The 60948-nt window shown below is 45.2% G+C and overlaps 1 protein-coding gene, 1 long non-coding RNA gene and 1 other non-coding gene across 8 annotated transcripts; 1 reads left to right on the top strand and 2 right to left on the bottom strand.

The window, feature by feature from the left end:
• Positions 1-2335: 2335 nt before the first annotated feature.
• On the bottom strand, positions 2336-29427 carry LOC130361220 (cytochrome P450 2K6-like). Of its 6 annotated transcripts, none has more exons than XM_056563955.1 (10): positions 29250-29427; positions 20963-21150; positions 18485-18647; positions 17600-17749; positions 13368-13528; positions 8890-9063; positions 8473-8614; positions 7543-7724; positions 5088-5229; positions 2336-3380 (listed from the first exon to the last, which is right to left on the bottom strand). In XM_056563955.1, exons 2-10 carry the CDS (start codon positions 21134-21136, stop codon positions 3202-3204), a joined length of 1467 nt encoding a protein of 488 aa, XP_056419930.1. In that variant the 5' UTR covers positions 21137-21150; positions 29250-29427; the 3' UTR covers positions 2336-3201. The 6 variants fall into 6 exon arrangements, with proteins under 6 accessions (XP_056419930.1, XP_056419931.1, XP_056419934.1 ...); XM_056563956.1 differs by having other exon boundaries at positions 29261-29424; XM_056563959.1 differs by having other exon boundaries at positions 29384-29403.
• LOC130363275 (U2 spliceosomal RNA) lies at positions 17332-17524 on the top strand. The gene has a single exon (XR_008891776.1). It is a non-coding gene; the product is annotated as a U2 spliceosomal RNA (small nuclear RNA).
• Positions 29428-47520: 18093 nt separating the features above from the next.
• On the bottom strand, positions 47521-49817 carry LOC130361229 (uncharacterized). The gene is made up of 3 exons (XR_008890914.1): positions 49803-49817; positions 47923-48259; positions 47521-47823 (listed from the first exon to the last, which is right to left on the bottom strand). It is a non-coding gene; the product is annotated as an uncharacterized LOC130361229 (long non-coding RNA).
• Between the last annotated feature and the right edge of the window lie 11131 nt (positions 49818-60948).

The following is a 60948-nucleotide window of genomic DNA, read 5'->3' as shown; positions in this document are numbered from 1 at the left end:
CATGATGCATGCAAGTCTATTTTAGACGGAAATGCATTGGAAAATGCATTTGTGCTGAATTTATCAAGTGCAACTTTTGTGCGACAATTCGCATCTGCCCAAAATACGCTGAAATGTCAGACCATGTTGGAGCAGGTCTAAATGCAGTTTAAGCTGTAGACCCTGAAGTCTGAGCACAGAATTTATCAAGGGCTGTGAGACCGTTGATAAATTAGGAGCACAATAGAGAGGAGACTACCACATATGCTGGTCTATAAGCATACACAGAATAGACTAGAATAGTAAATGTCCCCCAATATGTCTACTTTATGTTTGACATGTTTTTACTTTTGCAAGACATCAGAGGGCTTAAGTTTTGAAGTGGGTTTGAAGGACCCTCATTTTAGAAACTCCCCATAAATGACCCCATTATAAAAACTGCACCCCTCAAAGTATTCAGAATGACATTCAGAAAGTGTGTTAACCCTTTCGGTGTTTCACAGGAATAAAAGCAAAGGGAAGGAGAGAATTCAAAATCCTCATTTTTTACACTCGCATGTTCTTGTAGACCAAGTTTTTTAATTTTTACAAGGGGTAAATGGAGAGAAATCTCCTTAAAATGTGTAACCCAATTTCTGTTGAGTAAGGAAATACCTCATATGTGTATATGAAGTGCTCTGTGGGTGCACTAGAGGGCTCAAAATGGAAGGAGCGACAATGGGATTTTGGAGAGTGAGTTTTTCTGAAATCGTTTTTGGGGGGCATGTCACATTTAGGAAGCCACTATGGTGCCAGAACAGGAAAAAATATAAAAAATAAAAAAACACATGGCATACTATTTTGGAAACTACACTCCTCAAGGAACGCAACAAGGGGTACAGTGAGCCTTAACACCCCACAGGTGTTTGACAACTTTTTGTTAAAGTTGGATGTGTAAATTATTATTTGTTCACTAAAATGCTGGTTTTAGGAGAAAATGCCCACCATAAATTCGTAACCCCATTTCTCCTGAGTATGGAAATACTCCCATGTAAGTGTTCTGTGGGTGAACTACAATTCTCAGAAGAGAAGGAGCGCCATTGGGGTTTTGGAGAGAAAATTTGTTTGGAATAGAAGTCGGGGGCCATGTGTGTTTACAAAGCCCCCGTGGTACCAGAACAGTGGACCCCCTCACATGTGACCCAATTTTGGAAACTAAACCCCTCACAAAATGTAATGGGTGCAGTGAGCATGTACATCCCACTCGCGTTTGACAGATCTTTGGAACAGTGGGCTGTGCAAATTAAATATTTTTTTTTTCCATGGACCACTGTTCAAAAAAAATCTGTCAGACACCTGTTGGGTGTAAATGCTCACTGCACCCCTTATTACATTATTCGAGGGGTATAGTTTCCAAAATTGGGTCACATGAACACTGTTCTGGCACCATGGGGGCTTTGTAAATGCACATGGCCTTTAATTCCAGACACATTCTCTCTCCAAAAGCCCAATGGCGCTCCTTCTCTTCTGAGCATTGTAGTGCACCCGCAGAGCACTTTACGTCCAAATATGGGGTATTTATATACTCAGAAGAAATGGTGTTACAAATTTTGGGGTGTAGTTTCCAAAATGAGGTCACATGTGGGTGTTTTTTTTTTTTTTTTGCATTTATGTCAGAACCACTGTAACAATCAGCCACACCTGTGCAAATCACTTCAAATGTACATGGTGCTCTCACTCCTGAGCCTTGTTGTGTCCCTGCAGAGCATTTTACGTCCACATATGGGGTATTTCTGTACTCAGTAGAAATTGCGTTACAAATTTTGAGGGTCTTTCCTTTTACCTCTTGTGAAAATGAAAAGTATGGGGCAACACCAGCATGTAAGTGTAATAAATAAAAATAAAAAATGTTACAACATGCTGCAGTAGACCCCAACTTTACCTTTTCAGAAGGGGCAAAAGGAGAAAAAGCCCCCCAAAATTTGTAAGGAAATTTCTCCGGAGTACGGAAATACCCCATATGTGGCCCTAAACTGTTGCCTTGAAAAACAACCATGTACATTTGAGGCCTAAATTAGGTATTTGCATAGGGACGGACCCGGATGCAAGAATTAGACTTGCCTCCAATACCAAAATTACCCTATGACAGTGTTTCCCAAACAGGGTGCCTTCAGCTCTTGCAAAACTCCCAGCATGCCTGGACAGTCAATGGGAGGCTCCATTTTGGAAACACTGCCTGTCACGATCACACCCTATCGGTCCAGCCATTATGCAAGAGAGTGTGATGGTGCAAGGGTTAAAGCCACCAGACCTCTGGGTAACCACTACTAGTCCCAGCAAGTCACCAAATATTTAGAGATCAAAGACCAGAGCTGATTAATTAAACATTTAATCTGAAAAAAAGGTATCACAGTGCTACGTAAAAAATAAACAAGTGACATACAGATATAAACATATATAAAAGAGTTCAGACAAGTTCAGAAAACAAAAAGAAAGTCCTTGCAGCATAATGGTATAGCAGTCCTTGTGAGTCAGAGTCCAGTTGTATCTTAGGATTGTATAACTTTCTGACACCAGTTGATCTAAAAACATTTTTGCATCAGAGTACCCCTTTTGGGTTTGCTAAAGCTTGCTTTGTGTTGGATGAAGGCTTTCTGAAATCAGTAGATTATGTTTACTGTCTCAGCATTCTCTCCAAGAGACTGGCCGCAATGCAGTTCATAGGGTTTTATCAGCCTCCTAAACACTCCCCTGTGCTTTCTCCTGATTGGCCTGTGTGCCACCTAATGCAAGCAATGACTGGATAACCTGGGGTCATGTGATCTTGCTGATAGCTGCAGGGTATGCTGGGCTACCCTAACTTCATCTCGGTGTTCCTATTACTTCTTCCATTCAGACACCAAAATGCTTTGTGTTCCTCATCTGTTCTGCTAATAAGGACCTGGCAAAGTTCGAAAGTTCTACAAGCTGAATTTACTCTAAAGTTCTAAGGGAGACCGGATTGTCTGGGATCAGCACGCTCATGACCCATAACAATTAGGAATAGTGTGTTGTAACACAAAATATGTCAATTAAAGCGTCAAAGTACTGAAGGAGGTAAAAAAAAAAAAGAGCAGATTGTACATGCACTCAACATTGCTGTCTTTATGAATGATACAGTATATTCATTTAAATATTTGTATTTTTTGTAACCCAGAAGTAAACTAAACAGCAGTTTCTATGAGAATTGAAGGTAGACATATCCTAGCTACGGGGTACCGCACAAATTTCAAATGGTTTTGGGGAGTTTGTAGCCCCCAGTGCAGGTGTAAGGTCTAGTTCAGCTCCTGGTGAAGCCTTGAATATGAAAAGTTGCAAAAATGTAGTGAAAAACAGAAATAGCTCCATTTTGGCCAAGGTCTCACCAGCACAACTTCTTTTACCTAAAAATAATAATAAAAAAACAAACAAACATAATGTCAATAAATACAAGTAATAATAAGAATATAAAGTGCTACTCTAATAATGCAGCTTCGTAACATAAATACTCAATAGATTTCAACAATGTTTGGTTATATATGGGGTATAAATTAAAGGGGTACTGTGGTACTAAACAATGTATCCCTTGTCCAAAGGATATGGGATTAGTGTCTGATCACAGGGGGTCTGACCACTGGGATCCCAGTCAATCTCCTGCCCAGTGCCCCACTCTCCTCATCCACACAGTGATCTCTGCTCCGTGCAAGAAAACTGTCAACCCCCGTATGAAGCGGTGGTCTACACGCCCCCTCCATGTATTTCTACGGGAAAGCCAGAGATATGTGAACGCTGTATCTACGGCTCTCCCATAGAGATACATAAAGGTGTTGTGTCAACCACTGCTTTGTCCAGGAGCAGACACCGCTCTGTTCATGCGGAGATCAGGGTTCCCATCGGCCAGACCCACTGCGCTCAGGCACTTATCTCCAATCCTTTGGATAGGGGATAAATTGTTTAGCACCACAGTACTCCTTTAACTCTTAACGTGGTATGGACCTTCATTTGCTCTGAGCATTCCTAAGGAATAATTCAATGTGCCAGTAACAGTGAAGTAACCCTGTTTCCAATGAGCAATAGATATTACCAGAAGCAGTGGGGTAACCAGAGGCTCCTAAATAGTACTGGTATCCTAATATGGAGCAGATGGACCTTTTGGATGTTCTCAAACTCCAGGGTATAACTGCAAATTGTGTATCCCCCTAAAGTTTAGCAACTTGGCATCACTTCAAGAACTAAAATGGCGTCCGTCACGCCCCCTCCCATAGACTTGCATTGAGGAGGTGTGGCCGTGACGTCAAGAGTGGGGCGTGCCCGTGACGTCACGAGCCCCCGCCCTGCATCGCCAGTCATCTGGCATGTTGCAAAGTTCGCTCTGTGCAATGGATGTCTGGGGTTCCGCAGCTGAGATTGTGGGGTCCCCAGTGGCGGGACCCCCGCAGTCTTCCTGCTGCACCCGGCGTTCATTTAAAGGCTTGTGATGTCACGACCACGCTAGTTACGTCATGGCTATGCCCCCTCAATGCAAGTCTATGTGAGGGGGCATGATGGACGTCACGCCCCCTCCCATAGATTTGCATTGAGGGGGTGTGGCCATGACATCAAGAGCAGGGCATGTCTGTGACGTCATAAACCTCCACCCCGCATCGCTAGTCATCCGGCATGTTGCGAAGTTTACTCTGTGCACCGGATGTCTGGGGTGCCGCAGCCGAGATCGCGGGGGCCCCAGCCACAGGACCCCGCGATCAGACATCGTATCCAATATCCTTTGGATAGGGGATAAGATGTCTAGGGGCGAAATGCTCCTTTAAGAATTGGTGTGAGTCTAGGCTATACTACAGTTTCTACCTCAATGTATAGGGGAATGTAATTAAATTGGATGGTGTAGATTTTAAAGTGTTTAAAGGACTAAAGGACAACCTGGTTGTGTTCAATATCCTGCTGTGCTTCCATAGGGCATATTTGGTATTACACAATAACATGAAATTAATAAGATTTCTGAGCAAGGCATAGACATGTTCTACGTGGAGGACTATGCTCTGTAAGCTCAGAAATGTATTGCCTAATCATAACCTTATCACTCCTACATTATAGTCATGTTTTATATAGGTTACCTGTTGAGAAGGGGATGAAGGCCTCAATCCTTTTGAAATTTCCTTGTGAATCAAGAAAGTGTTCTGGATAAAACTCATCTGGTTTCTCAAATAATTTTTTGTCTTTGGATATAGAATGCAGCACAGGGATGACAGGGGTTCCCTGGGGGTGGGAATAAGTAGACATTAACATTTCTCAGCTATACAACTATACAATATTTTTAAAGATTTTAGGTTTGTAGTCAGTTTGATGTATAAGTTGATGAACATTTTTTGTTCCCTTGGTTTTAGACTCCGGTGATCACTAGAAATGGCAAAGGGGTTGTCCCCATATAGGTTTTGGCCTTGAGGCCAATATTCATTTTTGCACTTTTGTTTTTTCCTCCTCACCTTTTAGGATCCATAGCTTTTTTATTTTCCCATCTACAGACCCATACTTTGTAATGACACCTTATTTTGGCAAAACAAAAAATATATACTGTATATATTTTTTTGTTTCGTTTTATTTAAATTTTTTTTTTTTTTGGGGGGGGGGGGTGTTTTGTATTTTTGTTTTTACGCAGTGCCCTTCACGGAAAAACTGACAAGCTGTAGTTAGTCTGTGAGTCAATACAATGCTTATATTTACATATCTGTAAAAAAGTTTTTTCAAAATAAGTGCTTCAGTGTACAGTGGTCCCTCAAGTTACAATATTAATTGGTTATGGGACGACCATTGTATGTTGAAACCATTGTATGTTGAGAACAGAACCTATGGAAACCTGGTAATTGGTTCTAAAGGCACCAAAATGTCCTCCAAAAATAGGAAAAAGTGAGGATTAAGTAAAAATAAGTAGATAACTGATATAGATAAAGCAAATCCTTCCATATAAAAGTAAGAAAGATCTGCTGGGAGCTGTAAATCACTGTCTATGTCAGCCAAAGGCTGTCCGGGCATGCTGGGAGTTGTAGTTTTGCAACCGCTGGGGGCACCCTGCTTGGGAAACACTGGTCTGTGTAGAGGACAGGAGCTTCTTCAAGGTCCTGTACAGTACACACAATGTCCTAAAAAAGTGACATGGAGTTGCCCTCAGCTAGTGTCCAAAGGAGCAGGTAACCCTGGTACAGGTAAAGTGTACAGAACATGTAATACCTCCCTGTACTGTAGGGGGCGCTACCAGACATCAGTCAGTGCATACGCTTCAGTAATACAGGTTTTTTACAAGTAAATTGCCCATTCTGATTGGTCAGTTCTTCCAGCCATTGACACGTTTCACAGATCTGGACTATCCGTAACATTGTATGTTGAGTCTGGTTTCAACTTACAATGATCCAGAAAAGACAATTGTATGTTAAAACTATTGTATGTTGAGGCCATTGTAAGTTGAGGGTTCACTGTATATGTTTAAAATTGGCCAATTCTGACTGCTTTAACTTTCTTATTTTTCTGTATACAGGGTTTTATGAGGATTAATTTTTTTGCCATGCTCTGTTTTTATTGGTACCATTTTTATGTACATGTGACCTGACCTCTTAAATACAACTGATATGTATTTCTTGTAGTGACCCCAACTGGTGAAAATATGTAATGACCAATATCAGGGGTCATTTACAGTCTAAGGCTAAACCATATATACTGTTCTAGAAAAGGAAAGTCTCTACTTAGCCGCCAATCACCTTCTGTCCTAGGGTGGTGTTTACCCTTATAAGTAGCCTGCATTAAGCAGAGCATAGTTTAGTTCAGTGTAAAGTCTATTGTGGAAGAGTGCACGGATAGTATCAGCCTGCACCAAGTCTTGGGTCACATGGGCCTACCATTCGGCACATAGAGCCATATATCCAGGTTGTCAGTCCTTAATGGCTGCCTACAACTAAGAAATGTTCAGAATTTATCTTCAGTATACTGGTCAGAAGAAACAATAATCTTTATCTAAATCCACAAGGATAAGAGAAAAAAGAACCTTGGTAAAACCAGGACCTGAAAAGCTTCTGCCAAGGTCTGGTCAACTAAGGCTACAAAAGATCTACACCCTGCAGTTGGGAACTGAAGTACAGAGGAACTACAACTACCGGAGAATCCCGTTGGAAGCCAATAAAGCAGCCTGTGCTCCTTTGGAGGAGAGGTATTCAAGGAACTATGAGTAGCTGTAACCTTTATCTGGCTAAACTAAGATGCTAGGGATTAAAGAGCACCCCAAAATCTCTACCAAACTAACTAAGCGTACCCTTTCTCTGGCCTTCCTGTGTATTCAAGATTGAAAGTACTACTACTACTACAATTTTTCTGCACAGAGCAGCAGACCTGCAACAGTCCATCATAGCTAACGAGTACATTTGCTGGGAACCCTCAAACCCCACCTGCCCATTGGTGCCTCATTGCACCACTAGTGGCGTCCCACCCAGCTATCAATTGGATCCTGCCCTGTGGGTGTTGCACCAGATATAGCCACAATCATATTTATGGCAATGTGCCTAAACAAAGGCATCCCAATCTTACCTTTGGAATAAAATAGCCTTTAAATGTAACATCTCGAGAAACTGCATGTAGTACAGTGGGTGCAATATCCCCAAATCTTTGAATTTCATGAATAACAGCATCTGTATACGGCATTTGTTGCCTGTGCTCCATTTTAGGTGTAGCCGATCCAATCACTTTATCAATTTCACTTTGCACTTTTTCTGTCAGGACAGAGATATAGATTACAGTTAATGACATTGGTTGCTCCCTGTTATCAGTCATTTCAGGCTAGTAAAAGGCTGACTATAGAAAGGGGGGTGGGGGATACCATTTGGAACACATCATGGCAGTCTGGGCCAAATAGTGAAGATGAGTAAACTCATATGCTGGTCAGTGATGGAAGGTTTTTGCTTCAGATAGCAGGAGGCACCCAGTAGAGATGAGGTGGGCAAGGCTCCTGAGCCCACTCCATACCTTCTCACCCAGCGTATATCATACACAAGAAGAGATATCCAGCATCAAGGTGTAGTAAAAACAGGAGTTTCTTTATTGTATCATCTACAGGAACACAAACATGGAGCACTGTCGCGTTTCGGACCATACATGGTCCTTAGTCATGGCATCACATATCATGCATGTACATTATACATTGGGAAGGGGTTAAATTGGGTATATTCAACACCAGTTCTTAGAGCAACACTGGCTGTGAACACATCTAAAGTATGGGAGAAACCTTATCTAGACATTTTTACCATGTATACTAACTGTAGCATTTTTACCATGTTTACTAACTGTAGCATTATATTCTGACCAGTAAAATGAATGGCCGACCATATAATGCCTGAAGGGATTGGGTCCACCAGAGTAAGAGCTGGAGTCCCATTCTATACTTTAATAGGGCATATGGACAAGGGTGGCCATTCTAGGACAGCCCCCTATACCTAATCCATTATCAAGTGTATGCTTCACCTTGAATGTCAGGATATTTTATCATCAGTAGAAGACTCCATCTTAATGTGGATGATGTGGTATCTATCGCAGCACCAAACAGCTCTCCTACGAGCACAGTCAGATTCTCATTGTGGTAGTACTGAGTGGATTCTTGATTCCCCTGTGTAAAATAAGAGTAATATATAAATACATAGAGATAAATATGTATATACAGTAAAGGTGACATGAATATAGTCACTTAGGTTGGTCTACGCCCCAGTTAGACCTATAGAAATGTCCATCCTTATTTTTCCCCAAATATCACATTTTGTTCAGACTGAAATAGTAACCCTTGGAAGTGCCTGCTGGGAGGATCAGTAGAGCGGTGGGAGCATACTATACATTAGACGTTATATAATATTTAGCTCATTTAATGCAGTAAATCATTCATTGTACCTCTTGCTTTGCTAAGAAGGCATCGATAAGGTCCCTCTGATCATTTACATCCAGGTCCTTCTTATGTTTTGTAAACGTTGTTTGCATAAAACTATAAAACTGTTGAATATTTTTTAAAACAGTTTTGTGACCTCCTGGCAACCAGTCCATCAGAGCTGGAAAGATGTTATACAGCTATAATAAAAAAATAAAAAATAAATAGTATCAGTGATTCTTATGAATGTGATAAATATTAGAAAATAATTAACCCATTAAAGAGGTTATCCAGGAATAGAAAAACAGAGCTATTTTTTTTTTCAAAAACTGCTCCCCGTCTGTCTCCAGGTTGAGTGTGGTTCTGCAGCTCAGGTTCACTTGAAGTGAATGGAGTCAAGTTGTAATACCACACACAAAATGGGGACAGATGTGGAGCTGTTTTTGAAAGAAATTAGCTCTGTGTTTCTATTCCTGGATTACCCCTTTAAATCTGCAAATTTTCATTCTGGAAACTAAACATAATAATAAGCTGAAGAGATCACTTTTCAGCAGTCTCTTCCTTACCATCATAGGCAAGATTACAGTGAAGGGTGATACCAGTATGTAGATAAGATGGGATAAGGCCATTCAGTTAATACTCAGACTTCACTTTTCTGTACAGGTCATAGAGCATGCCTGCAAAACTCCCCTCTAGAAGTGAATAGAATCCTTTCCAGTCTATTGTGCTTGCTGTAAAAAGCGGCTGAGGCGGGACATTGCTGTGGCCTCTGATTGGCTGAGTGGGTTGTGCACATGCTTACTCCAAACACAGCAAGCATTGTGCAACAGGACCAGTAGTGGCAGCAAGAGTGAGAAAAGTAAGTAATATACCCTTTTATCAGGGGCGTAACTTGAGGGGGTGCAGAAGTAGCAGTCATACCTGGGCCCAGATGCCTGAGGAGTTCCAAAGATCGTCTCTGCCACATGAGAAAACTCTTATCTTTAATAAATGGAACATGGCTGTTGGGTGCCCTGGAAAAATATTGTACTGGGGCACAGTTATGTATCTGTCCTTCAACATCCCATTTTTACTGCACTAAATACTTTTCAAAATTTTAAAAACAGCTAAATTCTGTTCACCCCAAAAAATATATATTTTTTTTACTCCACAATTTATCATATGGTGAAAAAAAGGTTGGAAACAAGAGAAAAAAACAACTCATATGCTTAAAGGGGTGCTACCGTGGATTTTTTTTTTTTTTTTTTTTAAATGAACTGGTGCCAGAAAGTTAAACAGATTTGTAAATCACTTCTATTAAAAAATCTTAATCCTTCCAGTACTTTTTAGGGGCCCTATACTAAAGAGAAATCCAAAAAAGAAATGCATTTCCTGTGATGTCCTGACCACAGTGCTCTCTGCTGACCTCTGCTGTCCATTTTAGGAACTGGAGAAAATCCCCATAGCAAATATATGCTTCTCTGGACAGTTCCTAAAATGGACAGCAGAGGTCAGCAGAGAGCACTGTGGTCAGTAAATCACAGGAAATGCATTTCTTTTTGGATTTCTCTTTAGTATACAGCCCCTAAAAAGTACTGGATGGATTAAGATTTTTTTAACAGAAGTGATTTAAAAATCTGTTTAACTTTCTGGGACCAGTTGATTTAAAAAAAAAAAAAGCTTTCCACTGTAGTACCCCTTTAAGGGAAATATAAAACAGTTATGGCTCAAAGGCTAAGTTTTTGTAAATAAGTTTAAAAAAAAAGTAAAAATTTCCCTTAAAACTTTAAAATTGCTGCACAGCAGTATTGTTAGCAGGGAGTCGCCAGGGAATTATGAAATGCCAATCCCAGTTGCTGTTTTTTGCTTTGGCATTGCTTTCCTTGGCATTTTTGGGCGCCGTGGCAGTTTTCCAAAATTGCAGCATGCAGAGCATATATATATATATATATATTTTTTTTTTTCTTTTAACCCCTTAAGGACACATGACGTACTGGAACGTCATGTGTCCACTCCCGATCTATAACGCGGGGCCACGGCGTGGCCCCGCGTCATAGCGGTTCGGGCCCGGCCTCTAACAACGGCCGGGACCCGTGGCTAATAGCGCGCGGCATTGATCGCTGTGCCGCGCGCTATTAACCCTTTAGACGCGGCGTTCAAAGTTGAACGCCGCGTCTAAAGTGAAACCGAAAGCATGCCGGCTAGCTCAGTGGGCTGTTCGGAATAGCCGCGGTGAAATCGCGGCATCCCGAACAGCTGACAGGACAGCGGGAGGGCCCCTACCTGCCTCCTCGCTGTCCGATCGCCGAATGACTGCTCAGTGCCTGAGATCCAGGCATGAGCAGTCATGCGGCAGAATCATCGATCACTGGTTTCTTATGAGAAACCAGTGATCAATGTAAAAGATCAGTGTGTGCAGTGTTATAGGTCCCTATGGGACCTATAACACTGCAAAAAAAAAGTGCAAAAAAAAAGTGAATAAACATCATTTAACCCCTTCCCTATTAAAAGTTTGAATCACCCCCCTTTTCCCATAAAAGAAAAAACACAGTGTAAATAAAAATAAAAATAAACATAAATGGTATCGCTGCGTGCGGAAATGTCCGAATTATAAAAATATATTGTTAATTAAACCACACGGTCAATGGCGTGCGCGCAAAAAAATTCCAAAGTCCAAAATAGTGCATTTTTGGTCACTTTTTATATCATGAAAAAATGAATAAAAAGCGATCAATAAGTTCTATCAATGCAAAAATGATACCGTTAAAAACTTCAGATCACGGCGCAAAAAATGAGCCCTCATACCGCCCCATACACGGAAAAATAAAAAAGTTATAGGGGTCAGAAGATGACAATTTTAAACGTATAAATTTTTCTGCATGAAGTTATGATTTTTTCCAGAAGTGCGACAAATTCAAACCTGTATAAGTAGGGTATCATTTTAATCATATGGACCTACAGAATAAAGGTAAGGTGTCATTTTTACCGAAAAATGTACTACGTAGAAACGGAAGCCCCCAAAAGTTACAAAATGGGGTTTTTTTTTTCAATTTTGTCTCACAATGATTTTTTTTCCCGTTTCACCGTAGATTTTTGGGCACAATGACTGACGTCATTACAAAGTAGAATTGGTGGTGCAAAAAATAAGCCATCATATGGATTTTTAGGTGCAAAATTGAAAGAGTTATGATTTTTTAAAGGCAAGGAGCAAAAAACGAAAATGCAAAAACGGAAAAACCCCCGGTCCTTAAGGGGTTAAAGAAACCTTGGTTTTTCTCTGCTATAGAATTATGTGGAAGGGAAAAAAATTGCAAGAAAAATGTCATAATGCTAAGTGGCAACACCTGAGGAGGTAAGTAGTGATGCTGTCTGTTGGCCAGGTGCTCTGCATCCGGCCGACGTAGTGGTACCCTTGTACCCTGAGGGCAGTGAAAAACTGGTAAAAAAAAAATAAAAACATTTCCACAAAAAAAAATTCAGAAAAATGCTCAAAAGGGCTGGAAAAAGTAGGGGCAATTTGTGTGGCATTTTTTTGTGATATTTTCTAGAGTTAAAAAGTGGAGACAGCCTTAGGCTAGGTTTCCATCACGATTTATGTCTCCGAGGCACAAATATGTTATGAAATTGTCAAAATGCCAGCGTATCTGTCCTCAAACACAGGCTCCATTCAATAGTCTGTGGATAGTTAGCTAGTGACTTGTTGGGTAGTTTTGTCTTGGACTGAAAATTGCTGCAAGCCGCGCTTCTCAGTCTAAGCCAAAACTTCTATGTACTCGGGAAGTGACCCCAATGTAGTCAATTGTTGACTATGCACAGGCCATTGAAATGAATGGGGCCTATCTGAGCATGGATATGTCAACATGACTAGTGTTGCTCTCAAATATTTGCAATGCAAATTTTATTCACGAATATCGCATATTTGCGAATTCGCGAATATAGCACTATATATTCGTAATCACGAATATTCATTTTTTTTTTTTTTTTTCACAGTACACATCACAGTGATCACCCCTCTCTGCTTCCAGCTTGTGTGGTGTAAAGAAGTCTCTAATACTACTGTGTGAGACTGGCGTGCGAATTTTCGCATATGAGAAAATTTGCATATGCAAATGTCTGCATACGCGAATTTTCGCTTATGCAAATTTTTGTATATGTTAATTTTCGCATATGTTAATTTCCGCATACACAAATTTTCGCATATACAAAAATAAAACGAGAATATTACGAATATGCAAATTCAGCGAATATATGACGAATATTCGTCCCTATATTCGCGAATATTCGTGAATTCGAATATGGCCTATGCCGCTCAACACTAAGCATGACATTTTAACAGTCTTGGAGGCACAAATCACAATGTAAACCTAGCCTTAGATGGAGAGGAGGAAAAATACAAAAGCAAAAAAATTAAAATATAAAATAAAATCTCTGCAGCAGGGAAAGGAATGATCAGCAAATTTTTCTTACAAGAGTTATTAAAATAATGGAATCACTTGATACAGACAAAAAGAAAATTCAGATTTACCGTGACCCATGGGCTTCCTAGGAGTTTTGCACTCTCATCAACTAAGGCTATAAGCCTATGTATGGTCGGATCCTCGTAGTCATATCTTTTATTGAGCAGTATGGCCACAATGATATTGGCTACGGCTGCACTTATGCTGAATAAATCACCAAAGGGCTTTCCTGAAAATGGAAAAAATGTTAATAAAAAATTAAACAACATTTACAATGGAAAATATGTGGGCACAAATACATAATTTTTCTTCACACTTAAATTAAGGATTATCTTTAGGTATCCCCCCCCCCTCCCCTTTCCAACAGAGCTAAGTAAATATTGTGATTGACAGTAACCACTAGGATAAGGGTGGTCTCACAGAGTTTTTATGGGGAAAAATAATGCCACATTTTTTTTTATGTCTGGTGTGTTTGCTGACACTACCACTACCCTCCTGCTCTGAACCCACACTTACTCTTCACGTCCTGTCCAACTCTACATCGTCATCATCCTTAAATTCCTCCTCATTGTCCCTACCACTCCTCTTAGCATGGACTTCTGATGTCTAAACGTGGCCTCCTTGCTCCCCCTCAGCATATCCAGGATGATGCCTTACAGTATCCCCTCCACCAGTCCTACGAGTGCTATGCTTGGCCACAGCTTTTACCTTCACCTCCTCTGAAACACTCCAAAGGCTGACTGTCCTCACTTCCCACTTGGGGAAAGAAAGACAAAGATGATGGAACAGACATTCTAGGAAGGACATTTCCACCTCAACATGTAACTGTAGACAGTGAGAAATCCACTTACACCTGGCTCAGACTCTTCTTCTGAGATAACAAAGAACGAGCCAAAAAAGTCCATAATGGCTGTATTATGCTCCAAGAAAACACAACCCCTGGAAGACATGGACAACATTTGCTTGCTGCTGCTACTACCGCCAACAGGCATTGGGCTGCTACCTGTACGGGGCCTGAGCAAATGGATGGTGCCCACAGAGCTGTTACTGCCACCCACAGAGAACATGGTAGGGGTGCTTTTTTTCTCTACCCCTTCCTCTGCATTGACATTGTTATTAATATTTAAAAAGATTTGGAGATTATTGTTATGTTTTTGGGGTGATTTGACTTTTACTCTCAACACTTTTAATGTGAATTTATGTTGAACCCAGATAGAAATACTATATGCTTGATTAAATTTTGTGAAATACACATTTTAGGCCAAGTGTATTTTCTATCACTCTTAATGCTTTTACCCCTTAATAACTGGCGCCATATATATATATATATATATATATATATATATATATATATACGACGCAGCTGTGCGGCAGGTCTATGAGTTCAGTCCTGGCATTAGTCACGGGTCCAGCAGAAAGGACCAATGGCTAATGCAAGACATAGGTGATCAGGCCGATGTCCAACATTAACTTTTTAGATGTCGCGATCAGAGTTGATTGCGGCGTCTAAAATGCTGAACATCTACTGCCAGTAGCTTGTGATGTCCCGATCAGCCAAGAGAATGCCGGGTGGGCCCATACCTGCCTCCTCGCCATCTGATTGGTGCTCCTGTGCTCCAGTCAGTCGTGGCAGGCTGGAGCAATAGAGCACTGATGATCAGTGCTATGTTATGACATAGCATTGATCAGTGTATGTAATCTTAAGATTAAAATATTGTGAATTTTTTTTTAAGAAAGTGTTAATAATTGTGAATTAACCCCTTTCCTAATAAAAAAGAAACATCAACATATGTGGCATCGCCACGTGCATAAATTTCCAAACTATTAAAATATGTTAATTAAACCACATGGTCAATGGTGAACATATAAGAAAAAAAAAAAAAAAAGTCCAGAATTGCTAATTTTGGTCACTTCAGAAACCATTTAAAAAAAAATGTATAAAAAGAGATCAAGAGTCCCAGCAAAACAAAAATGGTACCTATAAAAACTACAGATCACACCACAAAAAATGAGCCATCATTCATCCCCGTATACAGAAAAATAAAAAAGTTATAGCCATAGGTGTCAGAAAATGAAAATTTTAAAGGGGTACTGCGGTGCTTTCACATTTTATTCCATATCCAAAGGATAGGGGATAAGATGCCTGATCGCGGGAGTCCAGCAGCTGGGGACGCCCGTGATCATGCACACGGCACCCCGTTTGTAATCAGTCCCCGGAGCGTGTTCCGGGTCTGATTATGGTCGACCGCAGGGCCGGACGCGTGTGACGTTACGCCCCCGCCCCCGCCCCCGTGTGATTTCACGCTCCGCCCCTCAATGCAAGCCTACGGGAGGGGGCGTGATAGCTATCACGCTCCGTGGACTGATTACAAACGGGGTGCCGCGTGCCTGATCACGGGCCTCCACAGCCGCGGGACTCCTGTGATCAGGCATCTTATCCCCTATCCTTTGGATAGGGGATAAGATGTGTAAGCACTGGAGTACCCCTTTAAGCATCCTACTTATTGTACAAAAAAGTTATTCTTTTAAAGTACTTAAAAAAAAACACACTTATAAATTGGGTATCAATGTAAAATATAAATTGGGTATCATTGTAATCGTTTGGACCTAAAGAATAAAGAGAATATGTCATTTATACAAAAAAATGCATGCAATAGAAACGGAAACCCCAGAAAGTTGTTAAATTGCTTTTTTTTCAATTTTTCAACACAATTTTTCTTTTTCGTTTCACCATATTTTTATGGTTGTTATAAAATATGGTGTCACACAAAACAAGCCCTCATAGGGGTCCTCTTTGGTTATTAGAAGGGAAAGAGGAAAAAAACTATACCCTCACAAAAAAATTTGCCTGATCCTTAAGGGGTTAAATTAAACCCTGGTTTACATACTATATATTTAATTTAACCTAGAAAATACAAGCAACTTGGCCTTAAATGTGTATGCCATGTTCACTTCCAATACGTTTAATGCTTTTGTTAAATCCAGATAGGAGTACTATAGGTTTGATTAAATCCAAAAAATGCAGGCAACTTGGCCTAAAATGCTTATTCCAAGTTCACCCTCAATGTTTTTAATATGTATTCATTTTAAACCCAGGTAGAAATACTATGTTTGGTTAAACCCAGAAAATACATGTAACTTGGCATTAGATGCCTATTCAACATTCAACACTTTTATGCATATTTATGTTAGATCTAGCTATAAATGCTATTATATGTTTAAATAAACCCAAGTAACTTGTTGTAAGGGGCCTATTCCACATTCATTCTCTATGCTATAAAAGTGTCTTTAAATTAAAATACAGGTCAGTCCACTGTTTTGCTCAACTTGCTTTCTATTCTATTGTGATAGTTTTCTATTTGCTTGTTCTGCAGTCACACTGCTGGGATTTGTAGTTCGGTAAGCTTCATTACTGTGTCCAGTTCCTGATCACTCTGGTCAGCCCACTGCTCAATACTTTGCTTTCTATTGTATATGTGAAGGCTTTCTGGGATCAGTAGTTCCACACTGAGTTCCTCTGTTCACCACTTTACTCAGTTTGTTCTCCAAGATGGCGGTTGCAATGCATTGCATAAGTTTTCTAATTTGGCCTATGAACTGTTTGTCACATAAGCAACAGAGTCTAAATTTTGGTAATTATAAGGCCTCATTCACACTGCTGTTCTGCAGTTCCGTCGAGTTTAGCGCAGGCACTATTTTTTTTCTCCGCTAAAATCCTGTTAGATTTGGGGGTCACGACGGACCCCATGCAAGGGAATGGGAGCCTTCATGGCCAGGCAGTAGCCATTTGCACCTGACCCGTTTTAGGGTCCAATTGGCTCAAAAAAAATAATAAATAAATAAAAAATAAAAAAATAAGCCAATCAGACCCTTAATGGGCTGAATGCAAATGGAAATGTGAATCTAGCCAATCGGATTGCTTCTTTCATTTTGCAGGGGGCCTTGTTAAAAATTAAAGAAGTGAGCTGAGTGGTTGCTATGGGCAACTTATCCTTTGGACGGGTTTTGATAAATCTATAAATACATGAAGACATTGCTTTGAGGCCTTTTTTGGCTAAGATCTAGTATAGTATCTGTTCTTAACAGTTTCATATCTAATAATCCCCTATCTGGGGACCGTGTATTTAATATATTTTTGGAATCTGCAGTTGGCAAAAAGGGCTTGCCCTATCCTCTCCATGTTTTGATCTAATATGGCAATATTTTCCGGTGAAGTACATCGCCTAGTTAAATATTACTTAAAGACAAAAAGACCAAAAATGTCATACCCAAAATGTACAATGTAGAAATCACCCCTCACCTTCATAGGATCTAAACTTCTCCACTAAACACTCGGCCTCCTCAGTGATCCTGTTTTCGATAGTTTTCTTCCCCATTCCATAATCCCGTAGTGTTGAGAGTGCAAACCTTTTCATCACTTTCCAGTTCTCTCCATTGGCAAATATAATCCCTAAGTGAAAAAAATGAAAAAAATAATGGTAAGATGTGTCATGGTTAAAAGGGTATTCCAGGAAAACACTTTTTTTTTATATATATATCAACTGGATCCAGGAAGTTAAGCAGATTTGTAAATTACTTCTATTAAAAATATTACTCCTTCCAATAATTATCAGCTGCTGAAGAAGAGTTGTTCTTTTCTGTCTGGGAACAGTGCTCTCTGCTGACACCTCTGCTTGTCTCGGGAACTGCACAGAGTAGAAGAGGTTTGCTATGGGGATTTGCTTCTACTCTGGACAATTCCCGAGACAGGTGTCATCAGAGAGCAATTAGACAGAAAAGAACAACTCAACTTCAGCAGCTCATAAGTACTGAAAGTATTAAGATTTTTTAACAGAAGTAATTTACAAATCTGTTTAACTCTCTGGAACCAGTTGATATATATAAAAAAAGTTTTCCTGGATAACCCTTTTAAGTAACAATAAACATCACTGTCAACCTCTGAAGCGGTCAACATGGCCCCCTCCATCTCTCTCTATGGGAGAGCTGGAGATATAGGGGAAGATTAATCATTGTATTTAGAACTTTTTTTTTTGCTTACTTTTGAAGCTGGGGGCCCTTACTGGGGTACCAGTTGTAGCCCCTGATTGTGGCCCTGCCAATGGTTTTAGATTTTTTTTTTTATGGATAATCTACAAAAATACTTTGCGCTAGAAGATCATTTACAAAAGAAACGTTATGTATTTACCATAGCCCTTTTTTGACTTAGCAATCAAAGGAATATGAGGTCGATCAGAGAAGACTTCAGCATTGTTGATCAGAGCATCTTTAATGGTGTCGTAACCACATAGGATCACCATTTTCGTCATGCCCATCTGGACAGTGAAGACTGAGCCATACTGCTTGGACAGCTATTGACACAAAAATAATAGAAGAATCAACTTGAATCATTTTATGTAAATTTTTCTGTGTGTTTATCCTAATTTAGTCTTTTTTTAATGCAAGGATCTTGGTACTTGAGGGCCTTATGATTTAAAGAGGACCTGTGACCAACTCTCAAAAAACTTTTTTTTAAAAGCGAGCCCAGATCATACACTTCTTTTTAAACAGTATCTTTATCCGCCCTCCCATTCCTGAGATATGGGGTTTATAATTTGTTTGACAATTCGGGCAAACGGTAATGGGAGTGACTATTAGGTAATGGGCAGGATCATAGTCAAGGGGTGTAATTAGGAAACACGTCCCTCAAAGTATGCATTCACACCCCCTGACAGTAAAATCCTGCCCATCACCTGGTAATCGCTCCCATTATTAAAGGGGTACTCCGCTCCTAGACATCTTATCCCCTATCCAAAGGATAGGGGATAAGATGTCAGATTGCTAGGGACCCCGGGGATCGCCACTGCAGCACCCCGCCATCATTACTGCGCAGAGCGAGATCGCTCTGCACGTAATGATGGGCAATACAGGGGCCGGAGCATCGTTACATCACGGCTCCGCCCCTCATGACATCACGGCCCGCCCCCGTCAATACAAGTCTATGGGAGGGGGCGTGGTGGTCGTCACGCCCCCTGCCATAGACTTGCATTAAGGGGACAGGCCGTGATGTCATGAGGGGCGGAGCCATGACGTCACGCTGCCCTGGCCCCTGTATCGCCCGTCATTACGCACAGAGCGAACTCGCTCTGTGAACTCGCTCTGTGCTGTAATGATAGCGGGGTGCTGCAGCGGTGATCCCCGGGGTCCACAGCAGCGGGACCGCGGCGATCTAACATCTTATCCCCTATCCTTTGGATAGGGGATAAAATGCCAGGGGCGGAGTACCCCTTTAATATCAAAATCATGCCCATCTAACTGATTCCATAAATTGTCAGACAAACTATAAAGCCCTATATCTCAGGAGCAGAAGGGTGCATCAATGGTTCCTCTAAGTGATTTCAAGGAGAATTAGAAAAACAAGGCAATTTTTTTTAAATAGGGTCACGATTGTCCATAGCTTGTGTTTTCTATAGTCAAAATTTTCTACAGTCAAATTCACTTTAATGGAAAGAAAAATCAATGCCTGGCACAATTCATGGATTTTTTCCCCTGATTAGAGCCAGATATTCTCATGTTTTTTCTCATCTGTTCCTATTTTATTATTGGAATTAAATTTTTTGTGAATTATTGTGGGTACTGCCATCTTGTCTGTTCTGTATTTAAAGGGGTACTCCAGCGCTTAGACATCTTATCCCCTATCCAATGGAAAGGGGATAAGATGCCTGATCGCGGGGGTCCCGCCCCTGGGGACCCCCGTGATCTTGCACGCCGCACCCCGTTTATAATCAGTCCCCGGAGCGTGTTCGCTCCGGGTCTGATTACCAGCGACCACAGGGCCGGCAGCGTGTGACGTCATGCCTCCGCCCCCGTGTTACGTCACGCTCCGCCCCTCAATGCAAAGGGCGTGGCAGCTGTCACGCCCCCTCCCATAGGCTTGCATTGAGGGGTGCGGAGCGTGACGTCACACAGGGCGGAGCCTTGACGTCACAACGCTCCGGCCCGTGATCAACAGTAATCAGACCCGGAGCGAACAAGCTCTGTGGACCGATTATAAACGGGGTGTGGCATGCAAGATCAAGGGGGTCCCCAGCAGCGGGAACCCCGCAATCAGGCATTTTATCCCCTATCCTTTGGATAGGGGATAAGATGTCTAAGCGCCGGAGTACCCCTTTAACAGCATTTAAAGATATGCTTTAGAGTAGGACCCACTGACATTGTCAACAATAGGCAAGAGCTCTCCTATTGACATGAAAGGGAAAGCTTTCTGCACATGGTCTGTGACTTTTGCAGAGGTCATTCCACAGGGAGGGGGAGGCTGAGCTGTAGACAATCTATTGTGAACATTCTGTCTTATCCATCACTGTACTTCTGTAATAAGAAGGGTATTGCTGAAAAGGGATCTGTACAGAACAGGAAGGCTCAACTTAATATTAGGCCTAGTGGCCAGACTGAAAACTGCAAAGCTTTTTAATTTTATAATGTAGATAGCAAAATGGTAAATTAACAGCAAAAAAAAAAAACTAATTACATTAGTGTTTTTTGTCCACTTAGGTACTGCTCATATTACCAAGGTAACAGGTTTGGGGGGGGGGGGGAAATGATTCAGTTCAATTCGGGACAAGGAGACAAAGTGCAGAGGTAAAGAAGTTATGTTAAGATTATAGATTTCTTTTATTACATTAATTACCTGATAAAACGTTTTATATGGCTTTGACACATCAATCATGAGGAGATTTCCAAGGATTGGTAAAGGCTTCGGCCCAGGAGGGAAATTTTTGAATTTCTCTTGTTTTTTATCACTGAGAACATTGGCCAAAAAGATGATGACAACGATGGACAGGAGAACAGTGACCAGATCCATGGAGGATAAATAATCTGTATAATATAAAGGAGGACGACAACATAAAAATGACATTGATATATTAAAATCAATGTATAAATGTAAAGGGCCTGTGAAGACGTACTTCCTTGTTATTTATTTGTGTAATCTGCTTCAGATTTCACGCTGCTAATTTTATGCTGCAGATGGAATGCTGTGAATTTTATCACAGCATCAAATCTGCAGCAGATTTAGGGTACGTTCCCACACGGCGTATTTTGCTGCGTATTTGCTGCGTATTTGGTGCTGCGTATTTTCCTACCCATTGACTTCAACAGAGAAAATAAAATACGCAGCAGCAAATACGCAGCAAATACGCCGTGTGGGAATGTACCCTTAAAGGGTATTCCTGAATCCTAGAATTTTTTTTTATATGTTGCCTCCCTGCATACATATTTAACCCCTTCATGACCCAGCCCATTTTCACCTTCATGACCTGGGCATTTTTTGAAAATCTGACCACTGTCACTTTAAACATTAATAACTCTGGAATACTTTTACTTATCATTCTGATTCCGAGAATGTTTTTTCGTGACATATTCTACTTTATGTTATTGGTAAAATTTCACTGATATTTGCATGCTTTCTTGGTAAAAAATCTAAAAATTTCATGAAAATTTTGAAAATTTAGCATTTTTTCTAACTTTGAAAGTCTCTGCTTGAAAGGAAAATGGATATTTCAAATAAATTATATATTGATTCACATATACAATATGTCTACTTTGTGTTTGCATAAAAAATTGACAAGTTTTTACTTTTGGAAGACACCAGAGGGCTTCAAAGTTCCGCAGCAATTTTCCAATTTTTCTCAAGATTTTCAAAATCGTACTTTTTCAGGGCCCAGTTCAGGTTGGAAGTGGATTTTAAGGGTCTTCATATTAGAAATACCCCATTATAAAAACTGCACCCCCCAAAGTATTCAAAATGACATTCAGTAAGTGTTTTAACCCTTTAGGTGTTTCACAGGAATAGCAGCAAAGTGAAGGAGAAAATGCTAAATCTTCATTTTTTACACTCGCATGTTCTTGTAGACCCAATTTTTGAATTTTTACAAGGGGTAAAAGGAGAGAAATCACCTTAAAATTGGTAACCCAATTTCTCTCGAGTAAGGAAATACCTCATATGCATATGTAAAGTGTTCGGCGGACGCAGTAGAGGGCTCAGAAGGGAAGGAGCGACAATGGGATTTTGGAGAGTGAGTTTTTCTGAAAGGGTTTTTGGGGGGCATGTCCCATTTAGGAAGCCCCTATGGTGCCAGAACAGTGGACCCCCCCACATGTGACACCATTTTGGAAACTACACCCCTCATGGAATTTAATAAGGGGTGCAGTGAGCATTTACACCCCACTGGCGTTTGACAGATATTTGAAACAGTGGACTGTGCAAATGAAAAAATGTATTTTTCATTTTCACAGACCACTGTTCCAAAAATCTGTCATACGCCAGTGGGGTGTAAATGCTCACGGCACCCCTTATTACATTCCGTGAGGGGTGTAGTTTCCAAAATGGGGTCACATATGGATATTTATTGTTTTGCGTTTGTCAGAACTGCTGTAACAATCAGCCACCCCTGTGCAAATCGCCTCAAATGTACATGGCGCACTCTCCCTTCTGGGCCTTGTTGTGCGCCCCCAGAGCACTTTGCGTCCACATATGGGGTATCTCCGTAGTCGGGAGAAATTGCGTTACAAATTTTGGGGGTCTTTTTTCCCTTTTACCTCTTGTGAAAATGAAAAGTATAGGGCAACACCAGCATGTGAGTGTAAAAAATTTATTTTTTTACACTAGCATGCTGGTGTAGACCCTAACTTCACCTTTTCATAAGGCAATTTCTCCCGAGTACGGAGATACCCCATATGTGTCCCTAAACTGTTGCCCTGAAATACGACAGGGCTCCAAAGTGAGAGAGCGCCATGCGCATTTGAGGCCTAAATTAGGGATTTGCATAGGGGTGGACACAGGGGTATTCTATGCCAATGATTCCCAAACAGGGTGCCTCCAGCTGTTGCAAAACTCCCAGCATGCCTGGACAGTCAATGGCTGTCCGGCAATACTGGGAGTTGTTATTTTGCAACAGCTGGAGGCTCCGTTTTGGAAACAGTAGCGCACCAGATATTTTTAATTTTTTTGGGGGAGGGGGGCTGTGTAGAGGTATGTGTATATGTAGTGTTTTTTACTTTTTATTTTAGGTTAGTGTAAGTGTAGTGTAGTGTTTTTAGGGTACAGTCACATGGGCAGAGGTTCACAGCAAGTTTGCCACTGGAAGTTTGAGCTGCAGCGCAAAAGTTGCGCCATCTCAAACGTGCAGCACTCACTGTAAACCTCCGCCCATGTGAGTGTACCCTGTACATTCACATTTGGGGGAGGGGGCAAACATCCAGCTGTTGCAAACTCCGAGCATGCCCTTTGCCTGTCTGTGCATGCTGGGAGTTGTAGTTTTGCAACAGCTGGAGGCACACTGGTTTGGAAACACTAAGTTAAGTAATAAACTTTCAAGTGTTTTGCAACCAAACTTAGTGTTTCCAAACCAGTGTGCCTCCAGCTGTTGCAAAACTACAACTCCAAGCATGCATGGTCTGTCAGTGCATGCTGGGAGTTATAGTTTTGCAACAATTGCAACAGCTGGAGGCACTGAGGTAGGAAACGGACAATGTTTCCCAACTAGTGTGCCTCCAGTTGTTGCAAAACTACAACTCCCAGCATGCCCAGACTGCCCAGGCATGCTGGAAGTTGTAGTTCGGCAATATCTGAAGGATCAGATGTTGCCGAACTACAACTTCCAGCATGCTTGGGCAGTCTGGGCATGCTGGGAGTTGTAGTTTTGCAACATCTGGAGGTCCACAGTTTGGAGACCACTGTATAATGGTCTCCAATCTGTGCTCTTCCAGATGTTAGAGAACTACAACTCCCAGCATGCCTGGACAGACTGAGCATGCTGAGATTTGTAGTTTTGCAACATCTGGAAGAGCACAGATTGGAGACCATTATACAGTGGTCTCCAAACTGTGGACCTCCAGATGTTGCAAAACTACAACTCCCAGCATGCCCAGAAAGCAAAAGGCTGTCTGGGCATGCTGGGAGTTGCAGTTTTGAAAGTCCCAGAGGCAGCAGTGAGATCGCTTTACGGCGATCTCACTGCTGCCAATGAAGATGCCGCACTGCTGCCGGAAACTCACCGCCGGGACGCAGCGCCGCCGGGACCGCCTGGAGGACGCCGCTCGCGCCGGGACCGCTCGGGACACCGCTCGGACGGGTAAGTGACGCCGGGGGACGGGTCAGGGACACTTAGCAGAGCGGTGTGTGTCCCGATCCCCGTGATCCGGACTCACACACCGCGCTGCTAAGTATTCTCATAGCGAAACGCTGTGATTTGACTAGCTGATAGCAGCGATCGCTGGGGGGGGGGGGGGGGGGGGGAATGAAACCCCCCGTGGTCGCACGGTAAGATGGCTGGCTATCAGTGATAGCCACCATCTTACCGGGCGCTGCGGGATGCCGTGAGTAGCGGCAAAAATGTTCATGACGTACCTGTATGTCATGGGTCGGGAACACCTTGCCACTCATGACGTACAGGTATGTCATAGGTCGGGAAGGGGTTAAAGGGGTACTCAGCCCCTAGATATGTTACCTCCCTATCCAAAGGATAGAGCATAACATGTCTGATCGTTGGGGATCCGGCTGCTGGGAGTCCCCCACGATCCCTGGGCAGCAGCATTCATGAACACCGAAGCCTTGGGCCTGGGGCCTGCGTGTTCATGACGTCACGTACGCCCCGTCCATTTATGTCTATGGGAGGAGTGTGACGGCTGTGTACCAGGCTTTGTTGTTTATGAACGCTGCAGCGCGGGCCCGGGGATCGTGGGGGTCCCAACGGCCAGACATGTTACCCCTATCCTATGGATAGGGAACAACATGTCTAGGGGCGGAGTAACCTTTTAACTCAATCCCTTGGGAATCCCGCAATGAAATCCTCCATTCTAATGCTGAGTTCTCTGGATTCTACTTTTGAGGTGGACTCATCTCGGCATTGACGGGCCGCTCAGCAGCTGGTGATTGGCTGTGCGGGGCTTCAATGCAGAGACAAGTCCATATTGAAAGTAACATCTGTGGTGTTCAGCTTGGGACCGAAAAACTTCACAAGTGAGTTATGTGTTTTTCATTTGTCATTGCGGCCCCAGCAATTTATAAAAAAAAATTATAGAATCTGGAATATCCCATTAAATACACATGAATGTACCTTTACAAATAGTCTTAAAGGGGCATTCCAGCCAAAGACATCTTATCCCCTATCTAAAGGATAAGGGATAAGATGTCTGATCGTGGGGGGCCCACTCCTGGGACCCCAGTGATTTCTGTGCAGCACCCACATTCTATGCAGGGCTGCTGCTTTAGTCTCGGAAACCTCTGGAGACGTGAAGTCATGCCACCTCCATTCATGTCTATGCGAGGGGGCGTGACGGACGTCACGCCCCCTCCCATAGACATGAATGGCGGGGGAATGGCGTGACATCACTAGGGGGCGTAGCGTCACGTCTCCAGTCCTGGAAACACACAGCAGCCCCGCATTGGATAGGGGATAAGATGTCTTTGGCTGGAATACCCCTTTAAATTAGTTTGTGTTTACAGCTCCTATGTATAAGTTGCAAAGTAAAAGGTAGGAGACAGATTGAGGGAGGATGACTGTACAGGGCTTGTGTATAGTCTGTTATCTGTGAGACACCGATTTATATATCTAAACTAGCTGAGTACCCGGCGTTGCCCGGTTTTTCCGTCCTAATCCTTGCTGGGGAGGAAGCTTTTGACTTCATATCCCATCTTCGTATATTGTTTTCATATCCCAACCCCATATCCCGACCTCCCATCCCGACCTCCCATCCCGACCTCCCATCCCGACCTCCCATCCCGTCCTCCCATCCTCCTATCCCGACCTGTAATATGTCTACCAGGTATTGAAATATCTCCAGCCGTACAGATCTTATGTGAGAACATACATTTCCCATTGATTTGCATGGGACTTTAAACAAAAACCCCGACCCTCACAAATGGGGGTAGTTAAGGGTTAAATTAACTATCCTATATTTTAAGTGGACATATAAGTAACATGTGACCATGTATTATGGAAATATCTCCAGCCGTTTGTAAATTATGCAGTAACATATATTTCCCATAGACTTGTATGGGACTTTAAACAAAAACCCTGCCCCTGGCAAATGGGGGTGAGTAAGGGTTAAATCACCTAATCCTATGTTTTTTGTTGACATATAAGTAACATGTGTGCCAAGTTTCATGTTAATATTTTTAGTCGTTTGGACGTGATGCTGGAACATAGATTAATTTATTTTATTTATGTATATAGTATCAATATAAGTCACAGGGCTATATAGAGATTATCACCACCTGCATTAGGCCCTGTACCTAATGGGGCTAACAATCTGGACTCCAGTTAAAGGGGTACTCCACTGGAAAAAAAATATTTAAATCGTCTTGTGCCAGAAAGTTATATATTTTTAAATTACTTCTATTTAAAAATCTTAATCCTTCCAGTACTTAGCTGATGTATGCTCCACAGGAAGTTCTTTTCTTTTTGAATTAACTTTCTGTCTGACCACAGTGCTCTCTGCTGACACCTCTGTCCATTTTAGGAACTGTCCAGAGCAGGATAGGTTTGCTATGGGGATTTTCTCCTACTCTGGACAGTTCCTAAAATGGACAGAGGTGTCAGCAGAGAGCACTATGGTCAGACAGAAAGGAAATTCAAAAAGAAAAGAACTTCCTGTGGAGCAAATAGCAGCTAATAAGTACTGGAAGGATTACGATTTTTTTTATAGAAGTAATTTACAAATATGTTTAATTAACTTTCTAGCACCAGTTGATTTAAAAATAATAGATAAATAAATGTTTTCCAGGGGAGTACCCCTTTAATCAGGATGTCTTTGAGTGTGGAAGGGGAAACTCATTTAAACATGGGGAGAACATACAAACGCCATAAAGATGTTAACCTAATCAAGTTTGAACCCAGAACCCCAGCGATACAAGGTATCAGTGCTAACCATTGGGTTTTGTTCAGAATTACATCTGTATGTTTTTTTTACTAGTCCTCCTAAAGGGGTTATCAAGCGTTTTACAAAATGTAATAGGGTGCTGAGGCGGTGGGGAAAAAAAGTTATACTTACCTAGCCCCGCTCCCTCGGGAGGCTAAGTGGGCAAGTCTTGGAAGGAGTGGTCATCTCCAAAGCAGAAAGAAGAGGGAAGACAGGGAGACCATACAGAGTCGAAAAAGGAATTCTGGGGGTAGCCGAGTTAGATGATAAAATGTTTTTTTTTTTATCAAGCCACCCCCAGCACCATATTAGATTTTGTACAACACTGTGTAACCCCTTAAATACACCTTTTAATATAAGATGGCTTCCTACAAAATTGGCAAACATTTAATATTGAGACAGGAAAAAAAAAAGATAGTGATCTTGTGATCCCCCTGGGAGCAAGGACTTAAAGGGGTACTCCACTGGAAAACTTTTTTTTATTTTTATTTATTAAGTCAACTGATGCCAGAATGTTAACCAGATTTGTAAATTATTTCTATCTAAAAATCTTAATCCTTCCAGTACATATCAGCTGCTGTATACTCCAGAGGAAGTTCTTTTCTTTTTTAATTTTCTTTCAGTCTGACCACAGTGCTCTCTGCTGACACCTCTGTCCATGTCAGGAACTGTCCAGAGCAGGATAGGTTTGCTATGAGGATTAACTTGAATTCTGGACAGTTCCTGACACGGACAAAGGCAACAGCAGAGAGCACTGTGGTCAGACAGAAAGGGAATTCAAAAAGAAAAGATCTTCCTGTGGAGCATACAGCAGCTCATAAGTACTGAAAGGATTATGATTTTTAAATAGGAGTAATTTACAAATCTGGTAAATTTTTTGGCAACAGTTAATTAACATTTTTTATTGATAAAATAAATTAATGTTTTCCAGCAGAGTACCCCTTTAAAATTACCATCTAATAGGCATCAACCAAGTGTTGAATCCCTGTTAAATTTAAACCCTACCGTGACATTCCCAGGAACACCCGCAAATCAACCAAAAATTATTATTGGTTAAAACAAAAATGCTTCAAAACTGTACTAAATGTGCTGTGGAATGGGCCGTTTATAATTCAATGTACCAAATGTTTACTTTTTCTGTTTCTTACTAGTGTTGAGCGGCATAGGCCATATTCAAATTCGCAATATTTTGCGAATATATGGACCAATATTCGTCATATATTCGCAAAATCAGCATATTTGCAGCTTTTTTTTTTACTATGCGCCATAAAATTTGCATGCGCATTCACCATAAAATTTGCATGCGCAATATTGCGTGATAAAAGAGCTAAAAGAAGGGAGGGATCAATATGCGCGAATATTTGCCTATGCAATATAGTAACAGTCTGACATAGTAACTAGAATTGGAGCCTTGTTTACACCACACAAGCTGGAAGCAGGGAGGGATGATCACTGCGAAAAAAAAATGTGAATATTCATAATTGCGAATATTAAGCACTATAGGGGGAGATTTATCAAAACCTGTGCAGAGGAAAACTTGCCCAGTTGCCCATAGCAACCAATCAGCTTGTTCTTCCATTTTTATGAAGGCCTGTGAAAAATGAAAGAAGCGATCTGATTGGTTGCTATGGGCAACTGAGCAAGTTTTCCTCTGCACAGGTTTTGATAAATCTCCGCCTATATTCGCAATATTCACGATAAATATTCGCAATGTGAATATTCGTGCTCAACATTATTTCTTATATTCTGTAGCAGTAAACCACGTGATAATATTAAGAGTGAGAAATAATATACAGCTAGAAAAAAAAAGGACTTTTAGGAGCAAAAAAGAAAGGAAGGAAAAGTTGCCTAGTTGCCCATAGCAACCAATCATATCACTTCTTTCATTTTACTGAGGCCATCTTAAAAATGAAAGAGAGATGATTGGTTGCTATGGGCAACTGGGCAACTTTTCCTCTGGACAGGTTTTGATAACTCTCCCCCCATATCTTACATAAGGTTAGCGTTACAGAGAGACATTAAATGCATACTGAACCAATATTGAATTTGGGTACCTTGGACCCACCAAAGGAAGGGTCCTCAAGCGGTGGAGAACAAGAATAAGACCAGAGCAAACTAATTTAGGCAATTCCCTAAAAAAAAGTTAAGGGCACCATGAGCTAAGAAACCAAGAGATCGATCGTTTCACCCCATGAGTTGGAGGTTGGGCATTGGATTAGCACTTGGGGGGGGGGAGATTTATCAAAACCTGTGCAAAGGAAAAGTTGTCCAGTTCCCCATGGCAACCAATCAGATCGCTTCTTTCATTTTTAACAAGGCCTCTGCAAAATGAAAGAAGTGATCTGATTGGTTGCCATGGGCAACTGGACAACTTTTCCTTTGCACAGGTTTTGATAAATCTCCCCCTTGGTGCTTTGGTGGGTTATTCCAGAGTTGCAAAGAGACAAAAGGGTTACTGGGCCACCTCCAGGGCCCTGATACCACTTAGCCCATATAGTTAGACTTCTTTGGTGCGGCAACATCAAGTTTCATGAAAAGATTAATAACTTTGGGGGAGATTTATCAAGCTGTTTTATAGATAAATTAAAGTCTTAAAGTTAAAGCTTGGCTTTCATTTTTTTTTATATTGCTCTGGTAAAATGAAAGCTGAGCTCCGTTGCTATGGGCAACAAAGAGAATCTGCTATAAGACAATTTGAAATATCATCCCCCCCCCCTTTTGTTCCTACCTGGGATACAGAGGATACACCAGCCAAGTCTTCTCTCTTCTCTTCTTGCACAATGAATCTTTTCCTTTATATAAGTCACAAATTGATAATTAACTTTGTCTAGGATTCTGCTCCACCTGCAATTAACTAAATATGGTTCGGGGTAGAAGAAATCCCTTTTAGTTAGATGTATCTTTACATACAGACAAAATAATAATAATGATGAAGAATTGTTATCATTTATACAAATGACTAGGGGTTAAACACAAATCGCACATGTATGGGGTATAATAGGGCATTTTTTATTTCAACCAAATGTATAAAGTACATAAGACCGTACAAAGTTATAAGAGATGAGCTAAGTTTTCAAAAAATTTGGCTGTGCTGGTTTATCGAACTTGTCAAAAAGTTCTGGTTCTGGCCAAACTAAATCTATCCAAACGTGTAGTTCACCAATAGCCTACAATGTGTTTATAACACTGTCTTAGGGTATGTTCAGTCTACGTAGGATGAACGGAATCTCCGCTCGCAGAATTCCGCGAGTGGAGATTCCATCTGGCAGCCGCCGCCGCCGAAATACTTCGGATCAATTTCAGCGGCGGTATTGTCTGCCGCTGAAATTCCGGAGTGTGAAGGGGTCCACGGAAGACACATTTACACTAATGTTAGGAGTTCACAATGCGGAATTACAATGCGCAATTCAGCACATGGAATTCCGCGCAAAATATGTAGTGTGAACATACCCTAAGAGCCCTAAAAGCCCTGTATAACACAGTTAGGTCACCTAGAAGTACCGTATTTTTCGCCGTATAGGACGCACCGGCGTATAAGACGCACCCAATTTATAGGTGCAAAATCTAAAAAAATAAAGATTTTGAACCCAATAGTGGTCTTCAACCTGCGGACCTCCAGATGTTGCAAAACTACAACTCCCAGCATGCCCGGACAGCCGTTGGCTGTCCGGGCATGCTGGGAGTTGTAGTTTTGCAACATCTGGAGGTCCGCAGATTGAAGACCACTGCATAGGAGGTAATACTCACGTGTCCCCGCCGCTCCGGACCCGTCACCGCTGCCCTGGATGTCGCTCCATCGCTGTCGCCATGTCCCCCGTCGCTCCGGAACGTCTCTGCTGCCGGCCGGGTATCCTCGCTCTCCGTCGTCTCCATCACGTTGTTACGCACGCCGACGCACGTACGCGATGACGTGATGACGAGGAAGGAGAGCGCCGGCCATACAGGGGATCCCTGAACGGAGAAGACACCGAGGAGGCAGGTAAGGTCCCTCCCGGTGTCCTGTAAGCACTAACCCGGCTATTCAGTCCGGCTGTTCGGGACCGCTCGGAAAAAGTGCGTCTTATACAGTGAAAAATACGGTATATCTATGGACTTTTGAGCTGTTTTTCAGTCAAAGTAAAAATGTATGGTACCAGGTGGTAACTAACAGCATGAATAAAAACACACTGCACTAGGGGATTTTTTATGCTTTTTAAAATTAATATCTAAAAATAAAGAAGCAATGGATTTTTTGAAAAGTTGTTCCCATTTTGGGGCATAGCAGCAGGATTGGCGTTCTGCTGCTATACACAAAAGTTACACAAAACTCTCTATGTGGCTTTTCAACAATTTTTGTAGAACCAAAAAACTTTTGCACTTAACCTCTTAAGGACCAAGTCCATTTTGGCCTTAAAGGGGTACTCCGCCCCTAGACATCTTATCCCCTATCCAAAGGATAGGAGATAAAGATGTCAGATCGTCAGGGTCCCGCTGTTGGGGACCCCCGGGATCTCCGCTGTGGCACCCTCTATCATTTCTGCACAGAGCGAGTTCACTCCATGCGTAACGACGGGCGATACAGGAGACGGAGCAGTGTTACGTCATGGCTCCGCCCCTCGTGACGTCACGGCCCGCCCCGTTAAAGCAAGTCTACGGCAGGGGGCATGACGACCGCCATGCCCCCTCCCATAGACATGTATTGAGGGGGCGGGCCATGGCATCACGAGGGGCGGAGCCGTGACATCACGATGCTAGGGGCGGAGTACCCCTTTACCCCATAGGGGACTATTTATAGCAATCATTATTTATAGCAATCATTAGATTGCATATACTGAACAGTGCTATGCATAGGCATAGAACTTATCAGTATTATCTGCAATCTTTTTCTCTGGTCTGCTCAATATCAGACAGAACAGCATATGTTTGCTATGGGGATTTCCTTTTACCCTGGACAGTTCCTAAAAATGGACAGAGAGGTCAGCAGAGAGCACTGTGATCGTGATTCAGCAGACAGCTCTGTGTTTCAAACGGAAAATAATTTCCACTTTAGTATTCAGCAGCTAATAAGTACAGGAAGGATTAAGATTTTTTTTATAGAAGTAATTTACAAATCTGTTTAACTTTCTGGCACCAGTTGATTTAAAAAAAAAAAAAAAAGGTTTTCACTTGGGTACCCCTTTAATGTAAAGGAAAAAAGGATGCACAAGTGGCCTTGTAGAATGTGTCACTGAGAAATTAAAGCTGACCAAGAAATGAAAATCCTTTTTGTCCGTCTTTCTTTTAGTAATGCAATGGGACACTATGCAATGGGACACTATCCGGCACCTATAATTGGTAGATGGTTTTATGTGTGGCTGTCGCCAAACATGGAGTTTCCCCTAATTTTGATAGGTGAGCCATGTCATAAGATGGTCAATAATGATATTAAGATTATCCTAATCTGAATATGGGAGGTTGTACATTATAGGTGTTTTAAAGTGACAGGACACTATAGTGCACACTTCCTTGATTTCTGGACAATTACAGAGGCAGTGGAAGATGCCTGCAGCAGGTGAAGACCATTTAGGACAATAGTTTAGTCTAGTTTAGTTTAGCCACCAACCCTGGAGTATTATAGGTCCTGTGAAAAATTAAAAGAGCCACTGATTTCTAACTATCAAAGGATAACAGCATAAAAAGTTTTATAGTGGCTGTCAATAGATTTTATACAGAAAAAGTAGGTGACTGGGAGGTCCATTTACCTGGCGGGTGGAGTAAGCCTATCTCAGAGAGGACCAGACAAGAAAAGATTGAAAAGCTGGAGGAAACCCAGAAGTCTGATCCCAATGACCATTACTTATGGTAACTTGCTATGTGTATGGGAAGGGTTTTAATTTAAAAAAAAAAAAGGCAAGAATAAGAAGGCACAATCTGGGATAAAAGATCAAGAGAGATATTAGAAATAATATTTTACTGAAAGATTAATAGATGCTTGGAACAGATGTGATTGGTAAATCAGCCATAACTGAATGTAAACCTGCCCAGGATAAACATTCAACTATCCTTAGATAAAAATCTAAAGAGGAAATAATATGAGGAAAGACAAGATGGGCCGGATGGTATTTTTTCTGCCAACAATCATTTATTTTTCTAAAATTAGGAAATGTTTTTATTTATTTTGGCACAGCAATCTCTGCAGATGAGTAACTATCAGTAACATGCCATCACGGTCACAGATACGTGACCTAATTCCTCTTGTGAAGAAATGGCTACAACCTGGGGAAGCCACCCTTGGCCAAATTGTGGAGAGATTACTCCAGAAGTTCATCTGATCCCTGCACTGGGCTGGGCAAGCTGGGCCTACAGATGCTGACCTGCCTGTGAACCATATAGAGAGATATAGTGCCCCAAGACAACCAAACTGATGAGTAAGACTGTTCTAGTTCCTAAAAGGATGAGACGTGTATTAAGGGAAGGAGGCTCAGAGGGGGAGCAAGCAGTTAGAAGCAGATCCAGTGGGATATATAATCAGGGCCGCATACAGTGTTGGTGGTGCTAGGAACTTGGGCATATAACAGCCAATTGTCCCCTCCATCTGTGCCAATGGAATTTACCACCTCCAGATTAGTGTTGAGCGGCATAGGCCATATTCGAATTCGCGAATATTCGCGAATATATGGACGAATATTCGTCATATATTCGCGGATATTCGCATATTCGTTATATTCTCGTTTTATTTTCGCATATGCGAAATTTCGCGTATGCGAAAATTAACATATGTGAAAATTAGCATATAGGAAATTCGCATACTCGAAAATTCGCATATGCGAAAATTAGCATGCACTAATTTTCGCATATGCGAATTTTCGCACGCCAGTCTCACACAGTAGTATTAGAGCCTTCTTTACACCACACAAACTGGAAGCAGAGAGGGGTGATCACTGTGATGTGTACTGTGAAGAAAAAAAATAAATAAATAAAAAAAAAAATGAAAATTCGTAATTACGAATATATAGCGCTATATTCGCGAATAATATTCGAATTGCGAATATTCGCGAGCAACACTACTCCAGATATGTCTCCCTATTTGCATGACCAGTTCTTGCTGCAGACAGTAGGACATAGACTGAATGTCAAATGTATATGTTACGAATAGGTTACACCTTTTTTTGGTCCCAGTCTGGCCCTGATGTTGAATGTGTATGCTAGCAATAGGAGGTTATAATGGGCTAGCTCTGCTGGACTCTGGGAGTACATGGCTCTCTGATAGACCCTGGATAAGACAGTGGACATACTGTTGGGGTGTTGGGAAAACACGGAGGAACCAAAAAAAGAGTACCCTACTGCTGTGGTCACAATAGAGACTCCTTGTGATATAGCTCCCCCTTAAATAAAAAAGGTGGATACTATTATCTCGTAGAAGACCTTCTGCACAGAAAATATGTAGAGGAATGTAGAATATCTTTTATGACTGGTGCCCGTGAAAATCTGTAAACCCTCCTTCTGTTCCAGACATTTTGTAGTTACTCCAAGAAAGTATAAGTCAATATTTTGAAGTTAAATCTATTACCTTTGTGTCCTGAATGTAAGGAGAGCTGTCTTGCTCTATCAAGACCAATAAAGAACAAGGCCTTACTTATTCAACATTTTTGGACAAACCAATGAAAAAAGATGAGCAAATCAGAGGCTTATGACATGGCCGGCCAATCATCTCCTCTCTTAGTTAGATCACGTAACTGTTCCATCAGAGGTGGAGCAAGCAGTTAGGACCAGAACCAGTGGGACATTTGGACAATGACCTGGGTCTCAAGACAGATACCAGGGCCACATACAGTACTGATGGGAACTGGGGCATATAACAGCCAATTGTCCCCTCCCAACTGAGCCAATGGAATGCAAAACCTCCATGTGTCCCTATTTACATGACCAATTCTTGCTGCAGAGAGTAGGACATAGACTTAGACCATGTTATTACGGCATAAAATGTGCGGAATATCTGCCTAGAAAAAACGGGCAGACAGTCAGAACATTTGAATAATCTGGCGGGCACTGGGACCGCTCAGAAATGTGCCGTCTCATTTACGACAATGCATTTTCAAGTGAAATCCGCAGAAAGAATAAACATGTCTATTACTTCTGCTGATGCTAAAATGGGGATTTCCCTGGCAGAAACATCTGCCACGTAAATTCTACAGTGTGCGCAGTGCAGCAGAATCTCATTGAAATTGATGGGACTCTGCTGAAGCAGAATGTCCATGTGGAATATTCCGGCAAAAGGTTATGATGGTCTAGATCTGCTGGACTCCGGGAGCTTAGTGACCTTAGTATATGGCTCTTAGTATATATATATATATATACACTGCATTGAGCAGCAGACGACACACACTCCATGCCTTCACAAATTGTCTGTAGGTGCAATATATACCATAGAGCCGCTCCATGGAGCTGGGAGAGCAAGGTCCCCATGCTTAAGATCACAGTGTTGGGATCCTCCGTGATCAGGCGCTTATCCCCTATTCTGGAACAAAAAATTAAAATGCTTTGTGGTGGGGGGCTGGGTTTATCTTTCCAAAATGTTTTTCTAAAATATGTGATTTTTTTTTTTTTCATACTTAGCACCTTACTGGCCATTTGGGTAAGACTAGTAGGGGAATGGGTATAGTTTGGTGTGAAGGGGCATGGTCTCCCTTGTGCGCTGAGTTTACTACAATTTTTACCTGATAGAAGGTGAAAGCAGACATGGTGGGTAAATCAGTAGTTAGTCAAGTAACCCTGCCTGGGATAAACACACTGTACATCTATTTTAGGAGAAAATAAATAATGTAAGGGCAGATGAGAGGGAGCGGATGATCTTTTTCTGCAAACAGTCTTATTTTTCTACAATTAGGAAACTCTCTTATTTAGTTTGGCACCACCATCTCTGTAGATGAGTAACTATAAATATAAGAATTAGGAAATCCGAGAAAACAAAAAAGATGATCCAGCACATCCGAAAATTTCTTCTTTATCTAGTCTAACACATTTATAAGAATGACGCTTATGTGGTACCTATAGGATTCAGAAGTATGGCGATATCTGTTCCCTCTCTGACATCGGTTGGGGCTGCTACATTGAATTTATTAAAATTGTTTAAATTATTTAGCGCCCTCCACTGAAGTCTAAATATGCATCTGATTAAATAGTAGAAATTAATACAGTAACATATACAGTGGGGCAAAAAAGTATTTAGTCAGCCACCAATTGTGCAAGTTCTCCCACTTAAAAAGATGAGAGAGACCTGTAATTTTCATCATAGGTATACCTCAACTATGAGAGACATAATGAGAAAAAAAATCCATAAAATCACATTGTTTGATTTTTAAAGAATTTATTTGGAAATTATGGTGGAAAATAAGTATTTGGTCTCCTACAAACAAGCAAGATTTCTGGCTCTCACAGACCTGTTACTTCTTCTATAAGAGTCTTCTCTGTCCTCCACTTGTTACTTGTATTAATGGCACCTGTTTGAACTTGTTATCAGTATAAAAGTTACCTGTCCACAACCTCAAACAGTCACACTCCAAACTCCACTACGTCCAAGACTAAAGAGCTGTCAAAGGACACCAGAAACAAAAAAACAGCAACAGTGAGTGAAAATCTTGTGAAGACTTACAGAAAACCTTTGACCTGTCATTGCCAACAAAGGGTATATGGATGCAGTGGAGAAGTAGAGCCAGCATGTACGAAAATAAGCGTCCAGAGGAGCACGGAAATGCACTGAGGGATGTACTGACAACACAAGCCTGTAGCGGTGGTGCTCAGCCCAGCATAAGATAACTAACCAGCAACTGAAGAGACAAAGAAGGTGACACTCACCATGTGGGGATTCTTTATTCACACTTCGGTGACAGAGAACAGGTTACAGGCAGGGAGGCCATGGTGGAGAGCGGGGCTGCCGGACCAGTTGTTTTGCGCACTTCCTCTTGCCGACTCTGTGTCCATTACAGAGGGGAGGAACCTTTTCTAACGCTGAAAATTTCAGATCAGTGTGGACTCCAAAATAATGTAAGAATAGATAAAGTCAGGTATCTGATCACCTGTCATAGCCAGTTCTCCCAGTCCAAATGTATAAATAATATGGGGAGTGATTTAAAACTTAACTTTTATTAGTATTTCGCATAAAACACACAAAAAGGTAGTGAGTGTTCTATAGGTAATGTATTACCATCCAAAAAGACGCATAGTGGAATTAGACAAGCTGTTAATCTTATTAATATATTCTCATTATTACAGATACATAGATAGAGTCACTATCCCAGTAAAACATGTCTCCAATGCTTCCTGACACGTTTCAGACATTAGTAGGGTATCCTCTTCAGGGGCATAGAAGGAGACAGTGACCTAGAAAGAAACAAATGTGCTATTGCATATATTTGTTTAGCATAGAACAGAGTCGCCGATACAGTAGCGGCTCTGAAAGGGGTACTCCAGTGGAAAACTTTTCTTTTTTTAAAGTCAACTGGTACCAGAAAGTTAAACAGATTTGTAAATTACTTCTATTAAAAAATCTTAATCCTTCCAGTACTTATTAGCTGCTGAATACTACAGAGGAAATTGTATTCCTTTTTGGAAAATAGAGCTCTCTGCTGAATCACGAGCACAGTGCTCTCTGCTGACATCTCTGTCCATTTTAGCAACTGTCCAGAGCAGCATATGCTTGCTATGGGGATTTTATCCTGCTCTGGACAGTTCCTTAACCCCTTAAGGACGCAGGACTTAAATGTACGTCCTGGTGCGGTGGTACTTAACGCACCAGGACGTACATTTACGTCCTAAGCATAAATGCGGGCATCGGAGCGATGCCCGTGTCATGCACGGCTGATCCCGGCTGCTGATCGCAGCCAGGGACCCGCCAGCAATGGCCGACGCCCGCGATCTCGCGGGCGTCCGCCATTAACCCCTCAGGTGCCGGGATCAATACAGATCCCGGCATCTGCGGCAGTGCGCGATTTGAATGAACGATCGGATCGCCCGCAGCGCTGCTGCGGGGATCCGATCATTCATAACGCCGCACGGAGGTCCCCTCTCCTTCCTCCGTGCGGCTCCCGGCGTCTCCTGCTCTGGTCTGTGATCGAGCAGACCAGAGCAGAAGATGACCGATAATACTGATCTGTTCTATGTCCTATACATAGAACAGATCAGTATTAGCAATCATGGTATTGCTATGAATAGTCCCCTATGGGGACTATTCAAGTGTAAAGAAAAATCCCCTCCCCCAATAAAAAAGTAAAACGTCCGTTTTTTCCTATTTTACCCCCAAAAAGCGTAATTTTTTTTTTTATAGACATATTTGGTATCGCCGCATGCGTAAATGTCCGAACTATTAAAATAAAATGTTAATGATCCCGTACGGTTAACGGCGTGAACGAAAAAAAAAAATCCCAAATTCCTACTTTTTTTATACATTTTATTAAAAAAAGATTATAAAAAATGTATTAAAAGTTTTTTATATGCAAATGTGGTATCAAAAAAAAGTACAGATCATGGCGCAAAAAATGAGCCCCCATACCGCCGCTTATACGGAAAAATAAAAAAGTTAGGGGTCATCAAAATAAAGGGATTATAAACTTGCTAATTTGGTTAAAAAGTTTGTGATTTTTTTTAAGCGCAACAATAATATAAAAGTATGTAATAATGGGTATCATTTTAATCGTATTGCCCCTTAGAATAAAGAACACATGTCATTTTTACCATAAATTGTACGGCGTGAAAAAGAAACCTTCCAAAATTAGCAAAATTGCGTTTTTCGTTTTAATTTCCCCACAAAAATAGTGTTTTTTGGTTGCGCCATACATTTTATGATATAATGAGTTATGTCATTACAAAGGAAAACTGGTCGCGCAAAAAACAAGCCCTCATACTAGTCTGTGGATGAAAATATAAAAGAGTTATGATTTTTAGAAGGCGAGGAGGAAAAAATGAAAACGTAAAAATTAAATTGTCTGAGTCCTTAAGGCCAAAATGGGCTGAGTCCTTAAGGGGTTAAATGGACAGAGATGTCAGCAGAGAGCACTGTGTTCCAAAAAGAAAATAATTTTCTCAGTATTAAGCAGCTAATAAGTACTGGAAGGGTTAAGATTTTTTTTATAGAAGTAATTTACAAATCTTTTTAACTTTCTGGCACCAGTTGATTTACATCTTTAATGAGAAATCATGTGGTCAGTGTTTGTCACAGCACATCAATATACGCATAGTGAGCAGAGATAGCCTTTGGGTCCAGTCGGTTGACCCTGCAAAGAAACACAATGGCCCTCATTTACTATTGTAAACCCGACTTGTTTTGTCGGGTTTTTTGGGCGCATTTTTGTCTGCGCCATGTCGCATACATCGTGCGCCAGTCTGCGACATGATGCAACATTTTTTCCCGACGGACCCGATGTGGATTCTCCCAAACCCGAAAAAGGGGCGTAACCCGACATTTCTGAGCTTTCCCACGTATTTATAAAGGTTTCCAACCCGAATTTGTTGAATTGTTGTGGATTTTTTCCCGACAACTCAGATGAGTTGGAAACCAAAACCAACAAAACCCACGTGTGACAAACAAGATGCAACATAATAATAAATACCGGGGGAAAAAAGCAGTCGGGTAAGAAAGCAAGATAGACTTACAACCCGATTTTCTAAGTAAATGTGGGCCATAATCTACAATAAGGCTCACTTCAATTCCCAAAGTTCCTGTGAAGAGAAGGGGAAGTTCCTGCTCACTGTTAAGGCTGCTGTGTCCGTGCTCCTGTGTGAGCGAACCCGCTATGGCAGGGAGCCGTGCAGTTGTGCCGGCTTCTGACCGCACATGTGAGCTAGATCGGCGTCTGAGTTCATATCCGCTTCCGGGGCGGTGGGCGGAACTCAGTAGTGATGTATCTCCCAGCTGACGCCCAAGTGGGAGACACGTCAATTGCTCACTGAATACACACAGCGAGCGTGCTAGGTTCAGATTAACTCCCACGCTACCAAAATATGTAATATGTGTCAATGCAGCCTCACAGGGCTGCCTGTATTTACACTGCACATCATGGCTTTGAGACAAGTCACTTCATCATCAGGTATAGAAACCATAAATAAAGATGCTTTGATGTACATGGCTATTCACGTACATTGATATATGCAAAAAAATTTTATAAAACCTGAATAACAATCTCAGCTTCAGGAGTTAAAGGGGTACTCCGGCGCTAAGACATCTTCTCCCTCATCCAAAGGATAGGGGATAATATGCCTGATCGCGGGGGTCCTGCCGCTGGGGACCCCCGTGATCTTGCATGCAGCACCCCATTACAATCAGTCCCTTCAGCATGTTCACTCTGGGTCTGATGACTGGCGAACATGGGGCTGGAGCATTGTGATGTCATGCTCTGCCCCTTCAGTGAAAGCCTATGGGAGGGGGCTTGACAGCTGTCACGCCACCTCCCATAGACTTGCATTGAGGGGGGCGGAGCAGTGATGTCACACGGGGCGGGGCCGTGATATCACAATGCTCCAACCCCGTGATCGCCAGCCATCAGACCTGGAGCGAACATCCTCCGGGGACTGATTGTAATGGGGTGCTGCGTGCAAGATCACGAGGGTCCCCAGCGGCGGGACCCCCGCGATCAGGCATCTTATCCCCTATCCTTTGGATAGGGGATAAGATGTCTTAGTGCCAGAGTACCCCTTTAAATATACCTGGCTATGAGGGAGTACGGCTGAGGTGGCACAGGCGGTAGACAAGGTAAAAGGTAAGAGGAAGGGAGGGAGATATGTTATCAAGTGGTGTTGATAGGTGAATGATCACCCATGTTTATATAGATAGAGTCATATTTGAGCAAAAATATAATATAGAAATAGAGAGGCCGAGAGGGGGATGTGGATATTCTATCAAAGGAAACGGAGGGTGCACCTATAATTGGTAGATAGTTTTATGTGTGGCTGTCGCCAAACATGGAGTTTCCCCTAATTTTGATAGGTGAGCCATGTCATAAGATGGTCAATAATGATATTAAGATTAGCCTAATCTGAATATGGGAGGTTGTACATTATAGGTGTTTTATAGGTGACAGGACACTATAGTGCACACTTCTTTGATTTCTGGACAATTACAGAGGCAGTGGAAGATGCCTGCAGCAGGTGAAGACCATTTAGGACAATAGTTTAGTCTAGTTTAGTTTTGCCACCAACCCTGGAGTATTATAGGTCCTGTGAAAAATTAAAAGAGCCACTGATTTCTAATTATCAAAGGATAACAGCATAAAAGTTTTATAGTGGCTGTCAAGAGATCAAGAGAGATATTAGAAATAATATTTTACTGAAAGATTAATAGATGCTTGGAACAGATGTGATTAGTAAATCAGCCATAACTGAATGTAAACCTGCCCAGGATAAACATTCAACTATCCTTAGATAAAAATCTAAAGAGGAAATAATATGAGGAAAGACAAGATGGGCCAGGTGGTATTTTTCTGCCAACAATCATTTATTTTTCTAAAATTAGGAAATGTTTTTATTTATTTTGGCACAGCAATCTCTGCAGATGAGTAACTATCAGTAACATGCCATCACGGTCACAGATACGTGACCTAATTCCTCTTGTGAAGAAATGGCTACAACCTGGAGAAGCCACCCTTGGCCAAATTGTGGAGAGATTACTCCAGAAGTTCATCTGATCCCTGCACTGGGCTGGGCAAGCTGGGCCTACAGATGCTGTCCCGCCTGTGAACCATATAGAGAGAAACAGTGCCACAAGACAACCAAACTGATGAGTAAGACTGATCGCGGGGGTCCCGCCGCTGGGGACCCTCGTGATCTTGCACGCAGCACCCTATTACAATCAGTCCCCGGAGGATGTTCGCTCCAGGTCTGATGACTAAACATAATATAGAAATAGAGAGGCCGACAGGGGGATGTGGAAATTCTATCAAAGGAAAAGGAGGGTACATAGCAGGGGCCTAGGGAACCTAATACAACCTAGGCTGGTACTGATCTAATCCTTATGAATAGGTGGGGTGGCCGCCCTAAAAAGGGCACTCCCGCACAGGAACCTAACCTGGTATGCCCTAGAAAACCCTATAGTAGAAGGGGTGCACTATCTCGAGAGCTGGCTACAAATCACCCCTAAGGGTCCCCACTGTCGACCGCGCCCACTGAAAATGAAAGATAGCGTCAGCAACATCATTAACAACCCCAGGAACATGCAGAGCAACAAATTGAGAACCATGCAACACCAATCTGCGTAACAGACTGAGCACCGACAGGGAACTCGCCGTTTGCCCATTCATAGCTTGTACCACACCCAGATTGTCGCAATGGAAGCACACCATCCTATTGCGCAACAACTCACCCCAAACCTCAACCACAACAATAACGGGGAATAGCTCCAGTAGTGCCAGATTCGTGAGCCCAGCCATCCTCCAAGCTTCAGGCCAAGAACCCAAACACCACTGTCCCCGCAGATATGCCCTAAACCCACAGCTAGCCGCTGCATCAGTAAACAAATTAAAATCCTTGCTAGACACCAGACAGTCCATGATCAGGGACCGACCGTTGTACCTGCTCCAAAAATCCCTCCAAATACCCAAATCCGCCCACAAGTCAGCGGATACCCGAACAAAATGGTGCGGCTGCACCACCCCCGCCATAGCCGCCACCAAACGTCGGCAAAACACCCGACCCATTGACATGATACGGCAGGCAAAATTCAGCCGACCCAACAAAGCCTGAACTTCCGCAAACGCAATTTGTGCTCCCGACACCTGTGCTCCACTGCCACCCGCAGTTCTGCGAGCTTATCCTCTGGCAACCGACAATCCAAGGCCACCGTGTCGATCAAGATCCCCAGAAACTTAACGACCGTTGCCAGGCCTTCCGTCTTGTCCGGGGCCAAAGGAACCCCAAAGGAACCTGGCCACACGCGCCATAACTTGCAGCAGGATAGCACTTACCCTGGACCCCGCCGGGCAGATGAACAAAAAATCATCCAGGTAGTGAAGCACAGAGTCAACTTGCGACTCCCGCTTCACCACCGATTCCAAAAAGGGAACTAAAATGCTCAAAATAAGAACAAGAAACCGAACACAACATAGGAAGGCAAAGATCCACAAAGTACCACCCCTCTAAACAACAACCCAGGAGCGGAAAACTGTCAGGATAGACAGGAAGCAGCCTGAAGGCAGCCTCAATATCCGTCTTAGCCAGCAGAGCACCCCGCCCATACCGCCGAACCCACACCAAGGCAGCATCAAAGAACGTATACGAAATGGCACAAACCGCCGGATCAATACCATCATTCACTGAGAGGTGGTGAATGAGCCGAAACTTATTGGGCTCCTTCTTTGGAACCAGGCCCAAAGGGGAAACCCACAATCCCAGTAACGGAGGGGGCTCAAAAGGCCCCGCCATTCTTCCTAATTCTACCTCCTTCAATAACTTTTCCGCAACCAACTCAGGGCGGAGCCGGTCAGAAACCAAATTCCACACTACCCCCACCGAACCCGTCGCCGAACTTGGAATTCGGAACCCTTCCGAAAAACCAGCACGCAACAATGCCGCCAACGCCATATTTGGATAAAGGTCTAGGAAGGGTACCATCCTTCCCACCGCCACCGGCGTCGCCCCTCTTGAAGTCAAAGTCTCCACTCTTCCCTCCCCCTTTCCTAAAACAGCGGGACAGGCCATGGGCACCCCAGCACCTGGAGCTCTGATGCCGGAAGCAGCACTCGGCTCCAAACTTGCAATTACCGTATTTATCGGGGTATACCACGCACCGGCCTATAACACGCACCCTCATTTTACCAAGGATATTTGGGTAAAAAAAGTTTTTTACCCAAATATCCATGATAAAATGAGGGTGCGTGTGTGCGCGTGTATACCCCGATATACCCCCAGGAAAGGCAGGGGGAGAGAGGCCGTCGCTGCCCGCTTCTCTCCCCCTGCCTTTCCTGGGGTCTATAGCGCTGCTGTCGGCCCTTTTCACCCCCTGGTTATCGGCGCCGCTGCCCGTTCTGTCCCCCTGACTATCGGTGCCGGCGCCGATAGCCAGGGGTTGAGAAGCGGCGCCGACAGCCAGGGGGAGAGAAGGGGCAGCGGCACCCATTGCCGGCGCCGCTGCCCCGTTGCCTCCCCCATCCCTGGTGGCATAATTACCTGAGTCGGGTCCGCGCTGCTCCAGGCCTCCGTCGTGCGTCCCCAGCGTCGTTGCTATGCACGGAGCAGCGCTCTGACGTCATGCGCTGCGCCGTTCAGCGCATAGCAACGACGAAGGCCTGGAGCAGCGGAGCAGCGCGGACCCGACTCAGGTAATTATGCCACCGGGGATGGGGGGAGGCAACGGGGCAGCGGCACCGGCAATGGGTGCCGCTGCCCCTTCTCTCCCCCTGGCTGTCGGCGCCGCTTCTCTCCCCCTGGCTACCGGCGCCGGCACCGATAGTCAGGGGGACAGAACGGGCAGCGGCGCCGATAACCAGGGGGTGAAAAGGGCCGACAGCAGCGCTCTAGACCCCAGGAAAGGCAGGGGGAGAGAAGCGGGCAGCGACGGCCTCTCTCCCCCTGCCTTTCCTGGGGGGGTATCGGCGTATAACACGCACACAGACTTTAGGCTAAAAATTTTAGCCTAAAAAGTGCGTGTTATACGCCGATAAATACGGTACCTTCATTGAACTGCCAACATACCCCTTTAGCCATGTCCCCTGTCCGGGCGGAATTGTAGCCGCCGTTGGAAAGGACTGCAGACCACTCCTATGAGCCTCATCCACCAGCCAATATCCTTGTGGTCCCACCGCAAGGAAGTCCACACTGCCATCCGCTGCCTAAACTGCTCATCGTATCGCAACCAAGCAGTTCCCCGATAAACGCGATACGCCTCGCTAATAGCATCCATATAGCAGAAATGGCCGGAACAGAGCTCCGGCGCCTTCTTGCCAACTACACTAGACAGGATGGCAAAGTCCTGAAGTCAGTTAGAAAACGACCACGTTATCAACCGATACTGCCGCCGCTCCTCCGCCTCCTTCAACTTCTTCTTACCCTCATCAGGTTTAACCCTATCCAGATTAAATATCTTCAAGGGCTGCAGAGAGAATATCTCCACGTATTCGCCCTTCCAAATATTTTCCCGCATTTCCACCTTCAGGTGAGCCCCCAAGAGGCCCTCATAACAGACATACACCTCCCCTTGCGCATTGTCCGCCAATCGCACATCTCCCACGGCCCCCGAGGCTGCCAACAACGCAGAGGAGCCCGCCAGCTGACCGTCAGCTAGCTCCCCAGTTCCAGCACTGCATTGCCCCCCGGCCCCCACTGCCGAATCAGCAGCCCCCCCGGCCGCGGCAACCGGCGTATACAGCGGCCCCAACGCCGGCCGGCTCCCTTTAGCTCCGCCAGCCCAGGACAAGCTCGCTGACCCGCTGCCAGCACCCCACACCGCTGCAGGGGACCTTCCCAATCCCCAGACCCCTGCCATATACTAAAGCCTGCAGGCCCGTAAGCAGCAATTGGAAACCAGCCAGCCCACCACCCGCAGACCCCCCCCCCCCCCCAAATCATAAGAGAAGGTAAAACACTCACCGGACCCCACTGGCGAAGGACCAGCAGGGGTGACTTCTGTTCCAGTGAGCATCCTGCCCGCATCGGTGGATCTCCTCAGGTCACTCGCAGAAGCATAGACCATCAAGCCCGCAGAAGTCGCCACAGAAGCCGCAGAATCCCCAGCCGGGGCCGTGCTCAGCGGTCTGGATACCAGAGAAGGAGGGCGCACCTGCCCACCCCTCCATCCTTCCGGCACCAATGGAACATATGCAGCAGCTGAAGCTGGAGAATCCGCCCCTTGATCCAGCAGAATCTCATCCTCACTGACGTCACTAGGAGCAGGGTCAGCATCATTCTCCCCGCCAAAGGACCGATCATCTTCTGGCAAAAAGGCAGCCTGCCCTTCTTCATCTCCACTAGACCCAGCAAGGTCCATGGCAGGGGGAGCCTGTGTAGACACCAAGCCAGCGGGTACAGCCCCAGCACAGCCTGCAGCTCTCCAATAGCCCCATCCCCCTACAGCAGCAGTGGACTGAGCATGGGCCACAGTATGTTCCTCCAGGCGCAGGGGACCCGTGGCATCATCATGTCGGCCATCCCGTTTCACCTCACCCAAACGGCCTCTGGCAACCCCCCAAACCTGCCCCCCCCAAGACCTGCCATAATGGGAGGTAAAGGGATCCGAATGGAGACTCACCCTGCGGCTCCGGGCACGTGGAGAAGCATCAGGTGAAAGCCGCACTGGGGGGGCGAGAGCGCCGACCGCTGGACCGGACCCCGGACCACCCAGCCCGCTGCACCACCACCCGGGACAGCACCTTGAACTGGTCCTCCAGTCACTGAGGACCCCGCCGCATCACCTCCTCTCCCAACCGCCGCAACACCTCATCCACGGTAGAAACCATCACCGGGTGGGAGCACTGAGATCCTCTTCTAATCTTCGACACCTCGCTGTCGACTGGCTCCGCCTCTTCCTCCCTGGCCTAAATACCCCCTTCCTACTCCTCCTACTTCCTCCTTCTCCTCACCTTGAATATTAACCCCCCATTAACCCTTTCTTACCTGGCCATCATCCCCCTGTCATGCGCCCCTCCACTACAATTTTCTCCCCTCCAGGGCTTACTCAGCCGCAAGAAGGTTTGCAGTGTCTCCCAGGTAGACGGCACGCGCTCCCTTCATTCCTATGGGAGCGCTGATGATGCCCAAGTGCTGTACTCAGGTCTTTTTGGCACGGACATAGAAAATAATGGAGAGATCACAGTGGGGCCACAGCGGTTGGACTCATTGCGATCCGCTACTTATCCCCTACCCACGTTAATTTTTACCATAGTTCTCCTTTAATCGGCCAGAACACACCCAAAATTGGTACCAGCCAAACTTTCCCCTGCATTCTGCCATTTCTCTCAGCTGCTCTTTTTCTACCTGCTTGTAAGGCATGCCTATAAACCCATTCCTAATTCCTTAAAGGGGTGCTTCGCCCACAGACATCTTATTCCCTATCCTTTAGATAGGGAATAAGATTTTTAGGGTTGGAGTATCCCTTTAAGAGCCAGTGCACGTACCCAAAAGTTTATTCATTGAAACTGTATTACCACTAGCAAGTTCCCTGCATGAGTCCCATTCATCAGAAAAAGGCTCATGCACAGAACTTGCTGGGTGTCCTACGGTTGCCTCGGCAACTGTACCACCCAGCATCAGTTGCCTCTCTAGCACCGCATTGTGCAGATCACACAGGAGAGCAGCTTTGGATACTTAAAAAAAGAGCTTATTTAATTCACATTTTGCTAACACTATTTTTCACACAAATAAATAAAATGAATCAAACAAGTCAAGGAACAGTTTTTAACGAGGGGAACTTTATTTATTATTTATTAAAATGTTTGTGTAGGGATTTTATGTAACCTCCCATCACTCACAAAGAGCGTACAGTAACTAACTCAGGACAGGAAAAACCTCCAGAGGGGAGGAAACCTGTAGGGAATCCATGGCTACTGTATTGCCCTTCCTCTGGGCATACTAAAGGAGGTTACCTCTAGAATTTGGGCAAATGTGTCTGTGTATGTGCGTGATTCCTGGGGCTGTGCCTTCATGCAACTTCTTGCTGTAAGTCCGGAAATGCGATTCCACATCCTGGAAATACTGCATCGAAAATAGGAAAAGAAAAGAAAGATTATTTATTATGTTTATTAAAGAAATGTACATGGAAAATGCACTTATCAGTCATGTGTATGCACTTACCAGTCATCTTACTGTAAGTCCGGAAATGCGACTCCACATCCTGGAAATACTGCATCTAAAATAGAAAAAGAAAAGAAAAGAAAGGAAAAGAAAGATTATTTAGTATGTGTTTATTATAGAAATGTATATAGAAAGTGTACTTACCAGTCATGTGTATGCACCTATATTCCAGGGTCCCTACAGTGTCCAACATCAGCCCCTCACTGATGAAGAATGAGCAGGAGCAGTGTTATTTCTGCTCAGTGCTGCTCTCTGGTGGACAATGGTTATGACATCACATGTGTGACACGCTGCTCCTCCTGGGAGTTCTATTTCAGTAGTGCTGCTCTCTGATTGGCTGAAAATAGGAAAAAAAAACTTTTTAACATATTCTGACTGTTATCTAAGGGATTTTTGGCAATTTTTATTGAAATGGTGCTACTTGTTATATTTGTTTCTCCTAACCAGCCACTCAGTATTTTGTAATATCATTTGGTCACCCCAACAGCCTGGGCCCATAGGTTTCTTCCCTGTAGGCTCAATGAGCATCTCTGGCTGCTGGGATTTCTGATTAGTGACGCCCCTGACGTTGCGGTGTGAAGCGGAAGGACGTCACTTGGCAGACGTCCCCGGCAGCCAGCGCTGCTCATTGTTTAAAGTGGTTGTGGCTCCTGCTACCAGTTCAAGATCAGGAAGCATGGGCCGAGATTGACATACAACATCAGTGATCCCCTGTGGCTGTCCAGCTGTAGCAAAACTACAACTCCCAGCATGCCCTGACACCCTTCAGCTGTCAGGACATGCTGGGAGTTGTAGTTTTGCAACAGCTGGTAGGACATCTGTCGGAAGAGGGGAAAAAACGCCAAGGATAAAGCAATGTGAGCTTTGAAAAACGCCAGCCCAAGCCTAGGAACAAACACAATTATTGTGTGGCCAAAAATTAAAAACACCACACAAAACTGCTCCCTCGTTTCTTTTCTCCCAAAGATGCCATCTTTGCCAAAAACACTGGGGGGAGATTTATCAAGACCTGTGAAGAGGAAAAGTTGATAAGTTGCCCATAGCAACCAATCAGATCACTTCTTTCATTTTTGAAAAGCCTCTGAAAAGTGAAAGAAGCGGTTGCTATGGGCAACTTTTCCTCTTCACAGGTTTTCATACATCTCTCCCAATGTGTAGTATTATTATTATTATTATTATAAAAGGCGTTTTTTTCATTGGCACTTTTCTATCCCACACGGCTTTTCTACAAGCTATGTGAGTCTTTCATCATGTGACTCAAGGATTTCTATTGAAAAATTGGGAAGAAAAACGCCAAAACTTCATAAAAAAAAAAATACTGTTGGCATCCCACAAATTTGATAAATTTGCCTAAAAACACCATAAAAGGATGAAGAAAACCCCATTAGTGTCTGGCGTTTCATATTACCCTATTGATTTCAACCTGACATGTGCCCGCAGCGAACATGATGTTTTTTTTTTTTTTTTTACAAACACGCCAAGTGTAATCCCGGCTTAAATAAATTTTTTCACAATAGCTTGGAACAGGCTGTGTTATATATTTGCATAGTTGTGGCGTACAGCGTGTGCCGCATTTATGTGATGGCTTTCCGCTGGCATATACCGTATATACTCGAGTATATATATACGATTTTTCATGCTGAAAACACCCCCCTTGGCTTATACTCGAGTGAACTCTCCACCCGCAGTGGTCTTCAACCTGCGGACCTCCAGAGGTTTCAAAACTACAACTCCCAGCAAGCCCGGGCAGCCATCAGCTGTCCGGGCTTGCTGGGAGTTGTAGTTTTGAAACCTCCGGAGGTCCGCAGGTTGAAGACCACTGCGGCCTCCGACATCATCCAGCCCCCTCTCACCCCCCTTTAGTTCTGTACAGTACTCACCTCCGCTCGGCGCTGGTCCGGTGCTGCAGGACTGTCTGGAGAGGAGGTGGTCCGGTGGGATAGTGGTTCCGGGCTGCTATCTTCCCCGGGGAGGCCTCTTCTAAGCACTTCGGGCCCGGCCCCTGAATAGTCACGTTGCCTTGACGACGAAGCAGAGGTACGTTCATTACCAACGTACTTCTGCGTCATCGTCCAGGCAACGCCTCTATTCCGGGCCCACAGCGCGGAGAAGAGGCGCCCCCGGTGAAGATAGCAGCCCGGAACCACTATCACACCGGACGACCTCCTCTCCGGACAGTCCTGCAGCACCGGACCAGCGCCGAGCAGAGGCGAGTACTGTACAGAACTAAAGGGGGTGAGAGGGGGCTGAGTGATGTCGAAGGCCGCAGTGGTCTTCAACCTGCGGACCTCCGGAGGTTTCAAAACTACAACTCCCAGCAAGCCCGGACAGCCGATGGCTGCCCGGGCTTGCTGGGAGTTGTAGTTTTGAAACCTCTGGAGGTCCGCAGGTTTAAAACCACTGAGGGCGGATGATGACAAGAGGATGATGAAGGGGGGGTGTGGGATGATGAAGGGGGGGGGTGTGTGGGATGATTACAAGGGGATGATGAGGGGGGGTGTGGGATGATTACAAGGGGATGATGAAGGGGGGTGGGGATGATGACAAGGGGATGATGAAGGGGGGGGTTGTGGGATGATGACAAGGGGATGATGACAGGTGATGATAATGAGGGTCTGGATGATGACAGGCGGTGATGATGATGAGGATGTTAATGACGGGGGTCTGGATGATGACAGGGGGGGATGATGTATTTCCCACCCTAGGCTTATACTTGAGTCTATAACTTTTCCTGGAATTTTGGGTTGAAATTAGGGGCCTCGGCTTATGCTCGGGTCGGCTTATACTCGAGTATATACGGTATATCTTTCTGCGCTGCCGAATGCAGCGGGCACTTACTGGGTGTGGTTTCCTAGGTGCACTCTTTACACACTGATTTTTTTTTTTTTTACAACAACCACTACAGCCGGGGGATTGACATGGCACAGGGATCCTGCCTGTTTAGCAGCTCAGGCCACGTCCACCAGGGCTGGTGCAAGGATTTTTGCCACCCTAGGCAAAACCTCATTTTGCCGCCCCTCTGTCTCTGGTCCCTGTGCCCCGCCCTTTGGTCTCACCCCTTCTTTGCACCATCCACCTTTTTAATGATTGTTAGGCAGGATATCCATGCAAAATTCCGCAGGAATATTCCACACAGAAATTTCACTGCAGCAGAGTCCTATTAATTTCCGAACAGGAAATATCTGGCACAGAAATTCAAATTCTGGCGAATTTCCCAGAGGTCCTACCGTTTGTTCTGCCACTGCTCCACCATCTGCAGACTATCCACACATAAATTTTCGTGTGGACATTCGGCCGTGTGAATATAGCCTTACAGTCAACGCTGAGTAGTTACACCCTACAGACAGGCTGACTCATCAAGCAGCAGCTCAGAGAAAAGATTGCTGCTGTTGGAGCCTGTGGGAGACTTTGAGAGAGAGGGACTGTCTGTGACTACTATTGCCAGCCAAGCCTTTTAACCCCCTAAGGACAATGGATGTAAATGTACGTCCTGATGGGACTGATATGTCCTGATGGGACTTAATGGGACTTAATGCACTGATGGGCCTTAACGCACCAGGACGTATATCTACATCCTGTGCATGACGTGAGTACCGGACCGGTATCAGCAGTAAGGGAACCGCCGATAATGGCAGACATCAACGACCATGCTGTAACCCCTCAAATGCCGTGATCAATACAGATGACAGAATATGCTGCAATGCGGATGTTATATTGGATGATCTGATCACCAGCAGCACTGCGGTGATCTGGTGATCATCCAAAATGGCGGACGGAGGTCCCCTCACCTGCCTCCGCCACTCTACCCGGGTCTTCTCCTCTGCTCTGACATCAAGCAGACTAGAGAAGAAGATCGCCGACAATACTGATCAGTGCTATGCCTCTCAATGATTGCTATAAATAGTCCTCTAAAACAGGGGTTCTCAACTGGTGGCACTCGTACCCCTAGGGGTATGCCACCGGTTGTTCGGGGGTACGCCAATGCGCTGACAAGTACCGGCCAGGCATTGGCCAGTATTTGTCAGCGCATAGTGGAGAATGGCCATGGCAGGTCTCTGTACAGTAGCGAGGCCAGAGCTGCGGCCGCAGCTACTGTAAGGTAGCTGCGTTGTTGCCGGGGAGACGTATGACCCTGACGTTGAGCAGAGGTGTCGCACAGCACAGGAGGATGTCACACGTCAGTGCGGCCCCGTCGATCGGGACATGCTGCATGCACGGACAGGCCACACAGGACCGTAGGAGGCTGGATAAAGTAAAAAAAATAAAAGTGAAATATATTGAGTATGGGACGGAGGGAGGGTTTTTGTATGTGTAAATATATATATATATATATATATATATATATATATATATTAGCTGGGGGGGAAATAATAGCACGAGGCATTAAGATGGAGGGGGGAGGGATAATGGAAAAAGGGGATCAGAAGGAGGGGGAGATAATGGCACAAGGGGATTATATGGATGGGAGGGAGATGATTATCCCCCCTCCATATTAATCCCCTTGTGTCATTATCCCCCCTCCCTCTGATTTCCTTTTGCCATATCCGATAATAATAGCACAAGGGGATTAATATGGAGGAGGGAATATTGGCACAAGGGGATTAATATGGAGGTGGGGGGAATAATGAGTAACCTTCCCCCCTCCATCTTAATCTCTTGTGCCATTATTCATCCCTCCCTCTGATCCTCTTGTGCCATTTCCCTCTCCCCCTAACATCTTATTCCCTTTGTGCCATTTCCCCCCCCTGATTCCCTTTTGCCATATCGGATAATAATGGCACAAGGGGATTAATGTCACGATTCGGCAGGCTGGAGGTGGATCCTCTGTGCCAGAGAGGGATTGGCGTGGACCGTGTCAGTGGACCGGTTCTAAGTTGCTACTGGTATTCACCAGAGCCCGCCGCAAAGCGGGATGGTTTTGCAGCGGCTGTAGCAACCAGGTCGTATCCACTGGCAACGGCTCAACCTCTCTGACTGCTGAGATAAGCGCGGTACAAGGGAGTAGACGAGCAAGGTCAGACGTAGCAGAAGGTCGGGACAGGCGGCAAGGTTCGTAGTCAATGGTGAAATAGCAGGAGGTCTAGAACACAGTATGGGTAACACAGTAAAGCTTTCTCAAGGCACAAGGCAACAAGATCCGGCGAGGGAGTGCAGGGGAAGTGAGGTATAAGTAGGGAGTGCACAGGTGGAACTAATCAGGGTGATTGGGCCAGGCACCATCATTGGTGCACTGGCCCTTTAAATCTCAGAGCGCTGGCGCACGCGCCCTAGAGAGCGGAGCCGCGCGCACCAGAGCATGACAGCCGGGGACCGGGACAGGTAAGTGACCTGGGGTGCGATTCGCGGGCGGGCGCGTCCCGCTATGCGAATCGCATCCCCGCCGGCCATGTCAGTGCAGCGCTCCCGGTCAGCGGGTCTGACCGGGGCGCTGCAGGGAGAGAAACGCCGCGAGCGCTTCGTGGAGGAGCAGGGACCCGGAGCGCTCGGCGTAACAGTACCCCCCCCCCTTAGGTCTCCCCCTCTTTTTTGTCGGAATGTCGCCCCACAGAGGACGAGGACATCGGGAGCGATTGTAGAGTCTCCTTCTGGGGGACAGTGAAGTCCTGGGTTTTGACATGAATGGCAGACCGGACAGAAGGAGTGGGAATGGGGAGGGGGGGTAGAGGGTGAGGCTTGGCACGGGGCAGAGTGTCACCAGGACGGGGACTATGAGGGGGCACGGCACAGTCCTGACAGGCCTTGGGAAGACCAGGCACAGGAGGAGACACTGAGGACCGACAGACGGGGCTGGGAGCAGACGTGAGGCACTCTTTGCGGCAAGCAGGACCCCAATTCTTGATCTCCCCGGTGGTCCAGTCAAGGGTGGGAGAATGGTGCTGGAGCCATGGCAGACGGAGGAGGATTTCAGAGGTACAGCCGGGCAAAACCAAAAATTCAATTTCCTCGAGATGTGGTCCAATGTTCATAAGCAGGGGCACTGTGCGATAACGCACAGTGCAGTGCAGCTTGACCCCGTTGACCGAAGAAATATAGAGCGGCTTGATGAGACGGGTCACCGGGATGCAGTACGTATCAAGCAAAGAGGCCAGAATAAAATTTCCAGAAGAACCAGAGTCCAAGACGGCCACAGCAGAGAAGGAGGAGTTGGCAGAAGGAGAAATCCGTACGGGCACAGAGAGAGATGGAGAAGTAGACTCCGTACCCAGAGACGCCAGGCCCACATGAGCAGGTTGCGTGCGTGCATTTTCCAGACGTGGAGGACGAATAGGGCAATTCACCAAGAAATGTTCGGTACTAGCGCAGTACAAACATAGATTTTTATCCCTACGGCGAGACCTCTCTTCAATAGTCAGGCGAGACCGATCTACTTGCATAGGCTCCTCGGCGGGAGGCACAGGGGCAGATTGCAAGGGATACCGAGAGAGAGGTGCCCAGGGATTAAGGTCTTTTTCCTGGCGGAGTTCCTGGTGTCTTTCCGAAAAACGCATGTCAATGCGGGTGGCCAAATGGATAAGTTCATGCAGGTTGGCAGGAATCTCTCGTGCGGCCAGCACATCTTTGATGTTACTGGATAGGCCTTTTTTAAAGGTCGCGCAGAGAGCCTTGTTGTTCCAAGATAATTCGGAAGCGAGAGTACGAAACCGGATGGCGTACTCGCCTACTGAAGAATTACCCTGGACCAGGTTCAGCAGGGCAGTCTCGGCAGAAGAAGCTCGGGCTGGTTCCTCGAAGACACTGCGAACCTCAGAGAAGAAGGAGTGTACAGAGGCGGTGACAGGGTCATCGCAGTCCCAGAGCGGTGTGGCCCAAGACAAAGCCTTCCCAGACAGGAGACTGACCACGAAAGCCACCTTCGACCGTTCTGTAGGAAATTGGTCCGACAACATCTCCAAATGAAGGGAACATTGTGACAGAAAACCACGGCAGAGTCTAGAGTCCCCATCAAATTTGTCCGGCAGGGACAAGCGGAGGTTAGGAGCGGCCACTCGCTGCAGAGGAGGTGCAGGAGCTGTTGGAGGAGATGGTAGCTGCTGTTGCAGATGCTTTAGCTGCGACTGAAGTTGCTGTACCATGGTGGACACTTCCGACAGCTGGTGACTTAGATGGGCGATCTGTCGGGATTGCTGGGCGACCACCGTGGTGAGGTCAGAGACAACTGGCAGGGGAACCTCAGCGGGATCCATGGCCGGATCTACTGTCACGATTCGGCAGGCTGGAGGTGGATCCTCTGTGCCAGAGAGGGATTGGCGTGGACCGTGTCAGTGGACCGGTTCTAAGTTGCTACTGGTATTCACCAGAGCCCGCCGCAAAGCGGGATGGTCTTGCAGCGGCTGTAGCAACCAGGTCGTATCCACTGGCAACGGCTCAACCTCTCTGACTGCTGAGATAAGCGCGGTACAAGGGAGTAGACAAGAGCAAGGTCAGACGTAGCAGAAAGTCGGGACAGGCGGCAAGGTTCGTAGTCAATGGTGGAATAGCAGGAGGTCTGGAACACAGTATGGGTAACAGAGTAAAGCTTTCTCAGGGCACAAGGCAACAAGATCCGGCGAGGGAGTGCAGGGGAAGTGAGGTATAAGTAGGGCAAGGAACAGGTGCAAGCTAATCAGGGTGATTGGGCCAGGCACCATCATTGGTGCACTGGCCCTTTAAATCTCAGAGCGCTGGCGCGCGCGCACCCTAGAGAGCGGAGCCGCGCGCGCTAGAGCATGACAGCCGGGGACCGGGACAGGTAAGTGACCTGGAAGTGTCCACCATGGTACAGCAACTACAGTCGCAGCTACAGCATCTGCAACAGCAGCTACCATCTCCTCCACCAGCTCCTGCACCTCCTCCGCAGCGAGTGGCCGCTCCTAACCTCCGCTTGTCCCTGCCGGACAAATTTGATGGGGACTCTAGACTCTGCCGTGGTTTTCTGTCACAATGTTCCCTTCATTTGGAGATGTTGTCGGACCAATTTCCTACAGAACGGTCGAAGGTGGCTTTCGTGGTCAGTCTCCTGTCTGGGAAGGCTTTGTCTTGGGCCACACCGCTCTGGGACTGCGATGACCCTGTCACCGCCTCTGTACACTCCTTCTTCTCTGAGGTTCGCAGTGTCTTCGAGGAACCAGCCCGAGCTTCTTCTGCCGAGACTGCCCTGCTGAACCTGGTCCAGGGTAATTCTTCAGTAGGCGAGTACGCCATCCGGTTTTGTACTCTCGCTTCCGAATTATCTTGGAACAACGAGGCTCTCTGCGCGACCTTTAAAAAAGGCCTATCCAGTAACATCAAAGATGTGCTGGCCGCACGAGAGATTCCTGCCAACCTGCATGAACTTATCCATTTGGCCACCCGCATTGACATGCGTTTTTCGGAAAGACACCAGGAACTCCGCCAGGAAAAAGACCTTCATCCCTGGGCACCTCTCTCTCGGTATTCCTTGCAATCTGCCCCTGTGCCTCCCGCCGAGGAGCCTATGCAAGTAGATCGGTCTCGCCTGACTATTGAAGAGAGGTCTCGCCATAGGGATAAAACATTTCGAACATTTCTTGGTGAATTGCCCTATTCGTCCTCCACGTCTAGAAAATGCACGCACGCAACCTGCTCATGTTGGCCTGGCGTCTCTGGGTACGGAGTCTACTTCTCCATCTCTCTCTGTGCCCGTACGGATTTCTCCTTCTGCCAACTCCTCCTTCTCTGCTGTGGCCGTCTTGGACTCTGGTTCTTCTGGAAATTTTATTCTGGCCTCTTTGCTTGATACGTACTGCATCCCGGTGACCCGTCTCATCAAGCCGCTCTATATTTCTTCGGTCAACGGAGTCAAGCTGCACTGCACTGTGCGTTATGGCACAGTGCCCCTGCTTATGAACATTGGACCGCATCTTGAGGAAATTGAATTTTTGGTTTTGCCCGGCTGTACCTCTGAAATCCTCCTCGGTCTGCCATGGCTCCAGCACCATTCTCCCACCCTTGACTGGACCACCGGGGAGATCAAGAATTGGGGTCCTGCTTGCCGCAAAGAGTGCCTCACGTCTGCTCCCAGCCCCGTCTGTCGGTCCTCAGTGTCTCCTCCTGTGCCTGGTCTCTCCAAGGCCTGTCGGGACTGTGCCGTGCCCCCTCATAGTCCCCGTCCTGGTGACACTCTGCCCCATGCCAAGCCTCACCCTCTACCCCCCCTCCCCATTTCCACTCCTTCTGACCGGTCTGCCATTCTTGTTAAAACCCAGGACTTCACTGTCCCCCAGAAGGAGACTCTACAATCGCTCCCGATGTCCTCATCCTCTGTGGAGCGACATCCCGACAAAAAGAGGGGGAGACTTAAGGGGGGGGGGGGTACTGTTACACCGAGCGCTCCGGGTCCCTGCTCCTCCCCGAAGCGCTCGCGGCGTTTCTCTCCCTGCAGCGCCCCGGTCAGACCCGCTGACCTGGAGCGCTGCACTGACATGGCCGGGGGGGATGCGATTCACATAGCGGGACGCGCCCGCCCGCGAATCGCACCCCAGGTCACTTACCTGTCCCGGTCCCCGGCTGTCATGCTCTGGCGCGCGCGGCTCCGCTCTCTAGGGCGCGCGTGCGCCAGCGCTCTGAGATTTAAAGGGCCAGTGCACCAATGATGGTGCCTGGCCCAATCACCCTGATTAGCTTGCACCTGTTCCTTGCCCTACTTATAACTCACTTCCCCTGCACTCCCTTGCCGGATCTTGTTGCCTTGTGCCTTGAGAAAGCTTTACTGTGTTACCCATACTGTGTTCCAGACCTCCTGCTATTCCACCATTGACTACGAACCTTGCCGCCTGTCCCGACCTTCTGCTACGTCTGACCTTGCTCTTGTCTACTCCCTTGTACCGCGCTTATCTCAGCAGTCAGAGAGGTTGAGCCGTTGTCAGTGGATACGACCTGGTTGCTACCGCCGCTGCAAGACCATCCCGCTTTGCGGCGGGCTCTGGTGAATACCAGTAGCAACTTAGAACCGGTCCACTGACACGGTCCACGCCAATCCCTCTCTGGCACAGAGGATCCACCTCCAGCCTGCCGAATCGTGACACCTATATAATCGGCAGCCATCTTGCGGCCAGTCACATCAGCATTCTTTTGCAGAGAGAGAGGGACAGAGAGCAGTGTGTGTTGCACAGAAAAGCATTTTTACAGCACCGATTCATCTCAAGGCCAAATCCAGCCTAGAAGCACTGATAGGGAAGGGAGTGAGATTGAGTGAGAAAGTGCAATTTTGGGTGTACTACACAGCGACTGTGTGCTGCCGCACTGGTGTGCACAACAACTGGAAAAATAATAGTAGCCAGCCCGTTAGGGTGAGCAGAGCACTAAGAGCCACAATCGCCTGTTATTAGTGCCTAATACAGGTTGCATAGCAGAGCGTATTGTCCTCTATTAAGTGTAACCTGTCCGTACATAGGTGGTGTACAATTTTGTTCCCGTTAAAGTCTTAAGGGCCTACTTACTGAGAAAGGCCAGCCAAAAGTACACACCTGCTTCTGTTGTAGACAAATACTGTTTTAAGTGTAGTGGAGCGTATTGTACTCCCCTAATAAGTGCATACCACATGCGTACATCTACATGGTGTACCATTTTGTTCCTGTTAAAGTCTTCAGGGCCTAGATACTGTGAAAGGCCAGCCAAAAGTACACACCTGCTGCTGTGCTAGACACATACTGTTTTAAGCTTAGTGGAGCCTATTGTCCTCCCCTCATATACGCACTAATTATGTCAGGCAGAGAAGTGCCAGGACGTGGACAGAGGAGTGGCAGAGGCCTAAAATTATCAGGCAGAGGTCGCAACAGACTAGGGGCGAGTCGCAGCAGGAGTCGCAGCGAGAGGCCTGAGCTCCCGTTATCAGCTAGCACACTTGTCTCAACCAGCAACCCATCTGCCATCATCGATTGGTTAACACGGTCATCCACTTCATCACAAGTGACATCTGACACCCCCAGTCAACAGTTGTTGGGTTCCTCAGACACAACCCTCAGTTGGCATGGCTGGGAGCAGTCCCTGTCCTCCCATTGCCTCTGTTCTATGCTGTTCCCTCCCCTACAGAAGTATCTTATGATGTGGGTTCAGGTCCACTATTCACTGAGGACGATCTGCTAGAGGACAGTCAGCAGCTACTGCCCAGCCAAGAAGGGGAGGAGACATACGCCACTTCCTCCTCTAGGCAAGTCTAGGCAAGTCAAACAATAGAACGTAGATAGGATGGGCACTGCAACACCTAATGCTTGCAGCTGAAAGAGACCATGTAATGATGACCCGGTGTGAGTGTGGTTCTATGGGGTGCCAGACACATCAAGGAAAAAAGGCAATTTCCATAAATCCAAGAGCAAAGAAGAAAATGTCTGCACTCACCACAGGATTCCTTTAAAATCAGGACTTTATTCAGGCAATAGGCAATGTCCATACATAAGGATTCACAGCCGAGTGCACAGGGAGGGAGAGCAGCTAGCGGCTAGGCAGCCGAAGTATACTGGAACAACAGCACCGTTTCACGTCTGTGACGCTTCTTCCGGTTCCTAGAACCGGAAGAAGCGGCACAGATGTAAAACGGTGCTGTTCCTAGTGGAACAGGGGTTCCTGGAGACGCCAGCAGTAGCAGTCAATTATTGCGCACTGTTGGTGGTAAAATCAGATACTCGGCGGTCTGGTAGTTTTTCATCAAGCATCCGGAGGAAGTTAATACAGCCACATGCAAGATATGTCGGCAGAAGGTGAAACGTGGACAGGGTAGCAATGTTGGCACCACGGCCCTGCCTCAACATATGATGCGCCACCATAAAGCAGCCTGGGACAACCGTGGCTCAGATGTGGTGGTCCAGCCTGCCGCATCACCCAGTGGCACGACACTCCCTCTTTCAGCCAGCCAAGGGTCCACCACCTCAGGCGAAGGGAGCTGTGTGTCATACCCTCCGTCTGTCGCTCCAGATGCTTCTGCTCCTCCTTCTTGTAGTCAGCCATTCCGCCAACAATCCATAGGCGAGGCCATGTCCAAGAGACAAAAGTATGCGACCACTCATCAAAGGACGCAGAAGCTGAATGTCCTCCTTTCCAAGTTGCTGATGCTGCAGTCCCTCCCATTTCAAGTGGTGGACTCTGCACCTTTCAGAGAATTGATGGCTTGTGCCGAGCCAAGGTGGAGAGTCCCAAGCCGTCATTTCTTTGCGAAGAAGGCAGTACCAGCACTGCATAATTTTGTACAAGAGAAGGTGGGCCAGTCCTTGAGCCTGTCGATGTGTTCAAAAGTGCACCGCAGCGCAGACGTGTGGAGCTATAACTACGGGCAGGGACAATACTTGTCTTTTACGGCCCACTGGGTAAATGTGGTTCCTGCACAGCCACAACAGCAACTTAGACAGGTCACACCGCTTCTTCCTCCATGCTCTCAGGCAGTTGGTCCTGTAACAGTGTGCGACTCCGCCTCCTCATCCTCCATCGTGTCCTCGGCCTCCACTGCACATACAAATCTCAGTGGCCCTTCATCATACCATGTGTGTAGGGCACGGCGGTGTCACACTGTTCTTCACATGGTTTGCCTTGGCGAACGGAGTCACACAGGGGAGGAACTGCTAAAATTCATTCGTCAAGAAATCGGAGTATGGCTTACTCCACGAAATCTGGAAATTGGAACCATCGTGACCGACAACGGGAAGAACATTATGTCCGCGCTGCGACAAGGAAGTGTGAAACATGTGCCCTGCATGGCACACGTGTTGAATCTGGTTGTCAAGCACTTCCTGAAGTCTTCACCCCATTTGCAAGACATCCTAACAATGGCAAGAAAACTGTGCATGCACTTCAGCCACTCGTACACCGCAAAGCACACCCTCCTTGAGCTGCAGCGTCAGAACGGTATCCCACAACATAGTCTTATTTGTGACGTTGCCACGCGTTGGAATTCCCCCCTCCATATGTTGGACAGACTATACGAACAAAGAAAAGCCATCACCGATTTCTTGATGATCCAAGCAGATAGGAGTACTCCCCTGTGTAACTTCAATGTGAACCAGTGGCAGCTCAGATGTGACACCTGCCATTTGCTGAGGC

The sequence above is a fragment of the Hyla sarda genome, chromosome 3 (assembly GCF_029499605.1).
Source record: "Hyla sarda isolate aHylSar1 chromosome 3, aHylSar1.hap1, whole genome shotgun sequence".
Lineage (NCBI taxonomy): Eukaryota > Metazoa > Chordata > Amphibia > Anura > Hylidae > Hyla > Hyla sarda.
The sequence above is the reverse complement of the archived record's forward strand: the minus strand, read 5'-3'. Positions and strand labels throughout refer to the sequence as shown.

Bases quoted from the DNA above. Each gene is read 5' to 3' on its own strand.
- LOC130361220 (XM_056563954.1), bottom strand. From the start codon at position 28,774: ATGGAAGAACAAGCTGATTGGTTGCTATGGGCAACTGGGCAAGTTTTC. The intron at 7,725-8,472 runs GTGAAGCATACA...CTGTCCTGACAG, and splicing joins AAAATATCCTGACATTCAAG to AAAAAGTGCAAAGTGAAATT. The intron at 5,230-7,542 runs GTAAGATTGGGA...TCCCACCCCCAG, and splicing joins AAGGCTATTTTATTCCAAAG to GGAACCCCTGTCATCCCTGT.